Source organism: Haliotis cracherodii, unplaced genomic scaffold (genome assembly GCF_022045235.1).
Source record: "Haliotis cracherodii isolate W230 unplaced genomic scaffold, xgHalCrac1.p SCAF_33, whole genome shotgun sequence".
NCBI lineage: Eukaryota > Metazoa > Mollusca > Gastropoda > Lepetellida > Haliotidae > Haliotis > Haliotis cracherodii.
In genome coordinates, this window is record NW_027266290.1 from 34,186 (window position 1) to 99,641 (window position 65,456).

The 65,456-nt window shown below is 40.5% G+C and overlaps 1 protein-coding gene and 1 long non-coding RNA gene across 4 annotated transcripts; one reads left to right on the forward strand and one right to left on the reverse strand.

Annotated features, from left to right (window-relative positions):
* Positions 1-9,999: 9,999 nt before the first annotated feature.
* LOC139477345 (uncharacterized) lies at positions 10,000-22,351 on the reverse strand. Its single transcript, XR_011654152.1, has 3 exons — positions 22,246-22,351; positions 18,385-18,554; positions 10,000-10,087 (listed from the first exon to the last, which is right to left on the reverse strand). It is a non-coding gene; the product is annotated as an uncharacterized lncRNA (long non-coding RNA).
* A 21,579-nt stretch (positions 22,352-43,930) lies between these two features.
* Positions 43,931-60,744, forward strand: LOC139477377 (uncharacterized). Of its 3 annotated transcripts, XM_071259937.1 has the most exons (5): positions 43,931-44,006; positions 46,236-46,337; positions 55,503-55,589; positions 57,003-57,083; positions 57,804-60,744. In XM_071259937.1, exons 2-5 carry the CDS (start codon positions 46,263-46,265, stop codon positions 58,677-58,679), a joined length of 1,119 nt encoding a protein of 372 aa, XP_071116038.1. In that variant the 5' UTR covers positions 43,931-44,006; positions 46,236-46,262; the 3' UTR covers positions 58,680-60,744. The 3 variants fall into 3 exon arrangements, with proteins under 3 accessions (XP_071116038.1, XP_071116040.1, XP_071116039.1); XM_071259939.1 differs by lacking the exon at positions 57,003-57,083; XM_071259938.1 differs by lacking the exons at positions 43,931-44,006; positions 46,236-46,337 and adding an exon at positions 48,106-48,172.
* Positions 60,745-65,456: the final 4,712 nt, after the last annotated feature.

The window sequence follows — 65,456 nt, forward strand, 5'->3', positions numbered from 1 at the left end:
CTGTAGCACCCTGCCCTTTAAACTCATACTCTCTCACATCTCCCCCTAAAGATTCGCTGGTACATGGGCGAGCATGATCAGAAGTGTCACCAACAGGTTCAGGATTGGAAGGAGTACCCGGTGGGGAGGGAATGGGAGGCAAAGAAGGGTTGGATGGTTGTGCAGATACTGTAGCCGTTTTTTTTCCTACTTAACTTGCCTTTGCTACCACCCCACATATCATGTCCTGTTCTATTCTTATGCAGTCGCAATGCTTTTGAAGTTGGAAACATTGTCTGACAAGACTGACAGGATACATCATTTTGTGAAATCTCGTTTATGAAGTAAGGATTGGGATAAGAAGGAGAAACATCAGGGGAGGGGGTGGGCGGTGGTGGGGGGTAGGGGGAAGGAATGGGAGGTGGTGATGAGGTGGAAGGAGGTATGGATTCTGTAGCCATATTTTTCCTACTTAGCTTGCTTTTGCTGCAGCTCCCCATATCATGTCCTGTTCTAGTCTCATGCAACTGCAATGCTTTTGAATTTGCGAAAACTCCATGACAAATCCGACAAGAAAAATCATATTGCGAAGTCATGTTTAGGCAATGTGGTAAGTGTGATTGAAAAGCAAGTTCATGGGTAAAGTGTTGAAAGCACAGTGAACATTGGCAAACCAAAGGATTGACTACTTTTTGACAGCTTTTCACATGACGTTTTAAACTATCTTTTCTGGAAAAATATTTTCTACAATACTGACATGAAAATTGCCCTCCAACTTTCCCACATATTTGTTGATGCCTTGTTAAATTTCTTTTATAACCAAAACAAGTGTGACAATTTTCACAGTAGGAGTCTCTACTCGTGGTGTACATAGTCATAGTAGGTATTCACCAACTAAGTGTGTATGTGTTGGTAGTTACCTGAAAACAAGCAAACGAACATCAACTCAGCATTAGACTAAAATGGTTACTAACAGTTTTAAATATTATGTCGTGATATTAATTTTCAAATAATACGTCAAGTGTATAAGTTTTAAATAATCTAACAAATGTATAAGTAAGCAGTAAAAGTGGAGTACTTGCTCTTTTGCTGGAGATTCCTATCCTAAGGATGCACGTTAATGGTTAACGTTTCCTGTACACTTTTGGTTGATGTTGACTTGGCAATTTCTCAGACGAAAATGGTGAAAAATATAAAGTGGACGGACTTCTTATTCTAAAACTATACATTTTGGAGCTCTATAGAAATATAAGTTCAAATTTAAGTGCAAACAGCTGCACACAATAAACATGAGTGGTTTGGCTGCTATTCAGAACAGTTTCAGATTGCTTCAAGACAGATGTATCAAACGGGTGTATAATAGGGTAGTACTAAGAACTGCTGAATCACCTTGACCGAGTACACAAGCTATACAATTTTTTTGTTGTTGAGAAAATGTTTACCATGGGATGGTACTGAAAACGTGACACTTTAACGGTAACTAACCAACTGAAGCGGACTTATACTGATGGTAAGTTAGTTTGATATAATACAGGTGTGCTTAAATGTTGTGGTTACAACAGTTTAACATTCAAAAATAATAAAAAATAATGACTTCAGCGCTGTATTTGCATTTTCATGGTCATAAACTTCTGTTCAGTAGTGTATTTCATAGTGGTGACTAACTTGCGAGCAGTAGTGTACAGCCATTGCTTATATTTCGCGGTTACTACACTTTCTCATTCGGAACAAAGCATGTGCAGTAGTTCATAATGACTTTAGCACTGTATTTGCATTTTCACGGACATAAACTTTCGTAAAGTAGTGTATTTACAACGGTGACTAACTTGCGAGCAGTAGTGTACAACCATTTGGGAATCAGTTTTGGTACTGCACACTCTGCTATGATATTATTACATCTGCTTTAAGTGCTTTGGATTATTATTATTATTATTATCATTATTATTATTATTAATAATTCACCCTTCCTTTTCAGCCATCGAGGGGTACAATGCTCGGTGAGACGAGAAAGGAAAAGACTGCTTCGGCGTAGATTGCATCGCGGATATTATTGTCACATACGCAAGCATCTCACTGTGTTTTCTACAATAAAATGCATACTTAAAATCAGAATGTGTGTATGTTTTATGTTTCAATTCGTAGTTATTCGCCCTCTTGGTCTAACAATGTGATATGAGCCTATACTACTTTACCTATACTACTACTAGTGTGATACGAGTTACCTCCCTTGGATCACGCGAGCAGGCCGCTCGCTTCACCCGTCTTTCGGTATATGTATTCATACCAACCAGCGTTCATTGTTTCCTCACTGTCAATAGTGTATTACCTCCCTTACACCGGTAAGCCTACAGGTATCTGGTGTAGCTGAACAGTTTGACCATTGCTTTTCCAGCTAAGTTTACTACATGATGATATATAAGAAGAAATTATTAGTTGCGAGTAATATATAGCGAGATTATCAATTTTCGAACAGGTAATGTTTTTAAGCTGAATTATTGTGTGAATGTTAGTTAACAATGAGATCAAACACACACACACACACACACACACCACACACACACACACACACACACACAGCTCTGTCGGGGTTTACCAGTGACAACCGCGAAGGCTAATTACTTGTTTCCAACTGGTTTCGAGGTTATATACACCACAATCAACTCTGGCGGGTTTATCGGAAAACGCTCGCGTTTCACTGCAAGACTACAGCGTTACTAGATAAAACAAGACATAAAACACATATTTTTATTACATAATCTTAGTTTTATACTGTGTTACGCAGTTTTAGACAGTGTTACGCGAGGATAATGCGATTACACGGTAACCTCCAAGGGTCTTTGTCGCAGTATGTGTTGGGGGTCGTCCATGTTTTCCTCCTCCTCCTCCTCGTGACGGCGGCGATGGGTGCGGCGGGAATTCCGTCTCCTGCGGTGATACCACCGCAAAGCGAGTCCCGATGGAATGCCCACCGCAGCCAGGACAGCCATGATGAGGAGTGTCGTCACCTCCGACTTCATCTCTGAAAAAAGTAATAATTTAATATTAACTCCGAATATTTAGTGGAGCGTCGTCACCTTCGATGTCATCACTATATAAAAGTGTTAAATTAATATTAACTCCAACTCCAAGTATTACATTTATAACTTCAAATTTACCACAAACACAGCACTAAATTATAATGATACTTACCACAAACACGACACCCCTCATCAGTGCCTCTGTAAAATCCGAGCAAAAATAAATTTGACAGAAACTGCTGATATTGTTTTCTATCAGTGGATTTTTTAGTATTAAAAGCAAATTTCGCGATGAAATTAAATTTAAAAAAAAAGAATGACTAAATTGTCTAATGCCAAAATTATAATCTGCGCGAGTGGGATTTCTCAGAACAAACGAAACGAACATTTTTCACAGGCCGAGTGAAAAAAAAAAGTTCGCACGCTGCTAGATTTATAGAATGCGACGTCTGAATGGAATATTGTAGTTGAAAGGTGTATATGAATGTGTGCGACTATGAAAACATTGTGTAGAGTGTTCGAGATGTAAATGTTTCAGTGAATATAGGGTATAGACATTGTTTCCTTGCGACTGCTGTAAAACATGTATTATCAGTTGGTCTTTTCCTCACCCCAACCGCCTATTCTGTCCTGACTGAATGAATGAATGATGTTTATTCTCGTAAATCACGGCAGTGATACAGAGAAGTAATTGGACACAGGAATAAGATACAATGAAGAAAACATGTCAGTGGAACATTTCCATACATGATCTTATATAACTTGCCAGTTTTAATAGAGTTGGCTTATAAGTAATGAACATCAAATGAGAGAATGTTACGGCAGAAGGATACATACAGTAGTACTGAGACAAAAACTTGTTTCTAATTTCTGAGAGTTTTGGACATTCTAATAAAAAGTGCATTTCATCACATATAAAATTTTTACACAATGTACATTTTCTTTCCTCTCTCACAATATTATACCATCTTCCTGTTTCAATGGGTAATCTATGATTTGCTGTTCTAAAACGAGCAAGAGAGATGCGTAAGGTGATTGGTAGTTCTAGTAAATAGGGTTCTAGAGATGGTAACTCTTTAAACATGTTATAATAGTAACCTTTAGATGAATTTTCCTTTGATTCTCGCCATCTTTGCAGAAAATTATCAATGAGAACATGTTTCACATTTTGTTTCAACCATGCGGCACTAATAACGGTTTGAGACAGCCAAATGTAATTAAAGCCTATATTTTGAAGAATGCATGACCAATATATATAAACATCTTGAATCTTATAAATTCATTGCATACCGTAAACATGTAATAAAGTTGTGAATGGGTGATAGATTTACGTTCGTTACACAATGTGCTATTAATACTGATTGCAATGCATATAGTTAAAATTAAATAATAAAATAAATACTTACCTTTTCAGAATTTGTTTTGAAACACTCTTTCTTGGAAAAAATGCTCCAATAGATTTAAAGATGAAATTATATCCCGAATTTCACCTACTGACAGCTGCACTTGACCATTTGACTGATTTACAGTTAACACTTCAGTCTGCCGGTTTAAAGTAAAATGTATTGAACAAATATCATTAGTTAACAAAGCGTTATGAACGTGAAAACTATTTCTATAAATTAAAATTTCGTCTAAAATATAAATTTAAAAAGATTTCAAAATTAGTTTCAGATGATTGCACACGTTAATAGAAGTATTTCCGTTATAAAATTCGATGTTATATGTCCAATCAGATTTAAAAGAGATTTCGAACGGCATGACAAGACAGCTGAATACTAAAAAAAATAATTAAAAAATCGCATACGATATATATATATATATGTATGAATCTGTAAAACATTTTTGTGTGGTTTTCTAACACAACGAACACCGGTGCTATTCAAAGTGCGTGACAAATTAATCGTATTTGAACGTATTCTGCTTGGGGATATCTTGACATTGTATCAGTTGTCAGATTTCGATGGATAAGATAAAAAATCGCAGCCTACCATCGCCGTTAGTAAATAGTAACAGATAAAGAATGGACTCTGGTCTACTAATTGTTATTTGCTTCTCCCACACGTGTTGAAACATATGTTTGCAGCTTGAAAATGAATAAAATTTACTTTTCCCACACAGGACAAAAAAAAAAAAGTATGATAGAGAAGTATAAAGAGTAGTCGTTATAAAAGATCGGAGGAATAGTTAAGCTATACATTTAGTACAGCAAGGGGTACTTCGAAAAACAGAAATTAGATTTTTTCAAAATGACGTCTAAAGAGGTTTTTTTAAGGTCATTTGGAATACAAAGTGAAACCGCGCTAAACCAAACAATCGATCAGTGCTTTTAGTGGAAAAAACAAATTCGTTGTTTGGAAGCTCAGACGTTAATTGTTGATTATTATAAAAGAAAAGAAAAACTTCGAAATAAGGCGAGAAGAGTGGCAAGAAGAAAACATATCTTCTGCAGAAAATATAAACGTTATTCAAAAACAAAGAACAAGAAAGTGGTTGTGAGAAAATTCAATAGAACACTGTTATGTGTTTTACGTACCAACGATTCACTTAGTGAACTGTTTTCGTGTACAGTAAAACACGAGGATATTACGAAATTTGTACAAGAAAAACTTGAGGATAAAACAAAGAACAAAAAAGTGGATGTGAGAAAATTCAATAGGATCCTGAAGTGTGATTTACTCGCCAACGATTCGCTTCGTGAACTGTTTTCATGTACAGTAAAACTCGAAGATATTACGAAACTTATACGAGTAAAAACTTGAGGTTGTTGAAAAATGTGACTGACATACACTTTTTCGTATATATAAGACTTCAGATGGTGCTATATAATGAAACTTGAAAACGTTGACAATTTTAAGTAAATTTATTGCATTTGTAGAGCTCAAGAGATGAAATATGAACAGTTATTGTTAAACTCTAATTTGCTGTGTTCTGAGCTTTTTCTTGTGTAATACACTGTATCGGGAAGCAATCGGCAAGTTAGTGATTAAGTTAAAAGTATATATTAATTGATCCTGACTGATTTATGTTTATATATGATATATGTAATCCGGAGAAGCATTTACATAAGCCAGCTCGGCTTGTTTGCTAAATACAGTCATGAACAATTGATGGAATAAATATGATTAAACCAAATATGAACTGAGCGAATGGTTAATTCAAACGGAATATATGGAGGAATGATTAATGAAAAGTGTTGTAGAGTCATAAGGTAAGTTCACTTATTTTCATTATTACTATTACATCAATTAGTCATATGTCATAAAGCAGAAAACATACCAATTACACATCTGCAGATGGGTATAATGTATACTTCCTACTCAAGTTCTAACATAATGGCGAAAACAAGTAACAGCGATATTATCTAGTTGGTGATCGTCTAAAAGCAACATTTAAGCCTTAGTGTTACGTTAGCACACTGAAACAGATAAAAAAGTTAAAGAGTGATAGAAATGTTAATAGATAAAGGTTAATGAATACCGCTATGAACAATAACATAATATTTTAACACTTAGTGAAACGTGAATGAAGTAGATAAAAATGTTTATAAATGAATTGACATCGGTGAAAGGGTTAACAGGTTCAGCGGCTAAAACCCACACACGAATAGATTTACTCTTGCGTTTAAAGAGCGGATGAGAGAGAGCTACCCCTAGTGTATTGATACTAATGTGCGGTGACAAAGTTACATGTTTGAACAGAGCGAATATATACAGAGCCAGCCTTACTGCTAGTCTCCTTTAGCAAAATGTGCTTCTATTGTGTGTAAGGTATTGACTGGCCTCTGTGGTATGCTCCACAAGAATGCTTTTGTTTGTTTCTTTACTCTACGCTCCACAGGAATGCTTTTGTTTGTTTCTTTACTCTACGCTCCACAGGAATGCTTTTGTTTGTTTCTTTACTCTACGCTCCACAGAAATGCTATTGTTAGAAAAATTCCATGCTCCACAGGAATTTGTTGAAATTCTATGCTCCACAGGAATGCTTTTGTTGGTGCTCCACGCTCCACAGGAATGCTTTTGTCTGGAAGGTATTACTTTCTTACTACTGCCGTAATTACGACTTTGTTTCTCGTAATTACGACTTTTAAAAGAGAAAAAAACAAAATGCTAATATGGTCCTAATGGGCTTTCGTACTTATACATGTAGACATATTGGAAACTTCTATCATTAGAAATGATAAAATCAACAATTACTAGAACATTGCTATGTTCTGGTGGAACATTTCATTGATGCTACTGCTTGACTGTACCCTCTTGGTATCCTTGGTGCTGCCTGTTGGAGGACCACAGGTGTATGACATCGTCCTTTTGATACTCCATGGTGAGTGGGAAGCCAAGAGGGTGCAACACAATCACTTCCAACATGGAAACCCTAATGGACCCCCAACGTTGCCATGCATCAGGTGATTGGTTTGGTACTGAGGACGATAGTCTGCGAGCGCCTCCAGTCATTTTTGAAAACTGACGCCTATTTTTGCCTTTGGATAGTACTCTTCGAAAGCTCAATCCATTTGCCGTTGAGAATGTTATACAAGGCATAGCAGGAGATGCTTATAAAATGTAACCGACACAACCCGACACGTCTTCTAACAGCAGTTTTATCATATTTTCTGATAGTGTATACTGTTTACAGGCAATCGAAAATCGGCTTTTGACACTGATACCAACACAAATGGGTAACCAACAAAACGTGAATCCTTTTTCGGTAAATTTTAAAAGAATTCACGTTTTGTTGGTCACCAAGTCGTGATAAGCACATGCTCAGAAAAAGCCGATCTCAATAAGTCAACTTCAACCACACTCTTGCTGTATTCCGATCTAAAACCTTCAATCGGGGTATGTGAATGATCATTGGCAGCAAAGATGGAAACCAGTATTTTCATCAAGCTTTTGATTGGCGGCCACACCCATTCTGGTCTATAGCGCCATGAGTTGTATTACAACGGTGCCGCTTTGGCCATGGTTATTGCAGACATTATTTTTTATTGAAGGGTGAAGATCCACCTTCTTGTATCTATTGCAATTTACTTGAATGTGTTGATATAACACTTTTACAGGCAATGCTTTTATCATAATGTTCATACCTCATCTGAACATTTTAGAACAGTTTCTAACCACTTGATTTTAGCATATTTAAAAGAAATCTCACTTTGTGATAAAATATAGGTTTTTGTGTGAACGGTTAACCGTCACTTTTTACCCTTGAATGTGATATTTGACGGAGGTTTTACTGATTTTCAGCATCACTTTTATTGTTTTTTACATATGGTCAGATGAGACATTTTCTCGCCACGAATAGCTGCTAGATCGCCGATGCGGCGTTAAGCAATAATTACTCACTCACTAAAACATGTTTAATATCTTTGCTGCGGAAGTCCATATTGTTTTTGAAGTAAAGAGTTTATCTTCGCAAAATTTAAATTTGAGGTCTTTAATTATCATGGGCAAATTCCTCATCGAAATGTGTGGCATATTCTTGCACTGACGCTATTTGTATTTTGTGATTATTTAGATTGACAAAGGATTTGTTGGAGATCTTTTAGGACCTTTTAATTTCTACAAAGAGATTTCTTATGATTATTGAAATGGGTTGGTTCTTTTATTTATGCATGGATTGCAAATGTGTTCATGTTACATTTGATTTTACTGCCATCTGAAAACATTGCAAACAATCAGGGTTACAACTTGCAAGACATCAGTATATTTTTTCTAAAAGGTGTACGGCGGCGGTCGGGTAGCCAAGTGGTTAAAGCGTTCGCTCGTCACGCCGAAGACCCGGGTTCGATTCCCGACATGGGTACAATGTGTGAAGCCCATTTCTGGTGTCCCCCGCCGTGATATTGCTGGAATATTGCTAAAAGCGCCGTAAAACCTCACTCACTCACACTAAAGGTGTACGGAAACATGCGATGTTCCTGTGTTTTTGTGTGTCCGGTGAACACTTGGCCTGTCTGTGTACATGTTTGTGAAGAATACCATGGGTGGCGCTGCATACGCGCACCTTTTCACGAGTGAGTGAGTGAGTTTGGTTTTACGCCGCTTTTAGCAATATTCCAGCAAGATCACGGCGGGGCACACCAGAAATGGGCTTCACACATTGTACCCATGTCGGGAATCGAACCTGGGTCTTCGGTGTGACGAGCGAACGCTTTAACCACTTGGCTACCCGACCTTTTCACGAACACGTGGGCCATGAACACAAAACCGGATTCGTACAGTAACTGACTAATTGTCAAATGCTAACTGCTTATTGTTGGAGAGAAATTCTACCCCGAATAAATGGATTTCCGATGTGATAAAATAGAGCACTTCAGTGTGATCGTTACTTTCAATTTTAAGGCATTTAATCTTAGCTTTGAAATATTATCAAGTTCCAAAAATATGTTTTGAATTTTTAAGCAACATATTTTTTCAAATTTTACAATATCATGGTTTCAATATTTGATAATGTTATCTTCGGGGACAATTGGACATATGGGTTTCTATCTTTCAACACAAGAAATATTTCTTTGCTATATGAAATTCGGTAAATGGAACGACAGATCCAGGCTCATATCTACACCTACACTAGGAATAATCCGTAGGGGTATCTATCATCTTATACCAGATAGAAACAGTACAGACCCGGTGACCTTTCCATCAACTTGACCTTGTGAGGTGTCCGCCAGGGCACCCATTCCCGGATACCGAGGTTCTGGAAGTCATGACAACCAGACAGGTGTCTGGTGACTGGTACTAGATTGCTGAGGGCTTTGTCTCCACTGTGGTGTCCTGAGAGATACCATGGATGGGATTCCTGGACGAGTATCCAATAACGGATGCCCAGAACCATTATTATTGTGTTATTGTTTACAGGATGCAAGGAAGGCAGTACTCATTCGCCTCTTAACCTTCCGTGCCTCAGTGGCATTGATTGCCTTAATCACAAGAAGCACATATTGTCTTGTATGCAAGTGGGGCATTACTACAGATGTATGTGAGAAACATAATAAACATAAATCGTCACAAGAACAGTTTATTAATTAAAGACGTTGCGTTCTCCACATTCCGCTTGCTTTCGAAATCCATCATTAGTCCATTGCCAGTTCACTGAAAAGCCAAATATATTATTTAGACAAATGTAATAGTACAAGCCCATTATAGTCATATATATGACAAATTAGGTCAACTATGTAAGTGAGTGTTGCACCTGCCAAAAAGTAGACGTGTTCTCCATGTGAGTGAGTGTTGTTGTACAACACTGACAGTACCAGACAAGGAAGGAGATGTGTTAACCATGTGAGTGAGTGAGTGTTGTTGTACGACAGACAGTACCTATTTGGGAAGAAGAAGTATTCTCCATGTGGGTCAGTGTTGTTGTACGACAGATAGTACGTAGTGGGGGAAGGGACGTGTTCTGTATGTGAATTAGTGTTGTTGGAGACGTGTTCTCCATGTGAGTGAGTGTTGTTGTACGACAGGCAGTTCCTATTGGGGAAGGAGACGTGTTCTCCATGTGAGTGAGTGTTGTTGTACGACAGACAGTACCTAGTGGGGAAGAAGTGTTCTCCATGTGAGTGAGTGTTGTTGTACGACAGACAGTACCTAGTGGGGGAAGAGACGTGTTCTCCATGTGAGGGAGTGTTGTTGTACGACAGACAGTACCTAGTGGGGGAATAGATGTGTTCTCCATGTGAGTGAGTGTTGTTTTATGACAGACAGTTCCTAGTGGGGAAGAAGTGTTCTCCATGTGAGTGAGTGTTGTTTTATGACAGACAGTTCCTAGTGGGGAAGAAGTGTTCTCCATGTGAGTGAGTGTTGTTGTACGACAGACAGTACCTAGTGGGAAAGGAGACGTGTTCTCCATGTGAGGGAGTGTTGTTGTACGACAGACAGTACTTAGTGGGAAAGGAGACGTGTTCTCCATGGGAGTGAGTGTTGTTTTACGACAAAGACAGTTCCTTGTAGGGAAGGAAACGTGTTCTCCACGTGAGTGAGAGTTGTTGTACGACAGACAGTTCCTAGTTGGGGAAGAGACGTGTTCTCCATGGGAGTGAGTGCTGTTGAATGACACAGACAGGACCTAGTGGGGAAGGAGATGTGTTCTCCATGTGAGTGAGTGTTGTTGAATGACACAGACAGTAACTAGTGGGGGAAGAGACGTGTTCTCCATGTGAGTGAGTGATGTTGTACGACAGACAGTACCTAGTGGGGGAAGAGACGTGTTCTCCATGTGAGGGAGTGTTGTTGTACGACAGACAGTACCTAGTGGGGGAAGAGACGTGTTCTCCATGTGAGTGAGTGTTGTTTTATGACAGACAGTTCCTAGTGGGGAAGGAGATGTGTTCTCCATGTGAGTGAGTGTTGTTTTATGACAGACAGTTCCTAGTGGGGAAGAAGTGTTCTCCATGTGAGTGAGTGTTGTTGTACGACAGACAGTACCTAGTGGGAAAGGAGACGTGTTCTCCATGTGAGGGAGTGTTGTTGTACGACAGACAGTACCTAGTGGGAAAGGAGACGTGTTCTCCATGGGAGTGAGTGTTGTTTTACGACAAAGACAGTTCCTTGTAGGGAAGGAAACGTGTTCTCCACGTGAGTGAGAGTTGTTGTACGACAGACAGTTCCTAGTTGGGGAAGAGACGTGTTCTCCATGGGAGTGAGTGCTGTTGAATGACACAGACAGGACCTAGTGGGGAAGGAGATGTGTTCTCCATGGGAGTGAGTGCTGTTGAATGACACAGACAGGACCTAGTGGGGAAGGAGATGTGTTCTCCATGTGAGTGAGTGATGTTGAATGACACATACAGTACCTAGTGGGGAAGGAGATGTGTTCTCCATGGGAGTGAGTGCTGTTGAATGACACAGACAGGACCTAGTGGGGAAGGAGATGTGTTCTCCATGTGAGTGAGTGTTGTTGAATGACACAGACAGTAGCTAGTGGGGAAGGAGACGTGTTCTCCATGTGAGTGAGTGTTGTTGAATGACACAGACAGTACCTAGTGGGGAAGGAGATGTGTTCTCCATGTGAGTGAGTGATGTTGAATGACACATACAGTACCTAGTGGGGAAGGAGACGTGTTCTCCATGTGAGTGAGTGTTGTTGAATGACACAGACAGTACCTAGTGGGGAAGGAGATGTGTTCTCCATGTGAGTGAGTGATGTTGAATGACACATACAGTACCTAGTGGGGAAGGAGATGTGTTCTCCACGTGAGTCATTGTTGCTGCACGACAGATAGTTCCTAGTGGGGAAGGAGACGTGTTCTCCACGTGAGTCATTGTTGCTGCACGACAGATAGTTCCTAGTGGGGAAGGAGACGTGTTCTCCACGTGAGTCATTGTTGCTGCACGACAGATAGTTCCTAGTGGGGAAGGAGACGTGTTCTCCACGTGAGTCATTGTTGCTGCACGACAGATAGTTCCTATTGGGGAAGGAGACGTGTTCTCCACGTGAGTCATTGTTGCTGCACGACAGATAGTTCCTAGTGGGGAAGGAGACGTGTTCTCCACGTGAGTCATTGTTGCTGCACGACAGATAGTTCCTATTGGGGAAGGAGACATGTTCTCCACGTGAGTCATTGTTGCTGCACGACAGATAGTTCCTATTGGGGAAGGAGACATGTTCTCCACGTGAGTCATTGTTGCTGCACGACAGATAGTTCCTAGTGGGGAAGGAGACATGTTCTCCACGTGAGTCATTGTTGCTGCACGACAGATAGTTCCTAGTGGGGGACGAGACGTGTTCTCCATGTGAGTGAGTGTTGTTGTACGACAGACAGTTCCTAGTGGGGATGGAGAGGTGTTCTCCACGTGAGTCAGTGTTGTTGTACGACAGACAGTTCCTAGTGGGGGACGAGACGTGTTCTCCATGTGAGTGAGTGTTGTGGTACGACAGACAGTTCCTAGTGGGGATGGAGACGTGTTCTCCACGTGAGTGAGTGTTGTTGTACGACAGATAGTTCCTAGTGGGGGACGAGACGTGTTCTCCATGTGAGTGAGTGTTGTTGTACGACAGATAGTCCCTAGTGGGGGACGAGACGTGTTCTCCATGTGAGTGAGTGTTGCTGTACGACAGACAGTTCCTAGTGGGGATGGAGACGTGTTCTCCACGTGAGTGAGTGTTGTTGTACGACAGATAGTTCCTAGTGGGGGACGAGACTTGTTCTCCATGTGAGTGAGTGTTGTTGAATGACACAGACAGTTCCTAGTGGGGATGGAGATGTGTTCTCCATGTGAGTGAGTGTTGTTGAATGACACAGACAGTTCCTAGTGGGGATGGAGACGTGTTCTCCATGTGAGTGACACAGACAGTTCCTAGTGGGGATGGAGACGTGTTCTCCATGTGAGTGAGTGTTGTTGAATGACACATACAGTACCTAGTGGGGAAGGAGATGTGTTCTCCATGTGAGTGAGTGTTGTTGAATGACACAGACAGTTCCTAGTTGGGATGGAGATGTGTTCTCCATGTGAGTGAGTGTTGTTGAATGACACATACAGTACCTAGTGGGGATGGAGACGTGTTCTCCATGTGAGTGAGTGTTGTTTTATGACAGACAGTTCCTAGTGGGGAAGAAGTGTTCTCCATGTGAGTGAGTGTTGTTGTACGACAGACAGTACCTAGTGGGAAAGGAGACGTGTTCTCCATGTGAGGGAGTGTTGTTGTACGACAGACAGTACCTAGTGGGAAAGGAGACGTGTTCTCCATGGGAGTGAGTGTTGTTTTACGACAAAGACAGTTCCTTGTAGGGAAGGAAACGTGTTCTCCACGTGAGTGAGAGTTGTTGTACGACAGACAGTTCCTAGTTGGGGAAGAGACGTGTTCTCCATGGGAGTGAGTGCTGTTGAATGACACAGACAGGACCTAGTGGGGAAGGAGATGTGTTCTCCATGGGAGTGAGTGCTGTTGAATGACACAGACAGGACCTAGTGGGGAAGGAGATGTGTTCTCCATGTGAGTGAGTGATGTTGAATGACACATACAGTACCTAGTGGGGAAGGAGATGTGTTCTCCATGTGAGTGAGTGTTGTTGAATGACACAGACAGTAGCTAGTGGGGAAGGAGACGTGTTCTCCATGTGAGTGAGTCATTGTTGCTGCACGACAGATAGTTCCTAGTGGGGAAGGAGACGTGTTCTCCACGTGAGTCATTGTTGCTGCACGACAGATAGTTCCTATTGGGGAAGGAGATGTGTTCTCCATGTGAGTGAGTGTTGTTGTACGACAGATAGTCCCTAGTGGGGGACGAGACGTGTTCTCAACGTGAGTCAGTGTTGTTGTACGACAGACAGTTCCTAGTGGGGATGGAGAGGTGTTCTCCATGTGAGTCAGTGTTGTTTTATGACAGACAGTTCCTAGTGGGGAAGAAGTGTTCTCCATGTGAGTGAGTGTTGTTGTACGACAGACAGTACCTAGTGGGAAAGGAGACGTGTTCTCCATGTGAGGGAGTGTTGTTGTACGACAGACAGTACCTAGTGGGAAAGGAGACGTGTTCTCCATGGGAGTGAGTGTTGTTTTACGACAAAGACAGTTCCTTGTAGGGAAGGAAACGTGTTCTCCACGTGAGTGAGAGTTGTTGTACAACAGACAGTTCCTAGTTGGGGAAGAGACGTGTTCTCCATGGGAGTGAGTGCTGTTGAATGACACAGACAGTGAATTAGTGTTGTTGTACGACAGGCAGTTCCTAGTGTGGAATGAGAAGTGTTCTCCATGTGAGTCATTGTTGCTGCACGACAGATAGTTCCTAGTGGGGAAGGAGACGTGTTCTCCACGTGAGTCATTGTTGCTGCACGACAGATAGTTCCTAGTGGGGAAGGAGACTTGTTTTCCATGTGAGTGAGAGTTGTTGTACGACAAACAGTTCCTAGTTGGGGAAGAGACGTGTTCTCCATGGGAGTGAGTGCTGTTGAATGACACAGACAGTGAATTAGTGTTGTTGTACGACAGATAGTACCTAGTGGGGACGGAGACGTGTTCTCCACGTGAGTCATTGTTGCTGCACGACAGATAGTTCCTAGTGGGGAAGGAGACGTGTTCTCCTAGTGAGTCATTGTTGCTGCACGACAGATAGTTCCTATTGGGGAAGGAGACTTGTTTTCCATGTGAGTGAGTGTTGTTGTACGACAGATAGTTCCTAGTGGGGAAGGAGACGTGTTCTCCACGTGAGTCATTGTTGCTGCACGACAGATAGTTCCTAGTGGGGAAGGAGACGTGTTCTCCACGTGAGTCATTGTTGCTGCACGACAGATAGTTCCTAGTGGGGAAGGAGACGTGTTCTCCTAGTGAGTCATTGTTGCTGCACGACAGATAGTTCCTAGTGGGGAAGGAGACGTGTTCTCCACGTGAGTCATTGTTGCTGCACGACAGATAGTTCCTATTGGGGAAGGAGACGTGTTCTCCATGTGAAGTGAGTGTTGTTGTACGACAGATAGTTCCTAGTGGGGAAGGAGACGTGTTCTCCACGTGAGTCATTGTTGCTGCACGACAGATAGTTCCTAGTGGGGAAGGAGACGTGTTCTCCACGTGAGTCATTGTTGCTGCACGACAGATAGTTCCTAGTGGGGAAGGAGACGTGTTCTCCACGTGAGTCATTGTTGCTGCACGACAGATAGTTCCTATTGGGGAAGGAGACTTGTTCTCCATGTGAGTGAGTGTTGTTGTATGACAGATAGTCCCTAGTGGGGGACGAGACGTGTTCTCAACGTGAGTCAGTGTTGTTGTACGACAGACAGTTCCTAGTGGGGATGGAGAGGTGTTCTCCACGTGAGTCATTGTTGTTGTACGACAGATAGTCCCTATTGGGGAAGGAGATGCGTTCTCCATGTGAGTGAGTGTTGTTGTACGACAGATAGTCCCTAGTGGGGGACGAGACGTGTTCTCAACGTGAGTCAGTGTTGTTGTACGACAGACAGTTCCTAGTGGGGATGGAGAGGTGTTCTCCATGTGAGTCAGTGTTGTTTTATGACAGACAGTTCCTAGTGGGGAAGAAGTGTTCTCCATGTGAGTGAGTGTTGTTGTACGACAGACAGTACCTAGTGGGAAAGGAGACGTGTTCTCCATGTGAGGGAGTGTTGTTGTACGACAGACAGTACCTAGTGGGAAAGGAGACGTGTTCTCCATGGGAGTGAGTGTTGTTTTACGACAAAGACAGTTCCTTGTAGGGAAGGAAACGTGTTCTCCACGTGAGTGAGAGTTGTTGTACGACAGACAGTTCCTAGTTGGGGAAGAGACGTGTTCTCCATGGGAGTGAGTGCTGTTGAATGACACAGACAGTGAATTAGTGTTGTTGTACGACAGGCAGTTCCTAGTGTGGAATGAGAAGTGTTCTCCATGTGAGTCATTGTTGCTGCACGACAGATAGTTCCTAGTGGGGAAGGAGACGTGTTCTCCACGTGAGTCATTGTTGCTGCACGACAGATAGTTCCTAGTGGGGAAGGAGACTTGTTTTCCATGTGAGTGAGAGTTGTTGTACGACAGACAGTTCCTAGTTGGGGAAGAGACGTGTTCTCCATGGGAGTGAGTGCTGTTGAATGACACAGACAGTGAATTAGTGTTGTTGTACGACAGATAGTACCTAGTGGGGACGGAGACGTGTTCTCCACGTGAGTCATTGTTGCTGCACGACAGATAGTTCCTAGTGGGGAAGGAGACGTGTTCTCCTAGTGAGTCATTGTTGCTGCACGACAGATAGTTCCTATTGGGGAAGGAGACTTGTTTTCCATGTGAGTGAGTGTTGTTGTACGACAGATAGTTCCTAGTGGGGAAGGAGACGTGTTCTCCACGTGAGTCATTGTTGCTGCACGACAGATAGTTCCTAGTGGGGAAGGAGACGTGTTCTCCACGTGAGTCATTGTTGCTGCACGACAGATAGTTCCTAGTGGGGAAGGAGACGTGTTCTCCTAGTGAGTCATTGTTGCTGCACGACAGATAGTTCCTAGTGGGGAAGGAGACGTGTTCTCCTAGTGAGTCATTGTTGCTGCACGACAGATAGTTCCTATTGGGGAAGGAGACGTGTTCTCCATGTGAAGTGAGTGTTGTTGTACGACAGATAGTTCCTAGTGGGGAAGGAGACGTGTTCTCCACGTGAGTCATTGTTGCTGCACGACAGATAGTTCCTAGTGGGGAAGGAGACGTGTTCTCCACGTGAGTCATTGTTGCTGCACGACAGATAGTTCCTAATGGGGAAGGAGACGTGTTCTCCACGTGAGTCATTGTTGCTGCACGACAGATAGTTCCTATTGGGGAAGGAGACTTGTTCTCCATGTGAGTGAGTGTTGTTGTATGACAGATAGTCCCTAGTGGGGGACGAGACGTGTTCTCAACGTGAGTCAGTGTTGTTGTACGACAGACAGTTCCTAGTGGGGATGGAGAGGTGTTCTCCACGTGAGTCAGTGTTGTTGTACGACAGATAGTCCCTAGTGGGGGACGAGACGTGTTCTCCATGTGAGTGAGTGTTGTGGTACGACAGATAGTTCCTATTGGGGAAGGAGACTTGTTCTCCATGTGAGTGAGTGTTGTGGTACGACAGATAGTTCCTATTGGGGAAGGAGATATGTTCTCCACGTGAGTGAGTGTTGTTGTACGACAGATAGTCCCTAGTGGGGGACGAGAGGTGTTCTCCACGTGAGTCAGTGTTGTTGTACGACAGATAGTCCCTAGTGGGGGACGAGACGTGTTCTCCATGTGAGTGAGTGTTGCTGTACGACAGACAGTTCCTAGTGGGGATGGAGACGTGTTCTCCACGTGAGTGAGTGTTGTGGTACGACAGATAGTTCCTATTGGGGAAGGAGACTTGTTCTCCATGTGAGTGAGTGTTGCTGCACGACAGATAGTTCCTATTGGGGAAGGAGACTTGTTCTCCATGTGAGTCAGTGTTGTTGTACGACAGACAGTTCCTAGTGGGGAGGGAGGCGTGTTCTGTAGGTTAGTGAGTGTTGTTGAATGACACAGACAGTAGCTAGTGGGGAAGGAGACGTGTTCTCCATGTGAGTGAGTGTTGTTGAATGACACAGACAGTACCTAGTGGGGGACGAGAGGTGTTCTCCATGGGAGTGGGTGTTGTTGTACGACAGACAGTACCTAGTGGGGGACGAGAGGTGTTCTCCATGTGAGTGAGTGTTGTTGTACGATAAATACAGTACCTTGTTGGGAAGTAAAAGTCTTTGTCCATGTGAGTGAGAGTTGTTGTACGACAGACAGATCCTAGCAGGGATGGAGACGTGTTCTCCATGTGAATGTTGTTGTACGACACAGACAGTACCTGACCAGGATGGAGACGTGTTTTCCATGTGAATGTTGTTGTACGACACAGACAGTACCTGACCAGGAGGGATACGTGTTACACACACTCACACACACTCACACACACTCACACACAAACACGCCGTTGAGGGTAGACACACATATCTCACCTTTGTTGCCACGGCTGCAGCGTTGGGCCGTTAGTGGTTATGACAAGAGCAATGGGCCGGTTTATTGTGTTCCCGATCGCAGATTGCACGTCCACCGTGACGGCATCTGCACCGACAGCAATCGCTGTGCACCACGCAACTTTCTCCACATCCTCTACAATAAGCATCCACTGAAACAACAACGCCCACAATTGTATTTTTCGTATTAGACTGGAGTGCAGATCATTACCTCTCTTCATGAGTGTGCCTCTCCGGCAGTGTGTCTCTTCATCAGTCTGTCGCTACATCAGTGTGTCTCAAAAACAGTGTGTCTCTACATTAGTGTATCTCTACATCAGTGTGTCTCTACATTAGTGTATCTCTACATCAGTGTGTCTCTACATTAGTGTATCTCTACATCAGTGTGTCTCTACATTAGTGTATCTCTACATCAGTGTGTATCTACATGTGTATGTCTCTATATCAGTGTGTCTCTACATCAATGTGTCTCTACATTTGCATGTCTCTAAATTAGTGCGTCTCCACATCTGTGTGTCTCAAACTAAGTGTGTCTCTACATCAACGTGTCTCAAAAACAGTGTATCTCTATATTAGTGCTTCTCCACATCAGTGTGTCTCTAAATAAGTGTGTCTCCACATCAGTGTGTCTCTATATTAGTGTGTCTCTATATCCGTGTGTCTCTATATAAGTGTGTCTCTACATTAGTGTATCTCTACATCGGTGTGTCTCTACATTTGTATGTCCCTACAAAAGTGTGTCTCTACAGTTGTATGTCTCTATATCAGTGTGTCTCTACATCAATGTGTCTCTACATTTGCATGTCTCTATATAAGTGTATCTCAAAATAAGTGTGTTTCTACATCAGTGTGTCTCAAAAACAGTGTGTCTCTATATTAGTGTGTCTCTACATGAGTGTGTCTCTACACCAGTGTGTCTCTACATGTATGTGTCTCTACATCGGTGTTTCTCTACATCAGTGTGTCTCTATACCAGTGTGTCTCTACATCAGCGTGTCTCTACATCAGTGTGTCTCTACATTAGTGTGTTTCTACATCAGCGTGTCTCTACATCAGTGTGTCTCTACATTAGTGTGTTTATACATCAGCGTGTCTCTACATCAGTGTGTCTCTACATCAGCGTGTCTCTACATCAGCGTGTCTCTACATCAGCGTGTCTCTACATTAGTGTGTCACTACATTAGTGTGTTTCTACATCAGCGTGTCTCTACCTCAGTGTGTCTCCACATCGGCGTGTTTTTACATCAGCGTGTCTCTACATCAGTGTGTCTTCACATCAGTGTGTCTCTACATCAGTGTGTCTCTACATTAGTGTCTATCTACATGAGCGTGTCTCTACATCAGTGTGTCTCTACCTCAGTGTGTCTCCACATCAGTGTGTCTCCACATGAGCGTGTCTCTACATTAGTGTGTCACTACATTAGTGTGTCTCTTCATCAGTGTGTCTCTACATCAGTGTGTCTCTACATCAGTGTGTCTCTACATCAGTGTGTCTCCACATCGGCGTGTCTCTACATCAGCGTGTCTCTACATTAGTGTGTATCTACATCAGCGTGTCTCTACATCAGTATGTCTCCACATCGGCGTGTCTCTTCATCAGCGTGTCTCTACATCAGTGTGTCTCTACATTAGTGTGTATTTATATCGGCGTGTCTCTACATCAGTGCGTCTCTACATCAGTATGTCTCTACATCAGCGTGTCTCTACATCAGTGTGTCTCTACATCAGCGTGTCTCTACTGTAGTGTGTCTCTACATCAGTGTGTCTCTACATCAGTGTGTCTCTACATCAGCGTGTCTTCACATCAGTGTGTCTCTATACCAGTGTGTCTCTACATCAACGTGTCTCTACATCAGCGTGTCTCTACATCAGTATGTCTCTACATCAGTGTGTCTCTACATCAGCGTGTCTCCACATCAGCGTGTCTCTACATAAGTGTGTATCTATATCAGCGTGTCTCTACATCAGCGTGTATCTATATCAGCGTGTCTCTTCATCAGCGTGTCTCTTCATCAGCGTGTCTCTACATCAGCGTGTCTCTGCATCATCGCGTCTCTACATCAGTGTGTCTTCACATCAGTGTGTCTCCACATCAGTGTGTCTCTACATTAGTGTGTATCTATTTCAGCGTGTCTCTACATCAGTGTGTCTCTACATCAGCGTGTCTCTACATCAGCGTGTCTCTACATGAGTGTGTCTCACATTAGTGAGTCTCTATATTAGTGTGTCTCTACATCAGTGTGTCTCTACATCAGCGTGTCTCTACATCAGTGTGTCTCTACATCAGTGTGTCTCCACATCAGCGTGTCTCCACATTAGTGTGTCTCTACATCAGTGTGTCTCTACATCAGTGTGTCTCTACATCAGCGTGTCTCTACATCAGTGTTTCTCTACATCAGCGTGTCTCTACATCAGTGTTTCTCTACATCAGCGTGTCTCTACATCAGTGTGTGTATACATCAGTATGTCTCTACATCAGCGTGTTTCTACATCAGTGTGTCTCTACATCAGTGTGTCTCCAGATCAGCGTGTCTCCACATCAGTGTGTCTCTACATCAGTGTGTCTCTACATCAGTGTGTCTCTAGATCAGCGTGTCTCCACATTAGTGTGTCTCTACATCAGCGTGTCTCTACATCAGTGTGTCTCCAGATCAGCGTGTCTCCACATTAGTGTGTCTCTACATCAGTGTGTCTCCAGATCAGCGTGTCTCCACATTAGTGTGTCTCTACATCAGTGTGTCTCTACATCAGTGTGTCTCTACATCAGTGTGTCTCTACATCAGCGTGTCTCTACATCAGTGTGTCTCTACATCAGCGTGTCTCTACATCAGCATGTCTCTACATCAGTGTGTCTCTACATAAGTGTGTCTCTACATCAGCGTGTCTCTACATCAGTGTGTCTCTACATCAGTGTGTCTCTACATCAGTGAGTTTCTACATCAGTGTGTCTCTACATCAGTGTGTCTCCATATCAGCGTGTCTCTACATCAGCGTGTCTCTACATCAGTGTGTCTCTTCATTAGTGTGTCTCTGTATTAGTGTGTCTCTACATCAGTGTGTCTCTACATCGGCGTGTCTCTACATCAGCGTGTCTCTACATCAGTGAGTTTCTACATCAGTGTGTCTCTACATCAGCGTGTCTCTACATCAGTGTGTCTGTACATCAGCGTGTCTCTACCTCAGTGTGTCTCCACATCGGCGTGTCTCTTCATCAGCGTGTCTCTACATTAGTGTGTTTCCACATCGGCGTGTCTACCTTAGTGTGTCTCTACATCATTGTGTCACTACATCAGCGTGTCTCCACATCAGTGTGTCACTACATTAGTTGGTCTGTACCTTGTGTGTGTCTTGCTTTGAAAAGAATTGCAGTTATATCAAACATGTCAGTTTACTGTGGGAAGAAAGCCAGGAGTAATGCAGGCCTCAGACGTTTACCATTTTGGTGAAACCCACGAGTACAGATATAGTGCTGCCAAACCAAGAATCATAATAGGGCCAAACCAGGATTCGAACCCACGATCATATGTTACTTGCGCGCCCAAGGGACACAACTCTGTACAGCGAATTGCGGCGCCTTGGACGTTTCGAAAAGAAGACCTGTTATACATAGTACGTGATAAGTGTGTTACTTGCGCCTAATCCATTTGATTGTCCGCAATATAATTTGTTTAAATCAAATTCGTGATAATAACATAACTTGAATAATGTAAAAGCAAATATAATAATTTTAACGAGAGAAAATATAAATATATTCAATACAGGAAAATGTATATCACAATTTGTGTATTTGGTCTCAGATGTTTTCAATGAAAACTGGTCCATCAATATCATGTTGTAACTCACCCGTGGAGACGGAACCCAGTACCAGAGCAGCAGCAAGTAGAAGGCACACGATCTTCATCTTGGCGGATATGAGTCGTCTTGTCCGTCTTGACGATTATATACCCCGTGTCTGTCAATCTAAGTTGTTTACCATGCACAAGCATCCGTGATTCTAAGAAAAATGTCAATCTTATTAAGAACTGCTCTTCCAAGAACTTACGTAAGCAGTTTTTTATCTAACGAGCGTTCACGTGTTGTCGAGGGCAAACCGGTACGGCCACCGAGTACGTTAGCGCACCTGTCTTCTTGGCTAATATATTCAGAGTACAAGGAAGCCTTTTCTTATAACCAAGTGATATATATGTATTTGCATTAGCATCCTTGGCCTGGAAATGTCCATGACGATAGTGCGCATTAAGCATTTAATTGGTTTATACTATCATGAAAGGTTTTCTTCTGCCCAAAAGATGTTTTTGTCATGTATTATCCCAACTAATATGTTTTTTTCTGTGTTTTTTTTGTTATCTCCAATGGACAAAAGAAATCACAAGCACCTTCTCTCCACGTTTCAAGTAACGCCGATTATATGGTTTTAAACATCTTATCCTATTAATTTCGCCAGTAGGTTTGTATGGCAATTTAAGCCAGAGCGTATATGCTAAATGTGTGTATGTTCATGATCTAAGTCGTACATGAAAGGGGGAACCACATACTTGATACAAGAGAGTAAAGCCTAGGAAAGGGAGATTAGATACGTTCATGCTGATTACAATGTTGGAAGAATTATGACAGAATATAGATTAAACCGATCCTACAGTAATTGATATATTTCCGCCATTGCTTTAGTATAGGTGTTTGCGGGCAATGCAGAGCGTTGGATTAGCTCCCTGTGTGGGATTTGATAACATGTGGATATTTAACTTTGCCTAGGGATCGACCATTTGATTTTCGGGGTTAAGAGCGAGGGTCTGGAAGTTTTTAAGTGGATATTTCATCAGCAAACATTTTTTAAAGCAATTTCTGGGACAATTTATTTTTTAGCTAAAATGCCAGCCCCGCCCCGTCTAGAATCTGAAGGGCTGTCCCCTAGTAACAACGCCTTTCGATTCACTTAATGCTTAATGGCGACTTGTTAGATTATAACGAGCACTGAACGTTTTAAACTTCATGAATATACGTTTGTCACATCAAGATTCACACCTTGAAATATGTACCTGTGGAAGTCCTAATCTTTGACCTTTGCCGCAGCGATGACATGCACATGACATTTGTTATTTGTACGCACCTGTGAGTGATGTTTGTGTTGTCGGCTCTAGACAGTTTTACACAACCAGAGAGAAGGCGTAAACTTGTATAGCAATTAGTCATGACATATACGCATATATCATACATTGAGTGAGTGACTTCGATGTAACGTTGCTTTAAACAGTACTTCAGTTATACAACGATGTGCCAGCGTGTTGTGTGGGGAAAGCCCGTGTGTGCAGATATGAAACATTTACCACATTGATGAAACTCACGAGCACGACATGGTGTTGACAAACTTTGAACAAAATCAGGGCGAACTTGAAACCTACGATCATAGGTTTCTGGGCCCCCTAAGGGAGACAACTCCGCACAGCAAATTGCGGCGCCTTAGACGCCTAAGTGAATGAGTGTCACACGAATATAATGAAACAAATTCACAACAGTGTATATAATGAAACGCCAGTCAGTTATGATGAACACGAGGCACTCGTGAAGAGCAACCTCCCCGTGGTGAGTGCTGGGTAACGCTAATAGCTGTTCCCCTGTGTGGGCCCGGGGTAGAATGTGTCCACAGCACCCCATTGCTAGTCGTAAAAGGCGACCAATTTGGGAAACCTGTTTGTCGTGGGTTGCGCCCCTGTGTCGGCAGAGGAGGGGAGTTTGGTGGTTGAGGTCACCGGAGCCTGCAATAGTGTTCCTTAGCCCAACACACCACTTTGACCTTAACTTTGCCTAGACGGGTGGTAGGATGGGCCCGATTCAATCAATCGGCTGGTCATGCCAAGCCCTGTGAATGCATATTGTGTAGCACATTCTTTTGTCAAAATGTTGAACTGTTTTGTATTGCCGTAGCCAAATGATATTTTGCATGAATTTCAAATGTATACGACATGGCTGGAATGTTGCCGTTGTGACTTACAATCTTAACTCACTCAAATGTATATTTCCAAATTCATAAATTGCCTAGAGTCCTGTGCCCTGAAGGCGGTGGCTCATGGGCCAGTCTGGTGGAAAAATTGATCTTTGGATTTATCTGCTTTGACAGTATATCATCCGAGTATCCTTGCTGCTGCAAGTCGGAGGTCCACTTGTTCATAGCATTGTCTTTATGATACTCCATGGTGGGTGGGGAGCTCGGATGATGAAACTGAAAACACAAAACATGGATTACGAAGCCGCCCTAAAAAGAAACAAGCGTCAACTTGAAAATTATGATGAACCACGAACATCCAAATCTATTTATTATTATCGAGAATCTTGACAATTCGCCACTCAAATTGAACCCTTTTGTCGTATCAAAAGGTGTTCAAGGCATTGCAGGTGAAGTACGAAATATCAAACGATTGCGTACAGTCTCTTTACTAATAGAATGTAGCCGAAAGCAGCAATCAACCAACCTGTTGTCAACTGATATGTTTGTCGGTTTCCTGTTTTGGTCTCAACTAAGAACATTAAATACCAGCAAAGAGATCGTGAGAGACAGAGATCGTTTGTTTGCTGACATGACGGAAGATGATATAGTGTCAGAAATAACAAAAACAGGGAGTTATTTTTGTGAAAAAAATTACCAAGTCATTTGGCATCTCCTACTGCTTCTAAATCAGTCAAAGCAGGCTATTGCAACATCAATGTTAATGTTTACTTCCCGAACCCTTTGAGATGCTTCGCATGCCAATAATTTGGCCACGGTACAAAACTTGCACATTGTCTGTTACATGTGCTCACTGCGGTGAGAAAACTCATGTAACAGAAGATTGTGACAGTACATGTACCTATAAAAATGCACCAACTGCTCAGGAAGTCACTCATCCTTTTCTAAAGAATGTCCATCCTGGAAACAGCAACAGATGGAGATCAATAAAATTAAATTCATAAGGAATATTAGTTTTGCTGATGCAAAAAAGCGTGTTGTTCACCCCCAAGAATCCAAAGAATCTTATGCCTCCATTACTTGAATACCGACACAACCCGTGAAGTAACCACACCGTGTCTAACCACTTCAATCCAATGTCAAACAGACTTGACGTGGATAAACACGGATGGTCCTGAAGTCTTTCCTTCTGACCAGTTCACTCAGACTGCAGAATCAACACCTGTGCTATCTCAAGTTCAATCACAATCATCGTCTTCTTCTCAGAAACAATCGTCATCACAGCCCGCTTTGCAACCAGAATCTCAAACAAAGCCCAAAACAGTGGTAGAAAACAAAATAAAACCTAGAGCTGAATCTTCAAATAAATATCAAAGTGGCAGAACCTCCAAAGGGGCAGATAATCAGAATCAACTTTTCAATAAATTTGGATCCCTTGAGGACATGGATTTGTCAGAAAATCTCCATCCTAGGGGACACAGCTTGTCGTCCTCAAAGAAGGTGCGGGGTAGATCCCCTATCAATCCCCATAAAAGATAGTTTATTCAAATAGTATTTTTCAGCGGGATTGTAGAGGATTAAGGTCTAATTTAAATGAATTGCAGTTATTAGTCCAGGATTTGAAGCCACAAGAAACTGCTAACAAGAAACATATCTAAAGCAGACAGACAATTTCAACTTACGTCACTTCAATGCTTATCATTATGTTTCTCCTCCAGGTGATAGGGCCACTGGAGGCTCTTCAAGCATTGGGGGCGGTCGGGTAGCCTGGTGGTTTAAGCGTTCGTTCGTCACGCCGAAGAACCGGGTTCGATTCTCGACATGGGTACGTGTGAAGCCCATTTGTGGTGTCCCCCACCGTGATATTGCTGGAATATTGCTAAAAGCGGCGTAAAAGCATACTTGCTCACTCCCCCCTCTTCCATCATTGTTATCCATAGCCCTGTTACACTTAAACCTACTCACCAAGCCTTTGCAGTTCGACTAACTTTGAACGTTGCTTTTACTCTCTGCTCATTGTATATTCCGCCTTCATCAGCTCTTCAGCAGTCTGATCTGAAAGCTCTCTATGATGAACTCCCTAAACCCTGTGTAATCATGGGTGATATAAATGGCCGTAACCCACTATTGGGTGGTACAAACTCTAACAATAATGATAAAATAATTAAGGATTTCCTCTCTAATAATGACTCGTGCATATTTAATGATGATTCAAACACTTACCTACATCCTGCAACTGGCACTCTTCTCTAATCTACTCAACGAATTTGAATGGTCAGTCCACAATGACCTTTGTGGAAGTGACCATTTCCCAACTATCATTAAAGCAATCAATCCATCTGATAATCCACCATCGATGGAATTTTACAAAGGCTAACTGGACTTTATTTAAAACATTATCCACACGTAAGCTCTTTCCTGAGTGTTTCAGTGATGTTGCTGATCCTATTCAGGTTTTCTCTGACGTTTTAAAAGAAATTGCTGATGAATGGATACCAAAGTCCTCTACCCCTGTTTAGAAACACTATTAAATATTTTTGATAATATCTGGACTACGGGTAATTTCCCTTCGTCATGGCGGAATGCTGTTATCATACCAATACCAAAACCTGGACGGGATCACAATGATCCTTCAAATTATAGGCCAATATCGCTTACTAGCTGTGTTTGTACGACCATGGAAAGAATGGTAAATAATCGATTAATATGGTACTTACAAACAAATAATCTTGTAACAAATAGTCAATGCGGTTTTAGGAAAACTAGAAGTACTATTGACCATTTGGTAAGACTAGAATCATTTGTTAATTTTGCAATCATCAATAAACAACACACCGTATCTATATTTTTCGATTTAGAAAAAGCGTATGATATGACCTGGAAACATGGAATCTTAAAGGATCTTCATGAGATGGGGTTGAGAGGCCGTTTGCCTAATTTTATATCACAGTTTTTGACAGATAGGCATTTCCAGGTACGTGTGGGATCCACCTTGTCTGATTTTTACGATCAAGATCAAGGCGTGCCCCAAGGTAGCATCTTATCAGTAACGTTGTTTCGTACAAAGATTAATAGTTTAGCTAAGGTTTTGAATTACTCTGTTGATGGGTCGTTATTTGTTGACGATTTTAATACATCATGTCAAGGTAAAAATATGCACACGATCGAATAAAATAAATGTTTGGGCAGAGCAGAACGGTTTTAAGTTTTCCAAATCTAAAACTAATTGTATCAATTTCTGTCGAAAATATAAGCCACATAAGGACCCAGAATAACATCTACCTGGAACTCCAATTAAAGTTATAAAAGAAGCTAAATTCTTGGGAATACTTTTTGAGTGTCTGAAGGCACTAGATTTATTAAAGGTCGTTTATAATTCCAAGTGGGGATGAGATCTGACGAACACACCTTCACTTATATAGATCACTTGTCCGTTCTAAACTTGACTATGGCTCCATCATCTATGGTGGAGCCTGGAAAAGCAATCTTAAACTCTTAATTCCATCCACCATCAAGGTCTAAGACTCTGTCTTGGATCTTTTAGAACATCTCCTATTGACAGTTTGTACATTGAGGCTGATGAACCTTCTCTTAAACAGCGCCGTATAAAACTATCTTTACAATACATAACTAAATTATGTTCAAATAAGTCAAATTCAGCTTACAACTGCGTTTTTAATCCTCTTTATGAGGATCTTTTCAGTGAAAGGTCATCCCTTATTCCACCACTAGGAATCAGAATTAAACCTTTCATTTCTGCTGCAAAAATTATACTCGAAAATATATCTCCTTACCGCCTGCTTTCTTCTCCTCCTTGGCAATTTGTAAAGCCACAGGTGGATCTTACATCATCTAAACTAAAGAAATCTGACACCAATCAACTACAATATAAACAAGAATATAACCAGTTAAGAAGCCAATATAACACTTACAAATCAATATTTGCAGTTGGATCCAAAGATGGAGGTGCTGTCTAATTCGTTGTCATTTCTTCAAGCAGTAAAAAATATGTCGTGTCAGCATTCAATTTTACTTGAAATAATTGAATAACACAATAATCTTGCAACTGGCCAATACGACATCGTCTTTTGTTGGTTACCCAGCCATGTTGGGATCGTTGGTAACACTTTGGCTGATGCTGCTGCTAAGACAGCACTCAACCAATCTGTGACACCACTTTTTCTACCCTACAGTAATCATAAACCTGTCATTAGATGTTACATCAGAGATCTAATGCAGAAGAAGTGGGACACCCAAGTGGGAATAAATAAATTACATGCAATAAAAGCAAATATCGGTTACACCTACTTGGTTTTGTCAGTCCACATTTGAAGAGGTCGTATTAAGACGATGTCGTATTGGCCACTCTCGATATACTCATTAATATTTACTTAAAGGTAAGGATCCTCCGATCTGCATCCCTTGTGATGAAAGAATCACTGTCACGCATGTCCTGCTTGACTGTATTGATTTTTCCATTACAAGGGATCAATATTCAAAGTTTCAGCTATGAAGGACCTTTTTACACAGGTAAGTTCTCATTTTATTCTTAGTTTTGTAAAAGAAATCGAACTGTTTCATAAATTTGGATTATTATGTTTTGTAAATAAATACATTAACTTTTACAATTGGTAAAATAAATCAGTAACTGAGATTGTTAGTGGCTATATCCTCGAAAGGGGTTAAAGTAGTGTAAAATTATTGTCCCCCTGAGAGGGTATGTATGACCACGTCTTTCAAAGTATGTTTATTTCTACCACGTTTTTAATCGTAGCATATGTGTTGTTTTAATGTTTGCTAAATTTGTCAATAATCGCCACAGCTGAAGGGATGATGTAAATTCGGCTGGGGTCCATGCAGGTAGCAAAAGTACTGTTAGTCCCCATGGACCCTAGCATGGTGATCTCTCTTCAGTGGCTGGCGATCTATAGCTCATTTTTATCTTGTATTGTTACGTACGGTGTTATATTTTTATGGCTATCTACTAGTTTTAAATATAATCTGTGATAAATCTAGTTATTCTACTGTCCATTGTTGACAGGTTTTTATTTAGCCTAAATATATGTATTATTAATGTACATCTCGTCACGATATGGATGAAATACTGCCGATGTGACGTTAAATCTTAACTCACTCACTATAATGAACACGAATACAATGAAACATTCATTATATTATTATGAGGTGAGGTGAAATAGGGTTTAAGGTCGCGTTTATGATTGCGGTGTGTGTGTGTGTGTGTCTGTCTGTGTGTGTGTGTGTGTGTGTGCGTGTGTGTGACTGTGTGTGTCTCTGTGTGTGTGTGTGTGTCTGTCTGTCTGTGTGTGTGTGTGTGTGCGCGTGTGTGTGTCTGTGTGTGTGTGTGTGCGTGTCTGTGTGTGTGTGTGTGTGTGTCTGTGTGTGTGTGTCTGTGTGTGTGTGTGTGTGTGTGTGTGTGTGTGTGTGTGTGTGTGTGTGTGTGTGATTGTATAGTGCTTAGCCCACTGAGATGCCATGCAGCAGATTTAACAAGAAAACCTCACTGAGACACAGTATACTGACACCAGGCCGACCAGTCCTTGTTTTAACCCCTTATTGCCAAGCGCCAGCCAGCGTAACAACAAGTCAACAAGTACCATATTTTAACGTCTTTTGGCATGACGCGGACGGGTATCCAACCACCGACCTTCCGCTCTCCGGGCAAATCATCTAGCCATCAGAGCACGGAGGCGGTCCCAAATAATAATAAACACGAATATAAGGAAACAAATTAACAATAGTGGATATAAACAAACATCAGTTATAATCCACACGAATGTAGTAAAACAACAGTTATAATCCACACGAATGTAGTAAAACATCAGTTATAATGAACATGAATGTAGTAAAGATCAGTGATAATAAACATGAATGTAATGAAGTATTAGTTATAATGAACACGTAGGTGAAGTAACAGTTATAATGAACAAGAATATAAGGAAACATCAGTAATAATGAACACGAAAGTAAGAAAACATGAGTTATAATGAACACGAATCTAATGAAACATCAGTAATCATGAACACGAATGAAATGAAACATCAGTAATAATGAACACGAATTGAAACATCAGTAATAATGAACACGAATGTAATGAAACATTAGTTATAATGAACACGAATCTAATGAAACATCAGTTATAATGAACACGAATGAAATGAAACATCAGTGATAATGAACACGAATTGAAACATCAGTAATAATGAACACGAATGTAATGAAACATGAGTTATAATGAACACGAATCTAATGAAACATCAGTAATGATGAACACGAATCTAATGAAACATCAGTAATGATGAACACGAATGTAATGAAACATCAGTAATAATGAACACGAATGAAATGAAACATCAGTAATAATGAACACGAATTGAAACATCAGTAATAATGAACACGAATGTAATGAAACATGAGTTATAATGAACACGAATCTAATTAAACATCAGTTATAATGAACACGAATGAAATGAAACATCAGTAATAATGAACACGAATTGAAACATCAGTAATAATGAACACGAATGTAATGAAACATGAGTTATAACGAACACGAATCTAATGAAACATCAGTAATGATGAACACGAATGTAATGAAACATCAGAAATAATGAACACGAATGAAATGAAACATCAGTAATAATGAACACGAATTGAAACATCAGTAATAATGAACACGAAAGTAAGAAAACATGAGTTATAATGAACACGAATCTAATGAAACATCAGTAATCATGAACACGAATGAAATGAAACATCAGTAATAATGAACACGAATTGAAACATCAGTAATAATGAACACGAATGTAATGAAACATTAGTTATAATGAACACGAATCTAATGAAACATCAGTTATAATGAACACGAATGAAATGAAACATCAGTAATAATGAACACGAATTGAAACATCAGTAATAATGAACACGAATGTAATGAAACATGAGTTATAATGAACACAAATCTAATGAAACATCAGTAATGATGAACACGAATGTAATGAAACATCAGAAATAATGAACACGAATGAAATGAAACATCAGTAATAATGAACACGAATTGAAACATCAGTAATAATGAACACGAATGTAATGAAACATGAGTTATAATGAACACGAATCTAATTAAACATCAGTTATAATGAACACGAATGAAATGAAACATCAGTAATAATGAACACGAATTGAAACATCAGTAATAATGAACACGAATGAAATGAAACATGAGTTATAATGAACACGAATCTAATGAAACATCAGTAATGATGAACACGAATGTAATGAAACATCAGAAATAATGAACACGAATGAAATGAAACATCAGTAATAATGAACACGAATTGAAACATCAGTAATAATGAACACGAATGTAATGAAACATTAGTTATAATGAACACGAATGAAATGAAACATCAGTTATAATGAACACGAATGAAATGAAACATCAGTAATAATGAACACGAATTGAAACATCAGTAATAATGAACACGAATGTAATGAAACATGAGTTATAATGAACACGAATCTAATGAAACATCAGTAATTATGAACACAAATGTAATGAAACATCAGAAATAATGAACACGAATGTAATGAAGTATCAGTGATTATGAACACGAATGTAATGAAGTATCAGTTATAATGAGGGGATAGTGCTGAACCTGATGTATTGTTTTGTAAACCTCTGTCAATTTGTTTTGAATAGTTAAATCGTCCTGGTCGCATTTCGTGAGTATTTATTTATTTGATTTTATGTTTTAATACTGTCGTGAAGGTTTACATAAACATAAGTCCGCAATGTCAAAAACCGACGCAGATGGGAACCCTTAGTTGAGCGTAGAAAGAAACTTAAATATATATTTTCTTCACAATTATTCATAATAAACTGGGCGGCAAAAGAAAGTTTAGGTCGAGTTCCATGATCGATATAAAAATAACAAGAAGAAGTTTTGTTGTGAATTATAATATAATCTAGGGAGGGGTAACAAATGATTGATCAACCACAGTTTGAATGAAATTGTGCAATCACAGGTAATGTAAGCTCCAGGTAAACAATGGTGGGGTAAGAAATTTCATTTTCAAAAGTTGGCTGAAATGTCACCAAAAAATTGTCAGACACATTGCAAGTTCATTGTCGACACAGTTGCCTTCAATAGCGTGTATGATCTCCAGCTGCCTCAATGCATGCTGTGATATGCCGCCTCATCGATGACGTCAGGCTTCTGAGGATGTGGACTGGAATCCGTTGCCACTCGTCTCTCAGGGCCTGCTGCAATTCTTGTCTGTTGACGGGAGGCTGATAGCGTACTCTAATCTGTCTGTCAAGATGGTCTCACAGATGTTCAATAGGATTCATATCGGCTGAGTGGGCAGGCCAGGGCAAAACGTCAACGTTCTGCTGGTTTAGAAAGTTCCGAGTCAGTCTTGCAGTATGGGGCCTGGCATTGTCGTGTCGAAAAAATGTCCCCTGCTGTTGGATGCACAACTGGCTGCAACACTTGGTCTCTGTGCTGCACAGCGTTCAGGTTTCACCAAATCAGTCTTCTGATCTCCACAAATACCACCCCACACCATGACACCTCCCCCGCCGAATGGATGGACCTCTCGAATACACGTCGGAGCCAAACGTTCCCATCTGCGTCGATAAACTCGTTCTCTGTCGTCATTTCGAAACAAATTAAACCGACTTTCATCAGTAAACAGCACTCGACGCCAATTTCTCACTTGCCAGCGTCGAACCTGTCTCGGCCATCGCAGTCTCAGGCGTCGATGTTAAGCAGTCAGTACCATTCCTTGGAAAGGACGATACGCTCGGGTTGCTGCCGTCGCCGTCGCCGTCGCCGATACGAATCTGTTTCGCAGGTGAATGAGCCGTATCTGACCGTCTTCCAGTGGTGTTATCGCTAGTGGTTAAAGCGTTCGCTCGTCACGCCGAAGACTCCAGCTTTGTCACAAACACAGTATCTTAAACGACATGATGGTCTAGCTCGATAATTTTATTACCGTCTTCGCAATGCTTGTGGTTTTGACACAGAGATCCACCCATGGTACGACCCGGAATATGAAGAGGGCGTCATGGAAAATGATAAATACAAAATTCTTTGGAATAGGCCCATTTACAGCCTCAGACGTATCCAGGCCAACAAACCTTATCTTGTCCTTTTTGATAAATCCAATGAAATCATTTATATCATTGAATTTTCTGTCCCCTTTGACACTAATGTGATTGACAAGATTGAGGAAAAAAATGGCAAATATGCGGAACTCGCTTTCGAAATGTCACGCTTGTACCCCAAGTACCAAGTTGTCCGACTCCCTATTGTTCTCGGTGCCTTAGGTTTGGTACCTCCAAGACTGTTGACTGACATTGGGAGAGTACCCGGGTTTGCTACCAGAACTACAGCCCTTCTGAAAATTTGGGTAATGCAGAAGGCTGCAGTGTTGGGGAGTCTTCACATTCTGGTGGTCATGACTAGGCAGCGCTTCCTGGGAGAAGTCCCATTCGCTGTCTGGGCTGCGTGTACAGGGGGCAAGGGCCCTGAGCTGATGATGAGCCTAACCAGCCTGTCTGCCAGGATCACCCACACCCTCTTTGGTTATAATGCCACCCTGGTTATAATGCTATCCTGGTTATAATGCCACCCTGGTTATAATGCCATCCTGGTTATAATGCCACCCTGGTTATAATGCCATCCTGGTTATAATGCCACCCTGGTCATAATGCCATCCTGGTGATAATGCCATCCTGGTTATAATGCCATGTTTTCCGCTGGACGAAAGGAAGCATTGTAACAAGGGAGGACTGTATATACTACATTCACAAGAAATTCTCATGCAGTAAGTAAACTATGTAAACAACGTCGTAAATTAATCTTAGGTGTGTCTGACACTTGTTTACGTCTAAACGTACATACGTTTGTAGCGACCTGCGACCAGGGAGTCCATCACTCACATGAATCTGACGCACATACTTTGTTTGATTATTTGTTTGCTTGTTTGTTTAACGCAGCACTCGCAATATTCAAGCTACATGACGGTGGAATAATCTATTCTGGGCCAGACAATCCAGTGATTGGCATCTGGGCATCTGAGCATCTGTATCTACGCAATTGGGATACGATGACATGCATCAACCAAGTCAGCGAGCCTGACCACCTGATCCCGTTAGTCGCCTCTTACGACAAGCATTAATTGCTGAAGACATATTCCAACCCGGATCTTCACGGGCTGACGCACAAGCTGGTATTTTTCCTCCCCTTCTTCATTTTTTGCATTACCTCACATGAAATGTTATTAGGAAATGATGCAAAACATATAAATATGAAAAGATGTTACTAATAACAATGACAATAAATTAAAGTAAACATGTAAATACAAAAACATTTTTACAGAAACGATGAGACAAAAAGTTAATTCTAGAGAAGTATATAAACAGACGAAGATGTAAAATAATATCAAATAAGTGAATATAATACTATTTTAAAAATAATATTTATTCAATGTTTCAGTCGTCTTTTCTGGATCCAAAAGTATTATTTTCCCCCATAGCAAAATAAAATTCTGTTTTGATTTACTTGAATGTTTACTCCTTGAAGAAGTCATTTTGTGATGCGATTGGTTGGTTTGGAGTTTATTGGGACAAGGGTCTGTCTTTGTCCACTGAGAATATCAACTTTAAAACTTGCGGAATACTTTGAAATATTAGTATGGCCATTGTCAAAAATGTTCAAATGGCCGATAAGTAGGCATATTTTTCTTCTGCTTGCAAATATTGGAATTCTGACATGATCAAGCATGGCTTAAGCGAGTGAAAAAGGCCAGGATGTTTTAACTGCATATATATTTACACACATTATACATAGCTATGTTCGTAACGAACACGCTTATGACAAACTGACGGATATAACGAACTTTTCTTGGTCCCGGTCATTTGCTGTTTATACTGTATATATGCTTGTAACGAACTACGGTTAAAACGAACTAAAATTAGTGAAATAGAGTTTAGGGTCGCGTTTTAAGATTATTGCACTTATATTGTGTGTGTGCGTGAGCGCGCGTGTGTGTGTTTTGAGGTTTTGAGCCTAATATCAGTGCACTCCACCATCGTGGGCCCAAATCACTCCCCGGGCTCAAATCGCTCCCCTAGTATTTCAAATAGATTTCCATAAATTGTACTCCGTAATGGAAGTATATGTGGCTGGTGACGTTGGATGTGCGTGTTGCTTGACACCAGCAAGCCAGTAATTGCCATCATATGCTTATATATCTTCATGTAACTATACATGTTTTTGTTTTAAGTGTTTAAGAGATCGCCTTCTGTCTTAGCAATTTCGGCTGACCTTTCCCTCTTTGAGACTCATGTGTGTGAGTAGGGTACACATATATATAGGGAGTATTGTAGTTTTGATAGAAGTTCTGTTTTTGTCTTGATAAGATTTCTAATTTCGTATTGATATCGTGTTTTTAATGTTCAGAAATTGATGGAATTTCTTTGGCTGCTCTGTTTACGAACGATCGAGTACCTGACCATCTCTCAGAGTTAGCTTGGCCTTCGCTAGTGCATCTCTTGGCTTGATGAGATCTACAATAGATAGCGGATCTAATACTGCAATTCTTGTTTCAACGGTGGTGGTGCTGGTGCATGATCTTGACATTCCAGTAACAAGTGAGCACTGGATTCAGGTTGATTGCAAGATGGACAAACCTTGTCATGGTGATTTTTGCGACCGAGTCTGTGGCGTGAGATGGCTGTTTCATTAGAGTAGGAGTATGGCTTTTTGTGGATTTTGGCCATCTGCCGATCTAACTTGCGTCCCATTGTTTGCCCGTTTGGGTCAGTGGAGACTCTGATTTTGCTTTTTATCTCTAGTTGTACATGTCTGTATCTACATCACGTCCACATACCACAGTGTCCAAAAGTGGAATCTCAGGGAAGCTGGAGTTCCTGGTAAAATCCAGATGTTTGTACACATGATTAAGGATGTTATAAAACAGAGTTAACTTGTCTTCAAAGGGGCGGTCGGGTAGCCTAGTGGTTAAAGCGTTCGCTCGTCACGCCGAAAACCCGGGTTCGATTCCCGACATGGGTACAATGTGTGAAGCCCATTTCTGGTGTCCCCCGCCGTGATATTGCTGGAATAGTGCTGAAAGCGGCGTAAAACCATACTCACTCACTCAAAGGGCAACAGCATAAAACAATCGTCGTGGAAACGTCGCCAATTTGTTCTAAAGTATTCAGCGACTTTAGGTCCTACCTGTTCCCTCACTTTGTCTCCAAAGCACTTTCAAGACATCCCCAAAACAAACGTAACGAAAGTAGGTGCCAACAATTGACCCCCCAACCAAAGCCATCATCTTTTGGAGTATGATAAATTAATATATGTCCAAGAAGAATAAAAGCGTATATATATACTTAACCGCAATAGAAACGCTATTTCTATAAATATTTGTGACACAAATTATATTAGCTGGGATACATTCTGTTTTGGAACTAAGTGTAAGTAAACGTTTTCCTTCATTATATCATTGCTTAAAAACGCAGCTGGTGTTTCAGATCCGACAAAAAACATTAGCGCAAACGCAACCTCACAAAAGTCTGTGGGAGCAGTTGTGAACATTCCTCGTGCAAATCAAGATGCACGTGCAGGATGAGATAGCTGTAGGGATACAAGCTACACTCGATGAGATCAATACAGTAGCGATGTCGAGATTTACTGCCAAAGAGAGACAACAGGCTGTTGCCGGTTGACTGATTGCCGATCAGAGTGCGCAGGTTGTCGCAAATCATTTTAATGTGCACGTAACAACAATATATCGTTTGAAGCAACGACTCTACCATCAGCCACAACGCCTCGACAAGACCGTAACATGCGTCGCCATCACTTGCAGAACCGTTTCCTCTGCGTCACTGAAACAGCTCTGGGGATGATCGGCACCCACCAGCTACCAGCTGTCAGTGCCGATACAGAGCGACGTCGCCAAGTCGCCATCAACATCTTTTATCGGCGACTTGCTCGAGTCCACAGACCGACAGACCGACATCGTCAGGTACGACTTGGATGGGCAACACAGCATCAACATTGGCGTCATCAGCAATGGAGGCACGTCAACTTTTCTGATGAAAGTCATTTTGTGTGTCGAGGGCGGATGATAGGGTCAGGATCTGGCGCAGACGTGGTCAACGATTTGCAGACACTTTTGTGCTTGAAAGAAACCCATGGGAGATCCCTGCGTCTTGTGTGGGGTGCCATTGGACTGAAGCAATGAACTGGACCTGTGGTCTTGCTAAATATTGGTCCAGGCAGGGGTAATGGCGTCACAGCGCAGCGCTACATTGGCCAAGTCCTCAGACCTTACGTCTTTCCCTTTTTCGCTCGTCACCAACGACGCATAGTCCAAGACAACGCTCGTCCCCCATATAGCTTGGGCCACTAGAGACAACCTTCAGCAGCATAACATCATCACCATGCCTTGCACTGCCCTCAGTCCGGGCCCCGGGATCATGAAAGTGGTCTTAGCTCAAATTTTGCTAAGCACGAATTTTGTCTTAAGTTTTTAAGATTTTGCTTAGCTAAGATTCGGTCTTGAAACGGACTCAGCAAAATCTTAGCTAAGTCTAAGTCTAACACCGTCGTCATAGGGACACGCGCACGTAATATCGCACTACTGTAATCATTGGATGCCGAGGTTATTTTTCTGACGCACATTTTCCTAAGATCGGAAAAGTGAAGGTTGTGCGAGAATTGCGCTCACTCGGCACTGGATCTACCTCTGGCTATAAAATTACGCAGTGATGTAGAATATTAAATTTCCTATCTGATTATGTAAATTTAACTGTAAATATTAAATCGGTTTGAAAAAAAGACGCTGCTAAGTTTTGTCGGAGAATTTATTCTGCGTCGAAAAACAGGAAATTTCTCCACTTTTTAACGCACACCAATAAAAGTACTGTGCAACAAAAAAAATTATTTAGCAGCTTTACCGAAACTATGAGCGAACAAAATACTGCCTAATATTTGAACGACATAAATATATATCAAATGGAGTTATATGAGTATGTATAACGACATAAATTCAATGCAAAAATAGCCTGCCGTAAATGACGAAAACTGATTTACCGCTATGACGTCAAAAGGCGACAGAGAGGTTACACACGTTCAAAGGAAAGGGGGCATAACTCCGCTATGCTTAGCACTAGTTTATTGTAACTACGGTCACTTGGTGAGAATTAGCTGTGGGTAAGGACAGTGTATTTTCGTGGTGTTTTGTTCACGAGGAACCAAACTATTCCATCACAAATATCGATATTGAAACTGTATCCGTTTAGGCATAAAAAAACCCTTCAGAAATGATGAAATTATACTTCATAAAAAAATGAGTGATAGCGAAATGGATGGCCCTATGTAAACCATAAATTAGTCCTTAGATTCCAACATTCTCCTGATTGTGCAAGTGTAATTTGACTAATGTTGCACCTATCTAATTGGATCACTAGCAGTATCATCAAATGTAATTAATTACTAAGAAAATGACACAATTCTATTTGACGTCATGGCTGCTTGTTTGTCTTTGATAACGTCGGAGAAAGACGACACTGGTATTTTGATTGATATATATCTCCCCTAATTTTCGTTCATGATATGGAAAAAGTCCATGTGTTTAAAACGAAATTTGACGCTTTTTCGACACAACATAAAAAGACTGCGTTTACCATGTACATAATGTCTTGAATAGATAAACAATTCGATAATGTACAGTGTATCTTAAATGGACAAGACACGCACCTGTTTGGCATCAATTTTACGTAATCAAGTACTCAAATAATTATTTCAAACCAAACAAAATTATTATTCAATATTTGCTCATTATTATGTAATCATTTCTCATCATCTTGTCTCAAAATTATACCATAAAAGATGCGAAGAAAGCTCTCTTGGTATAGAATTAACAGGATAATCGTATAAGGATTATCGTCCACCAACGGGGTACATGGCACGGGTTATATTTTAAAACTTTTACAATTCTTGTAGAAATATAGTAAACAGTTTAATATCTTGTGGTCACAACATTTGATAAAGGATGAACCCATTGATTATATAATGCAAATTTAGAGAAATAATTCATATGTCGTTTGTGACTAACGCGCACCTGGCGAATCGTTAGATATCACTGTTCTGTATATCAAACGGCGTAAAAAAAATTCCAAGACAAGGACAATTCTTCTAGAAATGTGTGCATATATTTTAACGAAAAATAATATCAATTTTCTTTAAGTTATATCTTCAGTTTAGTTATACAGCTATTCGTTGACACTGTTTATATGAACTTATAATATTGACTATTACACTCCCTAGAAATACATACATGTTGCAGTTGCATTTACATTTCATCTAGTATCGCTTGTCCAAAATAAAGAAATATCGATATGACACCATAAACTTATCAATTTCATATGTAAACATTGTTCAAACAAACAGGATATTATTAAAGGTTCATACATGTTGTGGCCTATATATATCTACTTATATTTTTTTAATTTGAAGTTTACACGATATACGGCTTTTCCAGTGGACGAGAGGTCGGTCACATGACCGTGAAATTGACGTTCATAAGTGTATAATTTTTTAATTTGACGTTTACACGATATACGGCTTTTGCATTGGACGAGAGGTCGGTCACATGACCGCGAAATTGACGTTCATAAGTGTATGAACGACGAAATTTGACGTTCATACGTTTTTCACGAGACCGTGTTCTTTAAATGACGTAAACACTGACGGACTACTTCCACATTCCTGGGGAAACCCCTGGGAATTCCCTAGCACGAAAACACACATAAGCGTTCTTTCTGATCATTTAGAACCTTTATTCTTGGTCTCAGCGTTTCAGTATACATTGAGAAATGTCAGAGAGCGTGACTGCATAATTGTTCACGAATATCCTCGCTGCGGCCTATCCTAACAAACGATGAAATGCACATCTAAACTATCGTAGTGTCGACTCGATCCGTGCCAAGGCTGACATTGACCGTCTCCAGCAATCTATGAATTTACCTTAGTGTCTGTTTGACGCATCTTTATTCACCTTTCAATGATCGGCTAGTTGATCAATGATGACGTTCACATGTAACCGCCACACGTTCATTAACAACTTCGGAAATCTCTCCCGTCACGTTTATAGTGTCTGCCATTTTGACGTCTTGTACTTGATGTAAATGTATTACGACGCGCTGTCATTGTGACTGACTTACTGAGGTAGTTCTTTACAGACCTTTCTCATCTAATGAGGATATGATTTGAACACATGTGCTGCTTAAGATGTTTCTGAAGAGCAAGTTGTGCATCCATACGCCCATGTCACCTCGCTTTTTGAGGAACTATTTTACTCCGCGATATAGCTGGTTGTTGTATGGCTATACGTGTAAACACGTCACACGTATGTAAATGAAATTGTGTTTAGATCTTGGCCTACATCGTCTGAGGTAAGAAATTGTGATGAAAAAATTAAAAGAATTGACTTTCACTTTGTGTGAGTTCATTGTTGTATGAACCTTCATAGAGTGAGGGTCAAACATTGTATGAACGTCGTCGCAAGCCCCGACGTTCATACAGTTTGGCCCTCACTCTATGAAGGTTCATACTCCAATGAACTCACACAAAGTGAAGGTCAATTCTTAAATGATATCATATTGAACATTGATTAATATCCAAAGTGAAATTAAATGTGTGAAAAAATGTACACAAGACATGCACGATCTACATCATAATTGAAACTGTAAATAGCCTGCTAGGACACAATGATCGTGTGTACTTTCATTCAAGGACCACCTCAAAGAAATTACCTAATATGTACAACATAGCTTGACGTATGACGTCACTACCGGTGACCGACTTTTACAAAATGGCGTGTTGACTGTCAATAGTACTCGGGATTTTACAAAGGGGACATTCGTTGATTCAGGGTTCGTATATACATAAATGTCACATGTAAGTAATCAGACCCATTCTGACAATCTGTGTACTGTTATTTGTTGTTATATTTTTCATTGAAACCAACCGAAATTCCGATAAATACTGATAAATACCGTTGTCGTTGTGCGTGATTTTGCGTCAGTCATGGCGTCACACTGGATATGAACTTCGACAAGTTCTGTTGAAAATATCAAATCATTGCAATGTATATATTCCCTAATTCTCCCTACGATTCTCTTCCCGTGTTTATTCTGAAAATGCTGAGCCAATGTACTCAAAGAATAGACGAATGGCTTTGTTTACATTTCCAACAAGTGCACTTTTTTCAGCGTTCGTTTTCACGACTCATATATTTTGCTTCATTACATCTAGACAATTTGTATTGGTGACAAAGACCATTTGGCATTTGATTCTAAAATGTATGAGGAATTCAAGGATGTAGGTATCGCAGCTGATTTTGAAATATACGTGATGGTATTTGCGTCTCATTGCCGGTGTACGTATAACGTGATTTTGTAAACACTATCCAATATGGCCCCAGTAGCAAAAAACTGAAGGAATATCAAAACTTGAATAATAGGTGGGAGACTGTGGGAACGCTGAGTGGGGTAGATCTAGAATGTATGCCAGTTCATCACCGGTTAGACCAACGATGAAAAAAATAGTAGGACGACGAAATCTATATCTCTCAAAGAGCTCTTCGTCGTTGTACAGATCAAGAGGGTTGAATCGGTCTCGAAGTGTCCGATGAATTGCTATTTTGTCCTTTTTAGCCCCTAGGCCACGCATGAGGCGAACAACCTCCGCTATCTTTCTAGCTACAAATTTTGTCTTAAGTCTACTCAGGGGCAGTCTTAGGACTTGAGATCAAATTTTGTCTTAGGCTAAGATATTCTCATAGATAGTGCTTCGTGATCCCCGATTTAAGACAAAATATGGTCTTAAGTTAGTTTCATGAGAACACTTGTGGGACGAGATCCAAAGACGTCTCAGTGACCTGCAACCAAGGCCGACAACCACTGCAGGATTGAGTGCAGCCTTTTTACGCATATGGGCCCAGATCCCCATGGCCTTCATCTGAATGAACAGCGTCGTTTGAGACATCGAAGCGACATCCTTCAATTTGTTAATTTCACAACATACTGTTTATAAGCGCACATTAGTTTTAAAACCAGTTGGTAGTCACAAATACTAGAATTTACCAAGTCATTGCTCGGGAGATTTTTGGATTGCAAAATTATCAAGGAATTGCAATACTTTTACACTATGCCATAGTTACACATATACAAGCAGCTGTATGCAATAAACAAACAATGTGGGCCCGTTAACCGACTGAAACATGCAGAATTTGTCTCAAACTATTCAGGTAGAGCATCATTATACTATGCTTGTCGTAAGAGGCGACTAACGGGATCGGTGGTCAGGCTCGCTAACTCGGTTGATGCTTGTCATCGATCTTAATTGCGTGGATCGATGCTCATGATATCAATCACTGGATTCGGTTATTTACACAGACCGCCGTCATATAGCTAGAATATTGCTGAGTGCGGCGTTAAACAACAAACAAACATTGTTGTCAAAGTTTCGTTTCTTGAAAAAGCTCTAGAAACTATGTACAAATCATTCATCTTTCTAACTTTTGATTATTGTAGTGATATATTGTATAAATGTACGATAGATCAGAGTCAAATATTAGAAAATATATATATACCCGGATGTTCTAAGTATTTACGGGGTACCAAGAGGCACTAGTCATAATAAAAGATTATGAGAAAACAATATGCAGTGTGGGTTCGAATCCCGGACAGGACTCAGACCCCAACACCTCCCCCCCCCCCCCCCCCCTCCCAAAAAAAAAAGAAGAAAGTACGAGAATTTCCAAAATATAACATTTGTTACATTTGACCACTTTCTAAATAGCATTGTGTGGTCATAGCTTGCGGCCATGGTAGCCGTGCCAATTTACACTTGTCAAAGGGGTACACAAAGTGTGTAATCTAGACTACCAGTTGCCGGACTTCCATTTCTGAGGAAGCCTCGGTGGCTGAGTGGGTTAGATCGCTGACTCTGCCTGACTCTAGCAGTGTGGGTTGAATCCCGGACGGGATTTTCGTCTCACACGAGACGCCTCCATCATATCCACTGGTATGACTGTGTTTTCATTTGTGATTGTAAGTATTACTGGAGAGGTGTTTATATAAGTCCCGCGACTTGTTCAACAATTCAGTGAATTTCAAATTGAAAAGGAATATATTTGATGTAAATTAATTACAAAACTTTGGTGCCAGGATCCGAGTCCACACCATATCCGTGTTGAACGTCAATATAATACTGGACATGCCCTAAAATAAGTGAGTGAGTGAGTGAGTTGGGTTTAACGCTGCTTTTAACAGTATGTCCACATAAATTCAGCGTTAACAACCCTTGTGTCCATTATTGAGGGTTGTCCGAGTTAAATGGAACAACAAACGAAGGTGTCCGTATTAAAGAAGGGTCAATGAACCTTCTACTTTAGTCGAAACTCGTCTAGTATCTGGGTGACACGCCCCCAGAGATAACACCCAGTTACCTGGTGTACATCCGGGACACTATAGGCATCACACCCGCGACAAAGCTTGACGCGTTATTCTTTATCTAAGGCACGACTACCACTGTGAAGGGGAAGCTGTTTTCAAAAGGTAAATGAGTGAATTTTAAATAATGGCAGCATATACATGTAAAAGGTAGACCCCTTTAACCCTTGGTTCATGTTTACCTGTTCACATGAGCCGCGTCAGAAATAAAGTTACCGGCTAGATTATTGGGTCAACTGTTGCTAACAGAATGCATTGTTAATCAACGTTATACATGATAGTACAATTTGTTGACTTACTTTCCCAATATGCTTAGACAGAGGATTCCCAACACATGTATATCGGGCTGGTTCTGTCGGGGTGGGTTGGGTAGGGGATATGGTTGGGTATGGGGTATGTCTCAAAGCATGATGAAGTAGCCTCTAAATGCTGAACTTTTGAATTGCGCCCTCAGTCAAACCCTATCGTCAATCAACTTCTTCAGTCAAATAATAATAAAGCTATGTTTTATCCATACACTGAAGACCCATTTTTTCATAGTTTGGTCCGATTATAATAAAGCCATGTTTAATCGATACTTTGAAGAGCAATTTCTTCATAATTTACTCCAATCATGATATAGCCATGTTAAATCAATACTTTGAAGACCCATTTCTTCATAGTTTAGTCCGATTATAATAAAGCCTTGTTTAATCCATACTTTCAAGAACAATTTCTTCATAGTTTAGTCCGATTATAATAAAGCCATGTTTTACCAACAGTTTGTTCAAAAGACCAATTTCACCATAGTTTAGTCCGACTATAATAAAGCCTTGTTTAATCCATACTTTGAAGACCAATTTTTTTATAACTTAGTCCAATCATAATAAAGCCTTGTTTTATCCATACTATATATACTGCATACAAGTCAAAACACAGTATTGAGACAGCACTCGTCCGGGTCCACAACGACATCCTGACATCTTTTGGGCAGCGGAAAATCACTCTTCTTGTTCCCCTTGACCTCTCATCTGCTTTTGATACTATTGATCATGCAATCATATTACACACGACTTGGCATTCGGGGAACAGCTCTCCAGTGGATCCAGTCCTACCTGTCTGACCGGACCATGTCTGTTAAGATCCATGATCGTCATTCTACAACATGCAAAAGTCACTATGGTGTACCACAGGGTTCAGTCCTTGGACCTCTGCTATTCACAATTTACATCCTGCCAATTGGAGATAGCATCCAGAAACATGCTCTTAACTTCCGCCTCTATGCGGACGATAACCAGATCTACATTTTTTTGAGTTTTTAATCCTTGGTTCACGACAGCAAGTCAGAAAGCTTCACCCTAACTCTGTATACCTTCATATTGGTGATACCACTGTGTACCCAACTGCCAGGGCCCGTAATCTGGGAATCACCTTTGATTCAACAATGGCCATGGACACTCATATTTCACTAACCAGCAGAGCATGCTACCATAGCATCTATAACATCATTAAAGTCCGCCATCTAATTGATACTCCAACAGTTAAATTGTTGATGCAATGTCTTGTGACCTCCAAACTGGATTACTGCAATGCATTGTATGCTAATCTTCCCATGAAAGCCATATCAAAGCTACAACGCATTCAGAACTCTGCGGCTAGATGCATCTCTAAAGTTCCAAGATCCAATCACATCAGTTCTGTCCTCAAAGCACTACACTGGCTTCCAGTCTCCTTTCGTATAAACTATAAGATATGTATCATCACTCACGACTGCTTCAACAATAGCGACTATCCAGACTATCTCAAAGATCTTATATCCCTGTACTCTCCAGAGCGTGCTCTCCGATCCACTGGTGGAACTCTACTGTATCAGCCTCTGTCTACTTCTGCTATGTCTGACCGTGCCTTCTCCTTTTGCAGTTCACAGTTATGGAACGCTTTGCCTTTGAATCTGAGAAACTCTGCTTCTAAGGAAACATTTAAGTCTCTCCTCAAAACCCAATTCTTCACCTCAGCTTTTCAATAGATCTCCTGATTGTTGGCATATGTACATAGATATTACTTTTTAACCTTGTCTCAGCGCCAGTGAGCAACTGTCGATGGATATCAGGCGCTTTACAAATCAATTATCATTATTATCATTATTACTATCCTCTGAATATATGTAGTTAAATATTCAAATTCTAAATGCTACACCAAGATCTAGAACTGTCAGAAGTAAAATTGATTACAATAAATTAAAGTTCCCTTTTAACAATTATAAGAAATGTCTTCTAAAAGCACGATGCTGACCACATCATAAGCGATTGTCTCTTGTTTACTAAAACTAAAAAAAATATCCCTTTCTCCCTCTAGACGAATGGTACGTGCTTGACCCTGGTCATGTCCATGACGAAAATATTTCGGATGTTTCTATCCCTTGTGTCGGTCATGTTCCTGGTGGCCATACTAATTGTGGTAAGTGATTATGTCGACCATGTTGCTAGTGGTCATGTTGCTAGTGGCTGTGCTATCTGTGGTAAGTGACGATGTCGGCCATGCTGCTAGTGGTCATGCTGCTAGTGGCTGTGGTATCTGTGGTAAGTGATGAATGTCGACCACACTGCTAGTGGCTGTCCTATATGTGGTAAGTGACGATGTAGGCCATGCTGCTAGTGGTCATGTTGCTAGTGGCTGTGATATCTGTGGTAAGTGACGATGTCGGCCATGTTGCTAGTGGCTTTGCTATCTGTGGTAAGTGACGATGTCGGTCATGCTGCTAGTGGCTGAGATATCTGTGGTAAGTGACGATGTCGGCCATGCTGCAAGTGGCTGTCCTATATGTGGTAAGTGACGATGTCGGCCATGCTGCTAGTGGTCATGTTGCTAATCGCTATGATATCTGTGTAAGCGATGATGTCGGCCATGATGCTAGTGGCTGTCCTATATGTGGTAAGTGACGATGTAGGCCATGCTGCTAGTGGCGGTCCTATATGTGGTAAGTGACGATGTCGGCCATGCTGCTAGTGGTCATGTTGCTAGTGGCTGTGATATCTGTGTAAGTGACGATGTCGGCCATGTTGCTAGTGGCTCTGCTATCTGTGGTAAGTGACGATGTCGGCCATGTTGCTAGTGGCTCTGCTATCTGTGGTAAGTGACGATGTCGGCCATGTTGCTAGTGGCTCTGCTATCTGTGGTAAGTGACGATGTCGGCCATGTTGCTAGTGGCTCTGCTATCTGTGGTAAGTGACGATGCCGGCCATGTTGCTAGTGGCTCTGCTATCTGTGGTAAGTGACGATGTCGGCCATGTTGCTAGTGGCTCTGCTATCTGTGGTAAGTGACGATGTCGGCCATGTTGCTAGTGGCTCTGCTATCTGTGGTAAGTGACGATGTCGGCCATGTTGCTAGTGGCTCTGCTATCTGTGGTAAGTGACGATGTCGGCCATGTTGCTAGTGGCTCTGCTATCTGTGGTAAGTGACGATGTCGGCCATGTTGCTAGTGGCTCTGCTATCTGTGGTAAGTGACGATGCCGGCCTTGTTGCTAGTGGCTGTGCTATCTGTGGTAAGTGACGATGTCGGCCATGTTGCTAGTGGCTCTGCTATCTGTGGTAAGTGACGATGCCGGCCATGTTGCTAGTGGCTCTGCTATCTGTGGTAAGTGACGATGTCGGCCATGTTGCTAGTGGCTCTGCTATCTGTGGTAAGTGACGATGTCGGCCATGTTGCTAGTGGCTCTGCTATCTGTGGTAAGTGACGATGTCGGCCATGTTGCTAGTGGCTCTGCTATCTGTGGTAAGTGACGATGTCGGCCATGTTGCTAGTGGCTCTGCTATCTGTGGTAAGTGACGATGTCGGCCATGTTGCTAGTGGCTCTGCTATCTGTGGTAAGTGACGATGTCGGCCATGTTGCTAGTGGCTCTGCTATCTGTGGTAAGTGACGATGTCGGCCATGTTGCTAGTGGCTCTGCTATCTGTGGTAAGTGACGATGCCGGCCTTGTTGCTAGTGGCTGTGCTATCTGTGGTAAGTGACGATGTCGGCCATGTTGCTAGTGGCTGTGCTATCTGTGGTAAGTGACGATGTCGGCCATGCTGCTAGTGGTCATGTTGCTAATGGCTGTGATATCTGTGTAAGCGATGATGTCGGCAATGCTGCTAGTGGCTGTCCTTTATGTGGTTAGTGACGATGACGGCCATGCTGCTAGTGGCTGTGCTATCTGTGTAATTGACGATGTCGGCCATGTTGCTGGTGGCTCTGCAATCAGTGGTAAGCGATGATGTCGATCACGTTGCTGGTGGTCGTGCTATCTCTGGTAAGTGATGAAGTCGGCCATGCTTCTAGTGGCCATACTATCTGTGTACTGATATTGCTGTAGCATGTTCCGACTTTATTAGCCCGGCCAATGAATCAGTGTGCACACTATTTTCATATACAACCCAACCCGCCTTGTCAGGCTCCAGAAGGTTGACAATCACATTACCATCTCATTCTACCGGGTACCTATTTTAAGGGCTGATGAACAGGGGCATATTTCGAACACGGAAATTGTGCTTCAGTTTTTGGCAGGAACTGTGCCCTAGAAATTTACAGGAGTCAAACGAGGCAGCGGGGTAGCCTAATAGTTAAAGTGTACGCGTTATATCCTTTTTTAGCAGACAAAAAGCAGTTTTCTAGCATTTCCGACAGTACTTTAGTGACTGTCTCTGCTATAGTATGAGCGCTACGACCGCATTGTTGAACAGAGCCCAGTTGAATGACAATAGCCCATGTTCACTGGCAGCCGGTGTCACGAAATATGTTCGCCCCCAGAATAAAATCTCCCCCCGGCGAATTTATACCGGTACAGTTCCGCCCCTCTCGAAATAAACTCTCCCCCACCCTACGAAATAAAATCTCCCCCCAGAATATTTCCTCCCCCGGTCGTTTTATAAATACTTGCCATGCAGTTCAATAGTTGATGTTATTTCGGGTTAGGTAATGTTGTAATCTATTTTTAGCCATTGATTCCATTACTTTGCATAAGTTTGAAGTTAGGGATATTGGTCTATATGAGTTAGCTTGAATAGCTGGTTTATTAGGTTTAGGGATTGGTATGACTAGGGCCTGTTTCCAGGGAGTAGGAACCTGTCCGTTTAGGTAGATGAGATTGTATAGTTAGAGTAGTGCCTGGAGTAGTTTTAGCGGGAGATTTTTAATTATTTGGTAAGAAGTTAGGTCAAATCCTGGGGCTGTGACCTTTTTCCTGTTTTGGATTACGTAGAGGAGCTCCTCCATTGTGAAGTGTTGGTTTATTTCTAGATAGTTATTGTTTGGTTCTTTTGTGGGTTTGTTTTTTGTTTTAGGTTTATCTTGGAATTTTTGGCTGAAGTTGGTGTTACTGCTAACGACTGAAAAGTGGTTGGCGAGATTATTTTCTTTTTGGGCGGGGTTAGTTGAGTTGTTAATGTTAGGTTTTTTATGTCGTTTTAAGCCTCATGGCGTGGATTTTGCGCCAGACCGTTCTGGCATCTGTACGGTTATTTATACCTTCGCAGAATTTTTTCCAGTCTCTACTTTTGGCTAGTTGGACTAGTTTTTTAACCTGGTGGTTTAGTTCGTGGGCTATGTCTAGATGCTTGTAGTCTCGTTTTGATTTATTGAAGACTGATTTACGTTTTTGTCTAGTCTGTTCTATTTCCTCATTCCACCATGGTACCGTGGGTTTGCCTAGCCTGTCTTAGATGTTTTCAAGGGGATGGAGGTTTTGGCTGCGTTTATTATATAGTCTGTTAGGTTTCTACAATAGGTTTCTGGATCATTATTTTCTATTTCGTTTAAGTTAGCTTCGTTGCAGATATCTTGGAATTGGTCCCAGTTAGCTTTATTGTAATGGAATTTTGGTTCTTGGTTTTCTGTTTGGATTGGTACGTTTGTATTTCCTATGGTTATGTTTATGGGGAAGTGGTCACTACCTAGCGGGACGTCGTGCACTTTGAGCTAGATCTGCGGTGCATATGGTTAGGTCGATAGCCGACATTTTTTGGGTTATCTTATCGTACCTCGTGGGTTAGCTGTTATTTAGGAGTACTAGTTCGTCGTTTGTTTCTATCCATTCGGAAATTAATTTGACATGATTATCTATTTTATCATCTATGCTCCATGTAGGATGGTGAGCGTTAAAGTCTCCTAGGAATATAGTAGATTTATCGCTTATTTTGAGTAGTTTGTTTAGATCCTCAGGTTGGACTTTTTGTTCCCCCCAGTGGTACATATATTTATGATGTTTATTTTTCGGTTATATAATGTGATTTTAATGCCGTTGGTTTCTATTTTGGTTGGCGTGTCTATTTTTATTTCTTCGTAATTTATATCTTCCCTGATAAATATGATTAGTCCTCCTGCGGCTCTTCTTGTTTTTGGTTTAGCTCTGTCAGTTCTAACTGAGTTGTAGTTAGGTAGTGTGAATTTGGATTTCCTGGATACAAGCAATGTGAGGGCCTTTATTTAGTTTAAATTTAGTTTTTAGTTCATGGCCGTGGGAGGTGAGTCCGTTGGCGTTCCACTGAAAAATATTTAGTCCTTCCATTATTGGGTTCGGGTGATTGGTGATTTAGTTTTTAGTTTTTATTTTATTCGGTGACTTCTTTTAGATGGAGGTTAAAGAGGAAGAAGGGAAGATGGGTTAATTTTAGATTGAAAGCTACTTTATGGAAGGATTTCATGCTAGCTTTTGGTGAGTTTTGACTATGCATGTATACTAGGAGCAAGGTGAGGTTATTTAGGTTTTGGGTGTTAGCTGGTTGGGGAGTTTTGCGGTTTAGGTTTTTCTTCCTTTTTGGGGCTGAGAGGGAAGTTTGGTTTGTTTTAGTTGGAGTAGTGTCTATTGTCTCCTCAGTAGTGTAGGAAATCTTCGTCATCGGTTAGATTAGGTTTAGCTGTTTGAGTTTCCATGGGGGAGGCATGTGATGTGGAGGGTTGTGAAGGTGTTTGCGGGATGGGTGTAGCTGTGGATTTCTTAGTGTTTGTGTTTTGTTGTTGTGCTTGCCTGTGGGGGAGTGTTGTTGCCATGTGGGCTGTAGGGTGCTTGGATGAGGGTCGTGTTGTGGCGGTCGTTTTGTGGTTTGTTTTGCATGCGGGGGTTGATGTTATGGCTATGTTGAGATGTGGGAGGGTTAGTGGTTGGTTGAGTGGCTGCTTGTGTGTGTGAGGTGGGTGCGGTTTCTCGGTAGGGGCCCCAGACAGAGCTGTCGGTTATGGGTTTGGTGTTTGTTTGTGGGATGGTGTTTGGGTGTGGTGTAGGGAGGAGTGGTTTGGATGCGGGTGTAGCAAATTTTCGTGTTTGGATTTTGGCCGTGTCTATGTTTATGTGTTTGTTGGCCTGCTGGGTGAGTGTGTGTCTGTGTGGGCATGGTTTGAATGTGAAGTGTGTTGGATGGATTTGCAGTGGATGCATCAGGGTGTGCATGTGCCTGGGCAGTCTGTCTGTGCGCATTTTTTACATTTAGTTTTAGGGTATGTGCATTGGGAGGCAGTGTGATTGTATTTGAGGCAGTAAACCCAGATCAAAGCGGTTTCACTCCTGGCCGCTCAACCCTAGATAACCTCGCCCGACTAGAGCAAGATATTAAGAGAGGACTAAATAAATAATATACCACAGGCATCTTCTTAGACTTCTCCCTTAAGCTTTCGACATGGTATGGCACGACGGGCTAATACAAAAACCTTAAAAAATAGGACTCAAAGGTCAGATAATAAACTACATCCAGGACTTCCTAAACAATCGTAAAATAACGGTGGGTATAGACCAAACACTTTCGGACCAATGTCCCCTAGAAAATGGCACTCCCCAGGGCAGTATCCTTAGCCCCACCCTCTCCAATATAATGATAAACGATCAATTCGATGGCCTATCCCCTAAACTAAACACATCAAAATTCGCAGATGATCCGCACTAAAAGCATTAAAATGGCCCAAAATTTACTCCAAAAATCTCTAAATAAAATACAGAAAAAACAACAGGAATAGTATTCAAACTCCCCAGTTAGAGCCAGTTAGGCATCTTAGGGTGTTTAGGTCTTTACTGCATTTAGTTGTTAGGTTTTGGATGTGAGCACCCCAGGTGAGATGTTCATCGAAAATAAGTCCTAAGAATTTGGTTTGTTTTTGAAATTTGATTGTTTGGTTGTTTAGCTGGCTTTTGATAGAGACGATGTATAGTTTATATGGTAGTCGTTAGGTATAAAGATTGTTTAGTAACTTTAGAAGTTCTAGGACAGTTATTAACACGTGTCGTGTCAGCCCTATGGCATTCGCGATTGTCCACTTCTAGAAAACATCCTGTGTTGGTTTAACATGAATTATTATAGGTTAATAAGGGATGTCCAACACGTTAATTAATGTCAAAACACTGTCATTTCCTGCCCAGAATATCACACCCCTACACGCTAAGGTCGGTGAGAAACATTCTCATCAAAGAAAACACACAGTCAAGACTGTAGATTCCCGTCGCCTAGCTACAAATCCTGTGATGTATTAAAGGTTGAAGAATTTTGAACTGAACTGTCCGAAAGTTTATATCTAAAATTTTGGAATTGGATACAGTGATAAAGTCTTATATCAATATGTAGACTCATAAATATTGGTTTTATGTTTTAACGGAGATATGATGTTTTCTTATGAAATATCGTGTATTAGTGTGATTTGTACCGTTCTAAACCATGTGAATGTTGTAATATCAGTCAATCGGTGGGACAGCCCAATCCTCGCTCTATAAAGGGGTGTGTCAATCATTTTGCAAGTTTAAATGACCCCTAATACTTTATGAATACTTTATGACAGTTTATGGAGTCAAAATCAATGCTGATTATTCATAAACTTAATGCTTCGTACTATAGGCCTGTGGCCTCTTCAGAATAAAGATTGAAAATACATCAGTCAATCAAAGATGAAGGTAACTTTATACATCAGAGTTCTTGAGAATTAGTTCATGTTTTGTTCTTAGACTTACATTTCAACCATCGATTGTGTTCACATGTAGATTCAAACTGGTATATTAAAAAAAATGTATACAGACAACAAAAACTGTATTAGAAACAACAAACTCTGTAAACTTTTAAGCATAGTTTTTGTATATCATTTCAAAAGCCTGGTTTGTTTGCATTAAAATCAAAACAAAGGAATCTGTAATTAAAATGTGTAAGGTGAAAAAGCTTTTACATAAAAGAGCAAAATATATTGGGGGAGAGTAAATATGTAATTCTATATAACTTTTCTTGAATGGAGCACATTTGAAAAAAAAGACAATCCAAGCATATTCGATATTACAGTGTTTAAAGAATTTATATCAGTCATATATTTCTAACTTAGATCACCCTTATGTAACCCAGGTAAAGCATGCATAACGGGGAACATTGTAATGTTGGTACAGTTTATCGTGTCTTCGTGCTTTAGCATTACACATTTTCATATTCCTCTAGGTTTTAATGTTTATTTGTTTATGTATTTTTTATTTCATTTTTTCTCTCCTTTATTTTATCTGGGTTATATATTTATCTAAATATACATTTAGTTACTTGTGTGTGTGTGGTTGTTTGTTTTTATTTGTTGATTTTTATTTTTATTGATTTTACGGGGTTTTTTTTCTTTTCGGGTGTGGGAGGGGTGGGGGGTTTTCCTTTCGTTTTTTTATAATCATATTTTTTTAAAGTTGTATATAACGTATGAATCCCTTCTCAGATTCACCGCCAGCCCGATTGTAACAATTACATGATCACTTTACTTTGTCGATGCCGGTTGATGTTGTTCAATACAGGCTGATAGTGGGTGTTTTTGAATCTATTCTACATGCTAATCATTTCGGGAAGATGATACACATTTCTCTATATTTTGGGTTACTTTGCTTATATAATTTCCGATTATCATTCTTAGTTTTACTTTTTCTCTTCTGCTGCGGTGATATCCATCCGAATCCAGGACCTTTGCGTACGTTTAGATATATAATCTTTAAATCTGGACTATGCACTCTTAAAGACAAAGTAGATTTTATCAGTGCTGAATTAGATAATTATGATGTTGTATGTTTAACAGAAACCTGCTTGCACCATGATATTCTAGCCAATGATATTACACTGATACCATTTTCATATCGTAGCCTGTATTAAGGAATATATTTTAGATCTAAAATCAGAGTATAACGGACAGCCTGAGCTGGAGGCGCGCGTGGATATATTGACAGTTTTTACGCAGTTAGTGTTAAAACCGAATGTTTGCGAGGATTAATAAGATTTCTGAATTCTGTTACAACAGTAACCGTACATGTATTTGTTACATTAAGGCATTTCATTCAAATTTGTTTGGTATGATTATGTCTTATAATTATTTTAGTATGGAAGGTACAGTTACCAAATAAAATATGCTGAAATATCAATTCATTATGACCATATTTCATAATCTATTTTTTAAAGTAACCCTCCTTACATTAAAGATAACTATTTAAAGAATATAGTACTTAAAGACATTGCAACGAACCGAATAATCAGGGGGGAGACTTTATACTGAGGGGGCTGCGAAACATATCCGCCCGGGGGAGATTTTATTTCAGAACAGATTCTCCGGGGGAGAATCTGTACCGGTATAAAATCTCCGGGGGGAGAATTTGTACGGGGGAGAGTTTATACCGGGACACCGGCCAAGACGGGACAGTTATCACCGGATGTGTCAACAATGAGGCCATGTGGACTTTGTTCGGTTGGCATGGACACATTATATGACGCCACAGAACATACAGTGACTAGATAACTTTAATCCAGAGTATCAACATGGCGCAAACAAATTTTGCAGCATACCTACCTATTGATGCAAGTACCTGTTCTGCCTTAAAGCGTACATGTGCAACACAGAAGATAAAACAAATTGCTATTTGCTCGTGGTACCTTCTGAATCAGGAATGAGAATATGGCACTTTGTAGTTGAAATATTTATGGAATATAAGGGTAGAAAAAACAAACATTATGAAAACAAATGACTCCTTGAAACACTTGTTATTGTTTACAAGGAACATGGGCTATCATGTTGACACAATCATATCGGTATACATGATATTGCTGATATAACTACAGTGATAAACTGTCCTTTATCAAAATCTATAGCGCATTTGACCTTATTTTCACCTTATTTGTAACCATTAAAAGGTAGCAACTTAGAATATATTGTTATGGATCCCTGATTGTGTTTAAAGATGGGGTTGGGTTTTGAATTATTAACTTAGGTGTGATATTAGGGATGGTGGGGTGGGAGTACGGTTCTTGCCTCTGAACAAAAGTAGTAGTAGTAGTAGTAGTAGTAGTAGTAGTAGTAGTAGTAGTAGTAGTAGTAGTTGTAGTAGTAATCTTTGCTGTTTAACGCCGCAATCAGCAAAATCCCTGCTATATGACAGTGGTCTGTAAATAATGGAATCTGTAACAGACAATCCAGTGAGTGACATCATATGCATCGATCCACGCAATGGGTCCGATGACATGCATCAACCAAGTCTGACCACCCGATCTGTTTTCCGCCAACGACACGTATGAGTTGCTTAAGACTAATTCTTCCTCTGATCTTTTTTCGTGTGTGACCTGTTTGTTTTGTATGTGATACTTAGCTCCATTGTCCATGTATTTCAGTTTAGTACAAAAGATGGAATCCCCCACGGTGGAGGAAGGGGACCAACATCGGTGGGAGCGTCGAATCTCCATGGAACCATTCCTCGCGTAAGGCGTTGAATAATGATTGGCAGTAACAGTATTTATTTTTATCACTCCTTACAAAAGTTGGCATTTATATCTCTGTCTCAAAGTAGACTAATAGGTACCAGTAGTAGGGAATAAGTTTTTTGGGTGATAAATTGACTTGCCTTTGCATGTGTTTGTGACGGGTGCCACCGATGGGGCAAGATACGCTCACCTTTTCACGAAAACCTGGTATCATCACAATTTGATGCTGATTCAAAGACCATGCTCGTAATATAGTCGGACAATGATTGTGAATGTCTTATGATTGTGTCGCTTCTATCTATATCGCGATCATGATCAATGAACCATGCTCTGTCCTAGCAGTAAGCTTTTAGGAATCCTGGTGTTCATTATCGAAGTGTCCCAACGGCATTAACAAGCGTCATGACGTCCACATGGCGTCCTTTTACATATGATGCCACGTCCGGGTCTGCGCATGGACGGGTGAAGGGGAAGTGTCAGCCTCTTAGGAATGACACCCGCGTACAATTCTTGATATACTACCAGTAACAATAACAGCAGCAGAAGAATAGTGTTTGCATCTTCAGGTAATCATTTTGGACGATCGATTTCTGTGGCCCTCAAAACAGCCTATGGCAGTGTGGGAAGCAGGAAACATTCACCACCACAGAAGGTCACTTGGGAGGCAATACCACAGATGAAGAGGATATAATGTGTTTGGTTACGAAGAGAAAATCACCATCCCAACGCTTCGTTATTATACGTGCAGAATTATAATGTTCTAGCTCGGGTGGCCCAGTCGCCTAAGAGGCCGCGATGCGCTGTGCAAAGTTGCGTCCCTTGGGCACATCAGAAACCTATGATTGTGGGTTCGAATCCGGGTTCGCCCCGATATTGTTTATAGGTGTTAAAAGCGGCGTTAAACCCAACTCACTCACTCACTCACCTTGTGCTCAGAATCGACTGTGACAACAATAGATTGACGTCATCAAAATGGTTTAACCCCGTAGAAGATACGAGCCCAACCACGACATCATCACGACAAGACCCTATCAGCCTTTTCACTACTGACCACATCCCACCCCAAGCGACCTGACCGGTGAAGATCCGGGGTTAGAATAGGCCTTCAGCAACCCATGCTTGCCGTAAAAGGCGACTATGCTTGTCGCATAAAGCCCTAACGCGATTGGGTGGTCAGGCTCGCTGACTTGGTTGATGCATGTCATCGTATCCCAATTGTGTGGATCGATGCTCATGATGTCAGTCACTGGATTGTCTGGTCCTGACTCGATTATTCACAGACCGCCGTCGTATAGCTGGAATATTGTTGCTGCGTGCGGCGTTAAACAACAAATAAACAAACAAACCATGCGACCTCTTTTTCCTGTTAATATGTCCCCTTACATAATATGTGCATTGTCTATCATTAAGGTCAGGTCTGTGGATGAAACACAATCTAAGACGAAACGTAACGTGACATTTCTCCAAAAGCGACCGGCTGAAAAACCGAAGGTATAGTAAAACAGGGCTCGTTCTGAGGATTGATTGAGTATGGTTTTACGCCGCTTTCAGCAATAGTCCAGCAATATCACGGCAGGGGACACCAGAAATGGGCTTCACACATTGTACCCATGTGGGGAATCGAACCCGGGTCTTCGACGTGACGAGCGAACGCTTTACCACAAGGCTACCTGACCGCCCCACACATAATACCAACACATACCACTAATCCAATGTGTATACCACTAATCCAATGTGTATACCACTAATCCAATGTGTATACCACATATCCAATGTGTATTACCACTAATCCAATGTGTATACCACTTACCCAATGTGTATACCACTAATCCAATGCGTATACCACTAATCCAATGTGTAAGGTGTGTTGATAGGAAGCATTAGTATCTTTAATTCTCTGCGGTAGGAATTTGTTTCCTTCAGTATATATACAACTCAATTTTTCATAGGGATAATCAGATAACTCCATTCTGATAATATATTATATATTAAAAAGAATCAGTTTTGTATATCAGGGAAAGATAAAAAAAAATCCCAATCAAAAGTGAAGTAGTGTAGATAATATCTATCGATCTCAAAGTTGATATATTGGCAGAGTCTAATTCTGAGTGAAGTAACATTTAATTTCAATGGCGTGAAATATTGAATTTTATTTTCAAATAGATTTTGTGTTTCACTTTTCGACACATAATAAATATTGAACATTTACAGAAGCTGTGTGTGGACGGTGTCATTCCACTGAAGACCTTCACCCGATATGACCCGGATGTTGACATTGACCTCGCTGTGGTGTCAGCATATTTTGACATCGGGCGCTTCAAGAAAGGACTTTCGAAGGGACTCTATTTTAACGCTTCAACTTACACAGCGTGGGCAGGGGCCTTTTCCCACTTGTATAACCCTTTAGTTTTCTATACAGACTCGGAGTTCTTTGAAAATATCGTCAAGAAGCTTAGGATTCATCTACCACGAAGCTTGACACGGATAATAAGAATTAACCAAACGTCCATGTGGTCATTTAAACTTCGTGACAGAATTTCTGCTATATACCAAAACCCAGACTACCCAAAATTTTATCCAAACACAGTGGTTCCAAACTATTCGTGCGCAATGCACGCTAAATATGAAGTGGTGGAAAACGCCATTTTGAATAAGTACGTCACTACCGATTACGTCACATGGTTAGACGTAGGGTACTTCCGGGATTTAAAAAGAAACAAACCCTTTAAACTTGTCGTCCCAAAAAACTTTTCCGACAATACTGTTGCTTTCAACAAACTTCATCACCCTGATCCTTTTTTAGAACCGAAAGTTATTTTCAAAAACAACAGTTTATATGTAGGGGGCGGAATGTTTATAGGTAGGCCACAAATACTGTTGCTTTTCATCCTTGACTACCGGCATGCATCTGAAGTGCTCCTGCACAGGGGCCTAAGCAACACCGACCAGCAGGTGTTGTATGCGATGTACAATAGTAACTTCCGGTCACGTGTCAATCCTGGGGTTGATATACAACTTTACAAGTCGAATATTGTAGGTGATTGTTGGTTTTACCTTGGATACCAGTGCTACAGGGAGTTACAGTAAACTACGGTTATAACGAACTCAAAGGGACAACTAATTTTAGTTCGTTAAAACCGTAGTACGTTATTAGTACATATACAGCATTACTACAGCAAGTAGTCGGGACCAAAAAGTAAGTTCGTTATGTCCGTCATTCGTTATAAGCGTGTTCGTTTTAACCGTGGTTTACTGAACATTGAATACCTCTGGTGGACTTGGTGAACATTAACAGTACCCTTAATGGCTTCTGCGAACGATCAGAGTACCGTTTACTTTTGTCAGATTCGGTCATGAGGTTCATAATGAATGGTGTCCCCCGCCGTGATATTGCTGGAATATTGCTAAAAGCGGCGTAAAACCATACTCACTCACTCACTCATAATGAATAACTATGGAATTCAGATCATATTGTCAGTTGTCAGGTGAAAATTCCATATCCAACTCGTAATAGCAACCAGTGGCTAAAACGAGTTATGTCCCTTCTATGTCCCACCTACTGAGGAATCAGAACCCATGTCTTTTGTCACTAGTATTTGCTTCAAACAAAATGGCGGCGATCAAGACGATCTGATCGATAATCAAGATGTATAGTGTAATAAAACAAGTCTTCCCTCGCGCAGTGCACCAGATTCCTTCAGCACTTTGATACAAAGCATGAGAAAATTTGCACTGGACAAAATATCCATTCCAAAAAATCCAAAACTTGGAAATACCACCATTCCAATTGGAAATATGACCATTCCAATATTTGGAAAGGTCATATTTCCAAGCTTGGATTTGTTTGGATTTGTTTGGAAATGTTTGGAAAAGTTTGGATACAACATGTCATAATCATATCTGTTAAAAGTTGTACAACTTTTGACCTTATGTGAGATTAGTAATGACATGAAAGTAAATAATTAAGAGTATTTTGGCACTATGTACCACGAAAAGACCAAATCATGAGCAAATTTAACTAAAAGAAATTCTGTCATTTAAAGTGGCTACTCTTTATATTTAATTTCTTATCTTCCTTGTCTATAATCATACGACATTGACTTTGAACTTTGAACAATTAAACATATATTTTTTTTTCCCATACCGCCTTACGGTTGTCGTAGAACAAAGACCGTTTCGAGAATATAGGGGGCCTCCTTATTATAATTTGAACTAATATACATATGTACATAATAGTACTAGGTATAAATGAATTTTGATAAGTGTTCGTACAAGAATATAAACTTCGAATTATCTCGGAATTATTATTATTATATAGGGCTGAAAATTTTATAATTGTTCTGGAACTATCTGACGGTAATTCAAAACAGGGAACAAGATTTCGTTAAATGAATCATCTAGCCAGGAATGCAACGATTTAAATGCTGACAAAATGAATAAACATATCTGGAACAGAGTAGACTGTTCATGTGGACAATTATATGCTACATCTATTGCCAATGAAGTTTATCACCCCATGTTATAGCATTTGTTTCATATAAAAGATAGAAACCAAATAAATGGGACAATTAGTTGTTATGAATTAGCTTTACCTCTGTGACATATCACACAACTAAATGTGAATATGTTTATCAAATAATCAATTACAGTAATTAACCTAGTGTCCTTATTTATACACAATTTAATTACGTATTGGGGTACAATATATAATACACATATACACGGAATGATTTCTTATTTTGTCAATTTAATCATAACCCAAATCATACAAATCAAAGTGTGAAAGTAGTGACTAACTTTATGATCAAGGGTATAAATACTCAATTGTATCTATTAATCCTAATAGTATAACAATAAACCCTGTGTATATACTGAGTATATTGAGATACATCCGGTTCTACGACCGCAGCCATATAATCAATCAAGGAAAGTATATTAGATTGAATTACAAATGTGCTATCACTAAAACAAAATTTTCCGTTATTCACGTAAGCCTAAACCTGGGAGAAATAAAGTTCTGTTCTGTTCTGAAGACGCCGTCATGATTAGTTGGCGCCAGTCTAGACTGTCCAATCAACGTGAATATACAAACCGTGATGTTACTTGACCAGTTGATGACACCTGTCAAACTCAAAGTGCCCCTGGTCCTCCACCCACCATGTGTAATACTTTAACGTACTTGATTGTTTAATTTGCAGTTATATCACTGTTAGGCTGAGTGATGAGAGAATACATTTTGTTGTTTTTGTTAACGATCGTTTCCATTTTCAACGTGGTAACCTTATAAGTGACTAACTTTTTTATCATGATGAAATGAAACATATCAAAATAATCAGAGGGACTGACGATCGCATTTTTCGCATAAATGTCATGCTCGCATTAATTTCATGATTTACTGAAGATAATTTGAACATTTCTGAGCAACGATCATGTTTGGGTAAGGGAAGTAATCTTGTCTCCGCTTGCAATTGGATTCAGTTCCGAGATCGCAGCTTGACTGTTCGGTACGGCCGAAAGGCGGCATCCATGTTGTTCACGCTCCGCTGATCACGGGGCCTCATTTGTCTGTATTCTGCTTATGAGCCGGGATGCGCATGAAACACGGGTGTCAAAACGAATATATTTACCAATTATACGCACGGTCAATTAGCCAGTCCAAGAGACAATACCCTCGTTCTACCACCTTTAGGTGTAATTACGTCGCATGCCCCTGGTTCACGGTTCGTCTGATCTCCCGTCATAAAACCACGATGTTTATTTACCTGGAGCCTCCGACAGCGCCGACTTCCTGTGTACATGTACGTACATGGCAATAAATGGTTTGACAGTTGTTTGACGGAATCAATCAATAATTATTGACACGGTGATGTAATTAAAATTTGTCACTATTCACAACTCCTATTTTATTTTTCTATTGTTCAGCTGTATTTTCGACCAGTTTTATATGTATAAAAAATCTTTTCTTGTATTTATAAACCAAACCTAAAAACATTATATAAGAACAATTGTGTTTTTAAACCGTAAGTTTACTATTAAAACAACCATGCAAGTAAGATTTCAGCCGTAATATTACTTTAGTCACTCCACAGATTACACATCTTATATGCTGCAAACGCAGCGAATGTAATGCTACTACCGTCAAAGCTGTCTCGGTAATTAATGGCCGGAATGTTTTTGTGAAGGCAGTTAGAGCAGACGAATTTTCCCCCTCGCTGTATAAAGGCGGTCGCTAACCATATATGTGTATTTTTACTGTTTTTGGCTTGATTTGATTGTCCTTTGGTGAAAACAAATGTTCAATTGTGAAAGCAAACCCTTTTCCCCTGAACGTTAAAAGACAGCTGACTTTGTTTTTGTCTGAAATATCAACGTTTGGAGTCGTTTATATATTCGGAAATCCATATTATGGTTAATATTTATAATATAATATGGACAATGGTAAAATTCATTATCACAGTTTAAGTGCTATTCACAATTGTATGTAAATCTACTTCGTGATGAATGAAGCATGGCAATAAATGTATGCATCTCATTCTTCATTTGTTCTGTTTCGTTAATGATGATCACTCTCACAGATTTTTTGATAAGAGGATAGGACTTTAACTGGAGAATAGTTATGAAAAATATATATATAAGTATAGGCGGTCTGTGCACATGTGGTGAAACTGATACCTCATTGATTTGCTAATCGGGACTTGGAAATCATAGTCTGTCATTAAATTGATTTTAAAATATATGGTTTTGACTGTAGTACGTCCTGACATCATAATATTATGTTGTAAACAACTTATCTTATCTTATGTTAAGTAAAACAATTATTGATAACTTCCTGAGTTCCAATTGTTCAATGAACAGAATTATTCACAGCTCTGGCGTGAGACAACAATAAATTAGATGTTACCAAAGATTGTCCATTTTATGATCTAAGGCACATGTCGGCGCACTTACATGTGAGCCTTCTAGACGACTGTCTGTTTTGTAATTAAATGGCAGCTGCCATCCAGCCGAATACTTAATCTTGAGACCTATTAGTTGTTAAATCTTCTATATCAATCAGTCAGTAGTTGTCTCATAATTAACCAAAACATAAGACCAAGAAACCAAACTCTAGCTCGCAAACACCCCTTACTCACCCAAATATCCCAAAGAATAATTAACTACCTCAATGAACACCAAACTCAAAATCTTAAACAAAACTGCAAAAAATAAATCAAATATCTTCACCCCTAAACTCAAAATACCCAAAATAGACACAACGCTAGCTAACCAAATAAATAAACAAACCGACCCAAACATAGCTAAAACCACCACACTTGCATACATACACGAAAATCGGCCAAATTGGTGTCACATATACACTGACGGATCTTCAGACCCGATCTCCAACCACAAAGGCTTCGGAGTCCATACCACACAACCAGTTATATCCACACAATCTTAAAAATACAAAAAAACGACCTAAATTAATAAAACAATTACTTAAAAGCTCCAACGACCTAACAAAAGCAGGCAAACAAATAACCTTCTTGTAGATCCCCGCCCACGTAGGAATTTACGGCAATGAAAGCGCCGATAAAGCAGCTAAATTATCTCTTAAAATACCAGAAATAAGCCTAAACCTACCCATCTCAAAATCAGAAATTAAAAGTGTAAACAAACAAAAAATAACCAAAAAATGGCATAATCAGCATCAAAACTAAAATAGCCAAATCAAAAAAGTGCTCAGAAAACCACTAGCCAAACCTAACATCCTACACCCCTCTAAAAAAAATGACAGATTAATTACAAAACTACAAACAGGGCACACGAACCTAAATAACCACCTAAAAAAACTTAAAAGACACACCACAGGCAACTGCCCCCACTGCAAACAACCCGAAACCACAGAACACGCACTCATCCACTGCACCCACTACCAAACACACAGAACCACTCTACAAACCACCCTCAATCTAAATAAGGTTCCTATTCTAGATGAAATACTAAACCCTCAAAATAAACTAGAAAACTTCAAGGCCCTAGGCGTATTCCTAATCAAAACAGACCTAATTAAGCGCATCTAAAAACTAATTAATCTACCAATCCAAAATCCAATAAACATACAAATACCCACCTCACCCGACTCCCTTAGTTCCCTCCTCCATCCACCTCGGCATTTATTCCAAATTTAAAAATCTCAAAAGTTCAATATAAGCAACCCCTGAAAGCTCCCTCTTGAGTTGCACACACCACTTTCACCCTTTTCGGAATACACTAAATGGTCCGGCCAGGCCCGTGTGCGAAATACGCTGCAGTCGGAAAGCGCACGTTAAATCTTCTATATCAGTCAGTAGTTGTCTCAGCACTACACAATCAGCAATCCAAAAAACAACAAAAAAATCCTCATCCTAACCGACTCCCTCAGTGGACTACAAGCCCTCAAAAATAAAAAATACTATAAACCACCCCAAACTAATAAATCAAATACTCAATAGCTCAAACAACTTAACTAGGGCAGGTAAACAGATAGAGTTCATTTGGACCCCCGCCCACGTAGGAATCTTTGGAAATGAAAAGGCAGATAAAGCAGCAAAATTATCCCTTTAACTCCCAGAAATAAGCTTAAACTTACCCAGCTCAAAATCAGAAATCAAAAGTCTCACTAAACCAAAAAATCAACAAAAAATGGCAAAATATATACCAAAACTTAAATAGCCAAATCAGGAAAGTACTCAAAAAACCATAAATAAACCAAAAATACTACACCCGTCTATCAAAAAAATTGACAGACTAATTACTAAACTACAAACAGGCCGCACACAACAGGAAACTGCCCACATTGCAAACAACAAGAAACACCAGAACACGTACTCATTCACTGCACACACTACCAAACACACCGAACAACACTACAGACCACCCTAAATCTTAAAACCGGACTTACACTAGAATCAATCCTAAATCCATAAAATAAATTAGAAAAAGTCAAAGCCTTAGGTTTATACCTAATTAAAACAGGACTAATTAGTCGCATTTAAACCCCAAATAAAATAATAAAACTAAAACTACCTTAAATCTAAAAACCACCCAACACACACAGCTCCCTTAGTTCGTCCCCCACCCACTCTTGGCATTCTTTCCAAATCTCAAAATTTCAAAATTACTATATAAGCAACCCCTAAAGCACCTAATTCATAGTCTTTTTATTGTTCAAATTACTGATAAAACATATTTTAACCTGTTCCTTCTAACATATTTCCAAACAATTCCAAACCATTCCAAACATTTCCAGTGTTGGAAATATGTTTGGAAATGTTGCCATTCCAATTTTGGATTTTTTGGAAAGTTTGGAATGAGCGATCTTTCCAAAGCATTCCACGTTCATTCCAAATTGGAATGGACGCTATTTGGTCTTGGGTTGCAAAATCTCTGTCGACGCCCATTTGACATGCTTTGCTAATCCTGCAGTCGAACGAAATCTGCACGTTGAAATCCATATTGTCTACGAACCGGATGTCTACTTTGATCGGACTGTGCATATAGACTCGTTAGTCCAGCCAAAATGTAACTCCGGAATTCAAGCCTAGTTAGCAGGGATGGAAACTTGTCTCTTATTGTCTGTTTACGCCCTTGCCACGGGTAGATAGTTGCCAGTAGCGCAAACTGAAGGCCTGAACGCAGCGTCTGGTGACGGCTCTGTTATTAAAAAAAACATGAGTTTCACTGCCAAATCACTTCATCTTGAATACAGACGTTGCCCTGAAGTCAGGACTCTTTCGGTTGGAATAAAATGGATTCGAGTATCCGAATCACAAAACCCGGGAGTACTCTTATGTTTTATCTGTAATGTGCCACACAATCGTCATTTTGTCTCTACTCCTTTTA

Coding starts and splice junctions, on each gene's coding strand:
- LOC139477377 (XM_071259937.1), top strand. CDS start 46,263: ATGTCCATGACGAAAATATTTCGGATGTTTCTATCCCTTGTGTCGGTC. Junction 46,338..55,502: donor TGGTGGCCATACTAATTGTG/GTAAGTGATTAT, acceptor CATGTATTTCAG/TTTAGTACAAAAGATGGAAT. Junction 57,084..57,803: donor GACCGGCTGAAAAACCGAAG/GTATAGTAAAAC, acceptor GAACATTTACAG/AAGCTGTGTGTGGACGGTGT.